Source organism: Bos indicus, chromosome 27 (assembly GCF_029378745.1).
Source record: "Bos indicus isolate NIAB-ARS_2022 breed Sahiwal x Tharparkar chromosome 27, NIAB-ARS_B.indTharparkar_mat_pri_1.0, whole genome shotgun sequence".
In the NCBI taxonomy this organism is placed as follows: domain Eukaryota; kingdom Metazoa; phylum Chordata; class Mammalia; order Artiodactyla; family Bovidae; genus Bos; species Bos indicus.
In genome coordinates this window covers 25,110,685-25,182,773 of record NC_091786.1, presented here as the reverse complement: position 1 = coordinate 25,182,773, position 72,089 = coordinate 25,110,685, and the positions used below count along the sequence as shown (strand labels likewise).

Here is a 72,089-nt window from a genome sequence, read left to right as displayed (position 1 = left end):
ATCGTGTTGCTGCTGTTTGGGGGCCAAGCTCCGAGCACCTCTGCTCTCAATTTAGTTCAATTCAGTTCAGTCGCTCAGTCGTGTCCAACTCTTTGTGACCCCATGAATTCCAGCACGCCAGGCCTCCCTGTCCATCACTAACTCCCAGAGTTCACCCAAATTCTTGTCCATCGAGTCGGTGATGCCATCCAGCCATCTCATCCTCTGTCATCCCCTTCTCCTCCTGCCCCCAATCCTTCCCAGCATCAGGGTCTTTTCCAATGAGTCAACTCTTCACATGAGGTGGCCAAAGTGTTGGAGTTTCAGCTTTAGCATCAGTCCTTCCAAAGAACACCCAGGACTGATCTCCTTAAGAATGGAGCAGTCCAAGGGACTCTCAAGAGTCTTCCCCAACACCACAGTTCAAAAGCATCAATTCTTCAGTGCTCAGCTTTCTTCACAGTCCAACTTTCACACCCATACATGACCACTGGAAAAACCATAGCCTTGACTAGACGGACCTTTGTTGGAAAAGTAATGTCTCTGATTTTGAATATGCTATCTAGGTTGGTCATAACTTTCCTTCCAAGGAGAAAGCATCTTTTAATTTCATGGCTGCAATCACCATCTGCAGTGATTTTGGAGCCCCCCAAAATAAAGTCTGACACTGTTTCCACTGTTTCCCCATCTATTTCCCATGAAGTGATGGGACCAGATGCCATGATCTTCGTTTTCTGAATGTTGAGCTTTAAGCCAACTTTCTCACTCTCTACTTTCATTTTCATCAAGAGGCTTTTTAGTTCCTCTTCCCTTTCTGCCATAAGGGTGGTGTCATCTGCATGTCTGAGGTTATTGATATTTCTCCCAGCAATCTTGATTCCAGCTTGTGTTCCTTCCAGTCCAGCGTTTCTCATGATGTACTCTGCATAGAAGTTAAATAAGCATGGTGACAATATACAGCTTTGACGTACTCCTTTTCCTACTTGGAACCAGTCTGTTGTTCCACGTCCAGTTCTAACTGTTGCTTTCTGACCTGTATACAGGTTTCTCAAGAGGCAGGTCAGGTGGTCTGGTATTCCCATCTCTTCCAGAATTTTCCACAGTTTATTGTGATCCACAGTCAAAGGCTTTGGCATAGTCAATAAAGCAGAAATAGATGTTTTTCTGGAACTCTCTTGCTTTTTCCATGATCCAGCGGATGTTGGCAATTTGATCTCTGTTTCCTCTGCCTTTTCTAAAACCAGCTTGAACATCTCGAAGTTCATGGTTCACGTATTGCTGAAGCCTGGCTTGGAGAATTTTGAGCATTACTTTACTAGCGTGTGAGATGAGTGCAATTGTGCGGTAGTTTGAGCTTTCTTTGGCATTGCCTTTCTTTGGGATTGAAATGAAAATTGACGTTTTCCAGTGCTGTGGCCACTGCTGAGTTTTCCAGATTTGCTGGCATATTGAGTGCAGCACTTTCACAGCATCGTCTTCCAGGATTTGAAATAGCTCAACTGGAATTCCATCACCTCCACTAGCTTTGTTCATAGTGATGCTTTCTAAGGCCCACTTGACTTCACATTCCAAGATGTTTGGCTCTAGGTGAGTGATCACACCATCCTGATTATCTGGGTCGTGAAGATCCTTTTTGTACAGTTCTTCTGTGTATTCTTGACATCTCTTCTTAATATCTTGTGCTTCTGTTAGGTCCATACCATTTCTGTCCTTTATCGAGCCCATCTTTGCATGAAATGTTCCTTGGTATCTCTAATTTTCTTGAAGAGATCTCTAGTCTTTCCCATTGTGTTGTTTCCTCTATTTGTTTACATTGATCGCTGAGGAAGGCTTTCTTATCTCTGCTTGCTATTCTTTGGAACTCTGCTCTAGGCAGCCCCAAAAGCCTGAAGAGATCAGTACATTGTTAAACTCGCAGGAACCATCACATTTTTCTTCTAGGAGACTTAAATGCTTTGTGTGCCTCTCCTCTCTTGCCTCTTGGAAGGTTGCGTCAGTCAAGGTAGCAAGTTAAGGTCAATGTAATCCTCTCTAGCCAGTTTATGAGGGAAGGATGTACTTAGGTATATTAGAGTATTCAGACTCTTTGCAAAAGCTGGAGCAATTGTTCTCAGATCAGCTCCCAGAGTGACACTGCAGAGTGAGCCCAATGATGCATACCTACCACCCCTCCTGAATCCTCCCATAACCCAAGTCCCAGCCAAAGTCTTACGCCAGGTGGGGTTTTCAAGTCCCATGTATGGGCCATGGGGCAAGGGAGGCTAGAAAGAATAGATTTAGCAATTTGATATTGGGAAGGCTAACAGCTATAGAACTATGAAAACATGGAGCAATGTTTAGCAGATTTGGAGGAAGCGCTATCCATACAATTCCATTCCTGGGAAAGAAAAGGCACAGTGAGGAACAGAAAGGTATAAATAAAGCAATAAAGCTTCAGCTCTCTAGAATTTACTTCAAATTAGCAGCGCTGGGATGGACAGAATATGTGGGCTATAGATGAGGCAGTGTAGATTATGAGTTGATGACTGTTGAGATGGGTGAACATGGAGGTTTATTGTTCTTTCTTCTTTACCATCTGTTTAGAATTTTTCATAATAAAAAATAAAATTTAAAAAGGCATCAAAAGAAAGAGTTAAGTAATGATTTCTGAACCCTCAAAGGCAGGATCTTTCCAAGAAGCCTGTACACCGTAATGAAGGACCTTCAGATGGGAGTTATTTTCATCGCACAATCATTGTTTTCACAACATTCCCAAAGGGAAAAAACAGGTGACTTTTCCAGTGAAAGTAGGCCAAGATGAGGCACTACTAAGGGATAATCATCATGCTTGCTTCACTGGACAAATACACCATGACAACTTGCTACATCAATGGAGCAAAATGAGATCAAAATGACTGGGCTACTACACAAGATCTCAAGCAAATAAAAATGCATTTTTATTTTTGGGTTTCTGACAAATAGTGAATATCATTTTTATTTTAGTATATGGGTGTCCCATGCAATATTCGGGCCATGCTTATACTAAAAATGCATTTGTTGTTCATCTGAAATTCAAATTTAATTGGTATCCCATAATTTATCCAGCAACTCTAGTTCTATGGCCTGTAAAATTTAGGAGAGTCCATCCTCCCCACCCTTCTCCAACTCATGGCACACCTCACTTCCCCCACAGACTTACCAGACAGGAGTCCCATAATTACAGCTCTCTGGGTAGTTCACCGTCAACTTGCCTTATTTTCCTAGAATGGCATTCTTCCCCCTCCTTGACAGGTTCAGACTGTCAGCCTGACCTCTGGCCCTTGAAGAGAAGTAGAGAGAGAGAGTAGCTATTTCCCTAAAAGCCATATTCAGCTGCCCTCCCCTCACTCAAGTTCCCTTCAATATTCTCCCACCATGGCTGAAAAGACCCCTGAGATGTATAGGTCATTCCTGACCCTACATCTTTCATCCACACAGATGGACTCTGCAGAACCCAAGCTCCAAAGCAAATAGGGAAAGAATGATTTCATACTGCAAGGGAGGAGCCATCTCTTCATCCAGCTTAACTCTGTCTCAGTTTGTCTCAGCCAGTCTGATTGTTAATGCTCAGGTAATCAAGTCTCTGATTGTTAATGTTCAGGTAAGCGAGTTTTTATAGAGGGACGTTGCTTTTGTCCCGTCTCGCCTATTGGTCATTTGACAACCCATTAGCATCTCACTGGCGGTGAGCCAGAGGAAGGAAGTGACAAAATATCATGAGTCAACATGTTACTTGCCAGAAGTTCTGGTAAAATGAGTTAAAGAATTTCAAAGGAAGATGACTACGGAGAAAATAGGAGTTTTAGATTACTGGAGTTTCCCTTCTCCTGCCCCATTCAACCAGAGACAAACCAAGAGTCAAGTCTCATAGCTGAACCTCTCCTGATGGAAGTTCTACACAGAGACTAAATTCCCTCTGCTGGAATCATGGGAAATATTTACCATTCATGACTTTTACTTTGAGGTTAAACAAATTTGAGTGCTCTGATGGGAGAAATACAGTGATTATAAAAGCCAGCAGCAAAGGACTTCCCTGCTGGTCCAGTAGTTAAGACTCTGCTTCCACTGCAGAGGGTGCAGGTTTTATCCCTGTTTGGGGAACTAAGATCTCCCCTGTAGCATGGCGTGGCCAAAATAATAATAATAAAAATACTATTTTTTTTAAGCTGGTGATAGGATCCAGATGGACTAGGAGGAAGGCAGAATTCTTCAAGAGATTAGAACAGCCTCTGCTCAGAAAAACAATATGAAAGGCTATGTTTTGTTACAAAAGAGTAGGTGCTTTCAGTGGATGGGAGGTCCCGGCACAGAAAAATTAAACCGCTTGCTTTGCACAGAATAGGATAATTATTATTCATATTTTAGAGTTCCCCTTAGGTGGGGAAGACAGGGTTTCAGTTGGTCATGGAAGGGAAGAGAGAGGTGAAGAAGTGGGAGACAGAGGGGAAGGGTTATCCAAGAAAATGCATCAGCAGGCATAGCCATAGAGAAAATGATGGCCAGGGAGTAAATGCCCATGCCAGGGGTGGCTGAGGGATTCCAGGACAGATCAGGGCTACCTAGCATAAAGAAATCCTTTGTTACGAAAAATGTCAAGCATATACAAAAGTAGGCAGGCTAATATAATGAGCCTCCATGGACCATACCCAATTTTAACAATTAACTCACAGTTAGCCTTGTTTAATCTAAAGTGCCCCGCCCACTCACACGAAGTGCCACGCCCACTCACACGAAGCGCCACGCCCACATCCTCCTCCATCAGTTACTTTGAAGGAAGCTCCAGACATCCTATTTCCTGGGTAAACCTTTTAGTACAGCATTCGAATTTAAGTAGTAGCCTTTCCTGAGCTGTGCTGCTGTCTCCCTAAACTAGCCACTATCTTCCTTAAAAGCCTATATAAAAGAAAGACACATCCCTACCTGCATCCTTTACTCTCAAAACTCTACTCCAGCACCACTGCACTTCCGAGACTAGATGTGTGGTAGTTCACCCACATGAAGCAATTCTGTGACACCAGCTGGGGGTCCTACGATATAATTCCAGTCTGACACCATCTATCCAGGGAGAACGTCAGACCTCAGGCAGGTTAGGGACTCAGACCCACGAGGCTGTCCCACTCAGATGGGATGCCAATTCCATGCCAATCACAAGTCCAGGTTGTCACCTGTAGCTCTGACCTACTGTCTGTAAACCAGAGGTTCCCATAACCCGTTCTCCTTGGGTTCAATTGATTTGCTAGAGTGGCTCTTGTAACTCAAGAAAACAGTTTACTTACTAGATTTCTGGGTTATTTATAAAAGGATGTAATTCAGGGTCAGCCAGATGGAAGGGATGCATGGGGTCAGATGTGTGGGAAAGGGCACAGAGCTTCTGTCTTCCTGGCAGGCGCATTGCCTTCCTAGCAATGCCATGGGTTCACCTACCCGGAAGCTGTTGGAACCCTATCCTTTGGGGGTTTACAGAGGCTTCATTATGAAGGCATGGTTAAAGCATTGGCCATTGGTGACTGAACCAGAGGTCAGGGGATGGACTAAGTTCCAACCCTCTAATCATGTGCTGAGCTCTCCTGGCCAGTAGCCCCCAGCCCTAGGGTCTTCCCAAAAGTAACTTCTTTGCCATAAACTCAGATGGGGCTGATACATAAAAATTCATATTCAAAGGCAAGTCAAGGAAAATTTAAACATGATTTTTCTCTGCCCTTTGGCCTCCTCTCTTCCCTCTACCGAGCACTGTGTGTCTACATTATGCATGGACCAAACCTCCCCATCGGCAGAAATACCTGCTCAACCATAAAGAGCAATATTTTCCCAGCATCAAGACAACTCCTTAAGAGATAACATTCCTTCTTAATCTTATAAGGGGCCACAATGACCCATGGCCCACTACTCACATCGTATGCTCAGAGATGGATTGTGTAAACTGTCCATAATATGTCATTTAACATTCAGTCCTCTGTCTCAAAAACTTACATAACTACATTTTAACCTCTGATGGGTGGAACAGACCTCAGAGCTTTCTGAAAGACTCCTTGCTAGGTTATAATCCTCTATTTGGTGTGAATAAAATTTTCTGTTTCTTTCTTAGATCGACTGGTTACTTTTTTTTTTGTCCACAGGGTTGAAAGGGGCTTGTTATGACTAACGAGAGACAACTTTATCACTCTTACCACATAGAAAATTCCAAACATTTTAGGAGTGCTGAGCAAGAAACTGGGATGAAAATATGTATGTCATTTTTAAAAACAAATTTGTAACTCCTGTGTTTTCGATTAATGCAAGATTTTTTTTTTAATGTGGACCATTTTCCAAGTCTTTATTGAATGTGTTACAATATTGCTTCTGTTTTAAATTTTCATTTTTTTTGACCTGAGGCATGTGGGATCTTAGGTCCCTAACCAGGGATCAAACCTTGCACTGGAAAGTGAAATCTTAACCAATGGACTGCCAGGGAAGTCCCTGTATTTCTTATTATAAATCACAATATTACCTGTTACCTGCAGGAGCCTAGATAGTGATGTTTTGGGGAAGGGGAAAAATGAAAAAGAGGCAACGTTCCAGTGGGGTTATGCTCTCAGACTGAAATAAGGTGACAGCAAGAGTGATGAGGGGAACAGGAACCCACAGAAACCTACAGGAAGGTCAGGGCAGGGTGTGGGACTTTCCGCAACATGCTTACTAAGTGATGATCCAAGCCCTGCTCTCAGGACATTCGATGAAAGTTCATACCAGAGAATTCCTGGAGACTAACACGGCATATCCACACTGGTGACAGACTATCCGGGTTATACGTTCATTTAACTTTAGCAAGTTCCTCTTTTTCACTAGCTAATTCTGTGTACATTTCAAATGACAGTCCCAAGCAACATTTTGCATTATTCAAAATAGCTTAAAGAAACCAAGAACCTTTAGAGCTGTTTCTCTCTCTATCTCTTTAGAACAATGAATTGTTTAGGGAAAATAAAAACAGTCTATAGCTGAATTCACACTGATGTTTCCAGAAAAAAATGGTCATGGGGACTCAAGTGCCTGGTTCCGTTCTCTGGACAAAAGGGTTAACCTCGCCCTTCAGTACTTTATCACCTGTTCTCTACACCTGGATAGTTCCACCCTTTCATCAAAGGTCTGTTGTCAGCGATTTTCAAAGAAAAAAACCATCTCATGTCGTTTCTTTCCTGAATTAAAATTCCGTCATAACTCTTTTTCTCCCCTCCCGATGAGTTTTTCTGACACCCATGAAGAATTTCCCCTTCAAAGCCCTGTCTTCTTACCTCCATCACTTAAAACTCCACTTGACACCTGCCTTCCAGGGGAGACAACACCCTTTACAGTTCAAAATCTTGCCAGTTGAGTCTTTAATTTTTTTTAATCCCTGATAAGATCTTTGCTCACTCAGCACAATATATATATAGTTTGCTCACCCATCCTTTCCTCTGTGAATTAAGGTTTGTGTACCTGCTAATGATCCCATAACGCCCCATCCCTGGAGGACAAGGGGCCCACAAAGAAAGGATAATCCGCTCCCATAGAGGGCTTGTCAGTAGCTGATTCAGCATGTCTGGGGTGGACCTGAGAATCTGCATTTATATGCAAAGACAAAAGATGAACACGACTTATCTGGCTTTGAGAAGATTGCTGTCTGATGGATAAATCCTTCCTTTCATCTGAGCAGCATTTTAGATTTGAAAATTGCTCTCAACCTTAAGAGATTTTTTTTTTTTTAAACTAGCCCTCACTACAATCCTAGGAGAGAAGTAGATTCCGGATTGAAAGTCACAAAACCTGCATTTGAATTTCAGCTCTACCAAATATTAGCTCTGTGACTTTGGACAAGTTACTTAAACTCTCAAAGCCTGAGTCATCTGCAAAATATGAATAAAATCCTCCCGGGTAGATAATACCCATGTTTGTGAAAATACTTTGTGTCTGCAAAGTGCTGTTCAAATATATGATAGTAGAAAAGAAGACAGCTTAGGGTCAGCGTGAGAAAGACAGCCAGAGTACTGTGAGGACAGAGAGGAGGAAGATACATTCAGCTGGCATGAGAAAGGATTGAATGAGGGGAGCTTTGTGAAAAACAGGCAGCGAGTTCAGTGGGGAAGGGAGATGAAGCCTGGAAAATGCATGACATACAAAAAGATAAAGGGTATGGGGAGATGATGAATATAGTGATGCAGGTGGAGAAGGATTTTAAAGTCACATTACTGTGGGCTTTGAGTACCAAGCAAAAAAGCTTGAACATGATTTGGTAGATAATGGGCAGTCAATGAAAGGTTCTGATCACAACTCAACATGTTCAGAAGATAATGAACATTGGTCTGTTGACTAAGAGATGGAAGGGGAGGGCCGTGGAGGCGGAGAGCAGGAGAGAATGGGACACACTGAGACTGTAGCATTGACATACGTGCACTATCATGTGCAAAACACACAGCTAGTGAGAAGCAGCTGTATAGCACAGGGGGCTCAGCTCGGTGCTCTGTGATGACTAGAGGGGCGGGGTGAAGCGGAGGAGGGCTCAAGAGGGAGGAGATACATGTACACTTATGGCCGATTTACGTTCTTGTATGGCAGAAACCAACACAACACTGTAAAGCAATTTCCTCCAACTAAAAATAATTTTTTAAAAAAGAGTCAATTTTCCTTAACAAGTCTTCTCCCTCCCCAACCCCTAGATCTTTATCCACCTCCCCATATCCCATCACCATAGCCTTAGAGTAAATCCCAACCCTTCTAATGATCACCATTTCCCCCAGAGAGCCCCTTGGAAACGCCGGGCAGCTCTGTCTTCTGGAGTGTTACAGAGAACACACGCTCCCTCTTCCTCCTCTCTTTCCTGGCCACCCTCTTGTCCTTATTCATGCTTCTCTTCTTATTGCCAAGCCCTCTTGGATTTTTCAGCCATTTCTCATTTGGGAGGCTTTCTCTGCCATTCTGGTTACCCTCCTCTGGGTATCATTTTTTTTTTTTTTCTTCCTTAGAAAGATAAGCACACAGCATTACCAAAGACACTTGGGAAATTTAAGCAAACAACCTCTTGATGTTTGGATAAGAACTTAATTCCCTGGCCCACCTCTTTTCTTTACTGGGTAACTTTACTGGGAATACTTGAGAAAAGGTCAAGTTCAAGGTCCAGGTGAGTTCTTACTGATCTGTGTTGTCACTGATCCCCTGAGCCTTGATGGTAGTTAATTAAATGCATCTCACTCTGACCTGGGTTTGCTGAATCCTCCGTGGGGCACATTCTTTCCTTTTACAGAAGCCAGCCTTGAAATTCACACCCTCTCTGTTGTCCCCTAAATGAGCCTGACTTGCTTGCATTTCCTCCTTAAATTTTTCTTTATGCTTTTCACATAATGATTGTTAAGTTCTAGACAATCATTACAATGCTTTCTTTACTTCCATTTTCCCAAGCCTGAAGGGTGAGCCTGTCCATGGCTGATGTGTGGACATCTTGGGGATCTCTTGTGGCCTCACTAGGCTCACTAAAAGTCTCCTTAGCAGCAACAGAAGAGAAATGCACAGTTAATAAATTCCCACTTATCCTAATAGCAAGGCCAGTGTGGTTTCAGGTCAAGATCACATTCAATCATGCATACAAATGAATCCTATCACCTAATATTTATATGGAGGCTCTCAGGAGTTCAAAATACCTCTAGACTAATGAATAATCATTTCATTATTATTGTACAAAGAATTCCTCGGTACCTCCTCCTCACTCACCAAACCCCCCAAACATTTTCCAACACGTCATTCTCATTTCCTCAAACTACATAGCAAGTGTAGCTGAGTCAAAAATAAGGACAGATTGGATTTTCACTTTGTGTGGAAACTCATTTCCTTTGCTTACAGAAGTGAAAGGTCTGTCTGAGCTCAGTGGAGGAAACGAGATGTTTTGATTTGATAAAGATGTTTCTTTCATGTTGCTCGGTGAGGAGGCATACTCAGATTCATTTGGAGAACAATTTTTATTGACTGTGACTCATTATAAAGAATGTCATGTGCTGGCATTTCATCATGAAGCAGGGAATCTTTGCCTTATAGGGCCTTTGGCTCAGATATGATTCAGGAATGGAAAAATGGCTTTCGTGGGAAATCTACTAACTCAGCTGGGACCAGATGAATGCAAGTGAAAGTATGGCACTCCCTACCACTCTTTTATGCTACCTCCTGAGGTGCTGGAGGAGAAGATATTATTCTTATGCCTCTGAAATTAAGAACAAAAGCAAATGCTGATTTTCCCTTAAAAGGGCTGAAATAACCCCAAAGGACTATGCTGTCTATTCATTAAAGTTTCAGGAATTTTTTTTTAAGGGAGGTAGGTATTACAGGATGTATCCATCTATATATAAGTGTGGGCACTTTAAGAATAAATCACATGTAGGGCTTCCCTGGTGGTCAGTGGTTAGGAATCTGCCTGCCAATGCGTGGAACACGGGTTCGATCCTGGCCCAGGAAGATCCCACATGCCAAGAGGGAACTCTGCTCGTGTGCAGCAACTATTGAAGCTCACGTGCCCGAGCCCTGGCTGCACAACAAGAGAAGCCATTGCAACGAGAAGCCCTGAACAACAAGTAGAGAAAGCCCTTGCACAGTAATAAAGATCCAGTGCAGCCAAAAACAAATAAATCTAAAAAACGAAATAGTGAACTTGTTGATTAAAGATAAATAAAAACAAAGCACAGCATTGACTGTGCTGGAATTATATAAGACACTATATGGTTTGAATATTTCATGAAATGAACTATTAATAAGTGAAAGACCCTAAAAGTTTTACTGGCTAGATAAAGTTTTGTACCAGTCTCTACAGCCCTGATTACATCAGAGGGAGAACAGTTGAAGTATGGTAAAGCCTGTTGAAGAAGCAGGAGGCTTATTCTAAAACCACAAACTTTTTGCACCAGAAGAATATAATTATTCAGTGACATTTTTAGAAGCCTAACTCATGTGTCTTCAAGACAAAATTGAATACAGAATGGTTTAGAGACTTGTAGTTGTGAAAATAAAAGTTGAAGTAGAAAGCCAAAAGAAAATCATCAGAAATCTTCTACACAGAAATGGTAAATGACTGGTTACACTGATCTCCTCCATGTTGCTTTCTAACATGCCTTCCTCTCCACCTAAACGTCCCCACATATACCTTCTTCCATGCTCACTCTTCTTGGAAGTGTTCAGGACCATAAATGTAGCTATTTTAGTAAGAGAGTGGATAATCTCCTTCAATACACAAGAAGTCTCAGTTTAGACAGTATATCTGACTTACATCTTTGGGGTGATATGGCAGATTAATGTTACTAGAAGGTGGTTAACAGCCTTCAGGGAAGATAAATAATGTTGATTCACTCTTCTTACAAAACTAAGGACAAAGCCGTGATAAACTTCATGGCTGAGAAGACAACCAATATTCAAACGGACTGACAGCAAAAGACAGAAGAAGGATGATGCATTTGTTCCCTGATGAATGTGGTGGATACAGGTGAACATTGTAAAGGCAAACAGAGTAGAGTCAGTTCAGTTCAGTTCAGTTGCTCAGTCGTGTCCGACTCTTCGCGACCCCATGAATCGCAGCATGCCAGGCCTCCCTGTCCATCACCAACTCCCGGAGTTCACTCAGACTCACGTCCATCGAGTCAGTGATGCCATCCAGCCATCTCATCCTCTGGCGTCCCCTTCTCCTCCTGCCCCCAATCCCTCCCAGCATCAGAGTCTTTTCCAATGAGTCAACTCTTCACATGAGGTGGCCAAAGTACTGGAGTTTCAGCTTTAGCATCATTCCTTCCAAAGAAATCCCAGGGCTGATCTCCTTCAGAATGGACTGGTTGGATCTCCTTGCAGTCCAAGGGACTCTCAAGAGTCTTCTCCAGCACCACAGTTCAAAAGCGTCAATTCTTCTGCATTCAGCTTTCTTCATAGTCCAACTCTCACATCCATACATGACCACTGGAAAAACCATAGCCTTGACTAGACAGACCTTTGTTGGCAAAGTAATGTCTCTGCTTTTCAATATGCTGTCTGGGTTGGTCATAACTTTTCTTCCAAGGAGTAAGCGTCTTTTAATTTCATGGCTGCGGTCACCATCTGCAGTGATTTTGGAGCCCAAAAAAAACAAAGTCTGACACTGTTTCCCCATCTATTTCCCATGAAGTGATGGGACCAGATGCCATGATCTTCGTTTTCTGAATGTTGAGCTTTAAGCCAACTTTTTCACTCTCCACTTTCACTTTCATCAAGAGGCTTTTGAGTTCCTCTTCACTTTCTGCCATAAGGTTTCTTTCTGCATATCTCAGGTTATTGATATTTCTCCTGGCAATCTTGATTCCAGCTAGAAGGTGGATGTAAATTAGAGAAAACCAGAGAGGGAAGGTACAAGGAAAAGCTAGTCGACGACATGTTTCTGTACTTCACAAGAGGCTAAACGAGGAATCCTGCAGTGTGATCTCCATGGAAAGACTTCAGGCTGGGAGGTTCTCCAAATGCTGGGTCAAGATGTTCAGTTCACCTGAGAACACTTTGTGTCTGACCCTCGCCCTTAACTGCTCTGTGGCGCCACTTTTAGATCACTGTGTTCCCCAGTGGCCGGGCTCCAACTGAAGGGGAGAGCACGTGTCAAAGTCTGGTGAAGAACTGATCAAAAAATGGTGGAGATTTATAGCAAAGTGCTGATTCATGAGAGCATTAGAGATTTTAAAAAAGAAGAAAGGAAAGGAAATCAGTGCTTGTTTAGGCCTGCAGCAGGTGGAAACTAGAGAAGAGACAGTAAAGGGATGTCACACTTCTTCAGGTGATGAAAGTGTCCTAGAATTGACTGTGGTGATGGTTACACATATCTGAATGTACACTTTAAATGAGTGAATTATATGGTATGTGAATTACATATCAATAAAGCTGCTTTTAAAGCCTATAAGAAATTAGATAGATGGTCAATATGGTATGTGAATCAGCCTTGACACAGCATCCTTCCAGGGCTAGAAGTTAAAAACCTGGGCAAAACTGATCCTGAAAGTGGAAAGTATTATCAATGCTTAAAGAACCACAGGGAAACTCAGAATCATTATATTCCATCTTTCTCACCTCTTAGGGGAATTCTATCTCTCTGTCATTGTCTTGCATGTGTGCTCAGTTGCGTCTGCCTCTGCAACCTCATGGATTGTAGCCCACCAGGCTCCTCTGTTCATGGAACTTTCCAGGCAGGAATACTGGAGTGGGTTACCATTTCCTTTTCCAAGGGATCGTCCTGACCCAGGACTCAAAGCCGTAACTCTTGCATTGGCAAGTGGGATCTTTACCACCAAGCTACCTGGGAAGCCCTCTGTCATTGTCTAGATACCGCTGTTTCCAAAGTTGAATTACCTTGCTCTGTTGGAGCCTGCAGACTATGGGTGTGATGAACGTGTCACAGTTCAAACACTTGAAAAGAAGGTACCAGCCAGAGAATGCCCCAATGGGAGCAGTTTCCACATCTCCCTGCAGAATGGGCGTCCAATTAAAGGAGTCATTACACTGTCTTATCTGGAGAAAGTATTTCTCAGATGAATGAATTGGAACTGAAACCCCGTAAAGATTCTTTATTCCTTTGCATAATTAAGACATCATTTACAGGTCTTGGACTTCTTGGGTATCCCCCAAAGTTCCTCATGTATGGCTGGCATTCCTAGAAACTTAATAAATATTTTCTGCTTTTAATTAGATTGAATTCCAAAGAAGGAGCTTTAAAGGTTAGGCATTTTATAATGGGTGAACATTCTACTTCCAAATGTAATAGCTAGAATATAAACCCTAGAAAAAGGAAAGTATTCACTAAACACCAAATCTCCTTTGAGAAATGATTGCATCAAGTTTACTGGTTAGCATTTGTTTTATTAAAATGCTTAAGAAAAACTGACCTAGCAGATACCTATAATATGAAATCTTCAGCTCTGAATAATATATTACATACTGCGTAACTATTAGAACTTTTCCTTGTGAGTCCAATAATCTTAGCAACAGCTCCCTTTCCAAACATGCCAAGAAGATATGTTGCTTTTGGTTACAGACACTGGAAAATCAACAGACCAAAACACCCAGAAGAACCAAGTAGAGAGAAGACTGACTCAGGTCATCCTGTAGCCTCTGAGGAGCTGAGGATGGCCACAGACTGTGATGGCCTCGAAAACTTCTCCGTTCACTTTCAGACCACCACCAGATCATTCCCACCTGGCCCTCCATATGTGTAGTCTGCCAACATGCTGAGGAGAAGGGGGATTTAAACTAAAGTCAGTCCCAACAGTTCCCAGAACCACAGTTTAAAAAGAAAGAAATTAACTTTGAACCATACCCTTGAGACTAGAGCCAGATCCTTTTAGATAACAAGTGTTCTCTTCTGTGTGCGTTTACAAGAGCGAAATGCATTAGTTAAGAGGGTTAATTGGTCCTTTATAGCAGGGAATTCTTGAGGATATTCATTATGAATGCCCTGTGGGTGAATAAATGGTTGAGAAGAGAACCAATCAATTTCTTCCTCTCCGTCCATACTGGTTGCTCTGAACACCGCCAATGTCTCATCAATTACCGTCATCTGTCGGCATCTGTGGGGGATTGGTTCCAGGACCTACCCCTGCTTTCCCATTAAGGATACCAAAATCCAAGGATGTTCAAGTCCCTTATATAAAATGACAGTATTTGTGTACAACCTATGCATGTCCTTCCGGGCACTTTAAATAAATGCTAGATTACTTATAATACTTAACATAATATAAATACTATGGAAAAAGTTGTAAATGTGAAGTAAAGTCTATCTAAATAGTTTCTGGCATGCAAATTCAACTTTGATGTTTGGAAATTTCTAGATTTTTAAAAAGTATACATTTTCAATTTGAGGTTGGTTGAATCTGAGAATGTGGAACCAGTGGATACAGAGAGCCCGGCTACCTAACTAGGTATCTTTACAGTATTTTAAATGCTGAGTAAAACCATTATTAGTGTCCTCTGCACTCCCATCTTGAGTATAACAAATCGTTATGATTGCATAATTTGGTTATACTCCTTAAAATGTTGTCAAACATGTTTGATCTTCATAACTGAGAGAAGCTATATAGTAATATTTAATTTACTCAGCATTCCCAGGGAAGATTAAATGAATTTTCTTGACCACTAAAGTTTATCCCTTTATATTACCATAATCAAGAAAAAAAAGCATAACCAGTTTGAACAAAAATCTCTCTAAAACACATTGAAACAAACAAATATAAACTAAAATGAGAATAATAAGAATTCTTTTTTAGTTTTTTGTCTAGGATATCATCAAGAGTTTTCCACTGAGTTACAAAACCCAAGTTCTGACAGGTTACAAGGAAAAGGATCCTACTGAACATCACTGATGAGTTGTGAACTTTGACATTTTAGGGGAGGTTATATGACAATATGGATCCAAATCTTGTGAATGTTCAACTCACTGACCCCACAATCCCTTTAGTCTTTTAATAATATTTGCTGCTGCTGCTAAGTCACTTCAGTCGTGTCCGACTCTGTGAGACCCCAGAGATGGCAGCCCACCAGGTTCCCCCTTCCCTGGGATTCTCCAGGCAAGGACACTGGAGTGGATTGCCATTTCCTTCTCCAATGCATGAAAGTGAAAAGTAAAAGTGAAGTCGCTCAGTCGTGTCCAACTCTTAGCAACCCCATGGACTGCAGCCCACCAGGCTCCTCCGTCCATGGGATTTTCCAAGCAAGAGTACTGGAGTGGGGTGCCATTGCCTTCTCCAATAATATTTGAGTGAATATTAAATACAACACAATTGAGGTACACTGATGACCAACATAGGTGAGCTCCCTGCTCTCAGGAAGCTTACATGTTCATGAAGAGAGAGCGAGACAATTTATAAGCACACAGATGGACAGAGGAAATAAATTCAGACTCTGGTAACTCCTGGCAAGAGAAGGATAAGCAAGGGAGGAACTTGCTTCTGTCGGTGCCAAGAAAGACCCTGCAGCAGAAGGACTGGTGTCCTGGCGATGCCCAGCCGCCCTCTCACCGTGAAGAAGACAGCCTTGGCACTTCCCTGGTAGTCCAGGGGTTAACACCCTGTGTTTCCAATGCAAGGGGTTCAGGGAGCTGAGATCCCACACGCTGCATGGCAATACATAAATAAATAAATCATCATCGCAGATCACAGAAAGCAAGGAAGGAAAAGAAAAAAGAAGAAGAGAGCCCTAACTCAAAAAGAAAACGTAAAACTAGACCCACATTTCCTGGCCATCCTGAAGAGCAGGCTGGCATGCGAGATGTAATGGAAGTCGTTTGCTGGAACTTCTAGAAATCCTTCTTCATAAGTAAGACAATGTCAGGTCAATCATGTAAAAAAAGACTTCAGAGATATCGGGGGTGGGGGTGGGGAGGGGGTTGGAAAACTGGATTTGGAAAGAAATACATGGATGGAAAGAGAAAAGCAATTTTGATTTCACTCCAGCTCTGAAAATACATGCCCTCTGCTTCTCCTCCTTATTTAGCTGTAAAGCTTTAAGTGAAATAGTTCAAGGTTTGGTAGAAAGTTCTTGCTTGGGGGAGGGATGTTATATCATGTAGAGGTGGTGTAACGCTGTGTGGTAACACATGTAGAAACATTACACAATACAGGAGAGAAGTAGACTGAGATGGAAAGAACACTGGACCAGGAGTCCATTGACCTGGCTTCCAGTCCTGGTTCTGCTCTAATAAGCTGTGTGATCTTGGCGATCAACCACAGCCAGCTTCCTCAACTGAAAATGAGGAAACTGGACTCACTCATCTATAAGGCCTGTGTAAGGCCTTGTCCACATATCTTTTTCACTTCCTTCTACTATTAATGTCACACCCACCCACCCACACACCCACACATACATAAACACATAGGTTAAAGGTTAAATCTTACTATGATCTTTATCATGAATGGATCAACAGAGAGGAAAAATTACAATCACGAGGGAATTCTCTGGTGGTTCAGTGACAGGATTCTGTCCTTTCACTGCTGAGGCCCCAGGCTCAATCCTTGGCTGGGGAACTAATATATCACAAGCCATGAGATACGGCCAAAAAAAAAAAAAATTATAATCATGAAATGATGGTTACTTATGTCCAGAAAACTTAATTTAGATCTTAGGATGATGAAAAAATGTGTCCATGCTCTCTGATATAAATCATAGCAAGATCCTCTATGACCCACCTCCCAGAGTAATGGAAATAAAAGCAAAAATAAACAAATGGAAACTAATTAAACTTAAAAGTTTTTGCACAATGAAGGAAACTATAAGCAAGGTGAAAAGACAGCTTTCAGAATGGGAGAAAATAATAGCAAACGAAGCACTCACAAAGAGTTAATCTCAAAAATATACAAGCAGATCATGCAGCTCAATATCAGAAAAATAAACAACCCAATCAAAAAATGAGCCAAAGAAGTAGAGACATTTCTCCAAAGAAGACATACAGATGGCTAACAAGCACATGAAAAGATGCGCAACATCACTCATTATCAGAGAAATGCAAATCAAAACCACTATGAGGTACCATTTCACGCCAGTCAGAATGGCTGCTATCCAAAAGTCTACAAACAATAAATGCTGGAGAGAGTGTGGAGAAAAAGGAACCCTCTTACACTGTTGGTGGGAATGCAAACTAGTACAGCCAGGATGGAGAACAGTGTAGAGATTCCTTAGAAAACTGGAAATAGAACTGTCATACCACCCAGCAATCCCAATGCTGGGCATACACACCAAGGAAATCAGAATTGAAAGAGACACATATACCGTAATGTTCATCATAGCACTGTTTATAATAGCCAGGACATGGAAGCAACCTAGATGTCCATCAGCAGATGAATGGATAAGAAAGCTGTGGTACATATACACAATGAAATATTACTCAGCTACTAAAAAAAACACTTTTGAGTCAGTTCTAATGAGGTGGATGAAACTGGAGCCTATTATACAGAGTGAAGTAAGTCAGAAAGAAAAATGCCAATACAGTATATTAACGCATATATATGGAATTTAGAAAGATGGTAATGATGACCCTATATGTGAGACAGCGAAAGAGACACAGATATAAAGAACAGACTTTTGGACTCTGTGGGAGAAGCTGAGGGTGGGATGATTTGAGAGAATAGCATTGAAACATGTATATTACCATATGTGAAATAGATCACGTGTCCGAGTTCGATGTGTGAAACAGGGCACTCAAAGCCAGTGCACTGGGACAACTCAGAGGGATGGGGTGGGGAGGGAGGTGGGAGGGGGGTTTGGGACAGGGGGACACATGTACACCTGTGGCTGATTCATGTCAATGTATGGCAAAAACCACCACAATATTGTAAAGTAGTTAGCCTCCAATTATAATAATAAATTAATTTTTAAAATGTGTCCATGATCATTAGGTTAAACACGTCTCCTATGTACGAATGACACACCTTGGTGCTTGGTCAATAGTAGAAGCTTACATTTATTTGTACAATTAGTGTTTACAAAGCAATTTCATGTAATATGTCCACTTTTGAACTTCAGAACTAATTTAAGAAATAGGAAGGAAATCCAAATTGTTTATTTTTTTACAAATAGACTAAGATGTGCACCTGTTAAATGATTTGCTTGAGTTTACACCACAAGGGGTCAACCTCAGGCCTTCTCCCAATTCACCAGCACTGATCTGTGCTGCCAGGCAATTACGATGCCAAAGCCTGGTACTTCCCTTGCCTCCCACTTTGTCTTTTCTGTTCTGCCTCTTCTCATAACTCAGTGCTTGCCAATCCCTGATTCAACACTACTGGCCTCATTCTGTAATGAGAAGTTATGAAGGAAGAATGGTCTAGAGCTGGGCCAAATATATGAAAGAAATAAGTGGCTAAACCCACATGAGGAAAGAGTGTTTAACTTCAAGACTAATTGAAGAAATCTATATCAAAGCAATAAGTCCAATTTTCAACTATTGTGTTAACAAAGGTTTTGAAATATTATAATAATACTGACAAAGGAACAGAAAAAAATACACTTTAGACACCACCTTTTAGAAAATAGAGACGTTTGGGAAAATTATTTGACTAATGTGTCTAAAGTCTTAAAATATTCAGGGATTAATTTGTACAGTTTTATCCTAAATGTGGAAAAAGCTTTATTGGGCAAAGATTTTTATCACAGCTGTATTTATGAAAGCCAAATTCGGGAGCCACCTAAATGTCCCACTATAAGAAAATGATAAAGCAAACTCTACATGGCTCATCAACTCCATTCCATTTTTAATGACTCATTAATAGCTTATCAGTGTGGGATAGTCCTAATGTGATGCTGTATAACCTCCACCCAAAAGATTAGGGGGAAAAGGTGGGAAGGAGGTTGGTCGGATGTAAACAGAGGTGACCCAGGATAGAGCAGGGCTTCTGGGGTCCAGGCTATTTGACCTCAACCAGCTTATCCCAAATCCCCAGACAGCATCTTCTGCTCTTTTGCACCTGAAGATGCCAATGAAGCTTACTGTGTCCAAACTCTTGGTCACCATCTCTCCTTGGGGCTCCAGGAACCCTAAGTACGTGGGCTCCCAGTGATCAGCTCTGAGATTGTTGTACTGTCCCCTCACATGGTTGCCAAATTACAGTGACCTCACTCCAAATACATGAAAATAAGTACGAACAAAAATGTAAGAACAGAGGTGTTCAATACACAACAAATTTATCTGTAGAAACGTAACACTGAATCCTATAAAAGAGTGAATCAGAAAATCAGGACTAACTGGACACAGAATGGTATATTTTGTCCTCGGAAGTGTTTTCTCATGGGAGTCTGCCAGGCAGATAAGTTCCATCCCAGATACTTCTAAAATGCCATTATCTCTACAATTTATATTACCTTTGATGCATCTAATTACACGGCATTGTTTTTACACAGTAAGATAATTGGATTCACTCTAAAGAGCTTCAGCAGAAAAAAATCACAAATTGGATAAACTACATATATGAACATGGGCCTAGGCGGAAGTTCATTATCACACCAGATAGCATACAGAGTCTTAGAACTTGGTACCATGTTTATTCAGCTATCTTGGAAACATTTCTTTAGCTTCAAATGGATCTGCTGAATACTTTGCTCTATCTTTTAAGTGTTTAAATGTGCTCTCCTGGAGGCAACGGAGGAATGAGTGCTTGGCTGCTTTTCAGAAGAGAGTTCCTATAGGTCAGTTCCTCCAAAGTTCTTACCTGGTTCCAATAGTGAGTCACTGACACCAACCGGGGGTCCTACAATTCAATCCCGTTCTGACACTCACCACCCGGAGTAGGCATTAGACCCCAAAAATGAAGAATTCAGTCTCAGGAGATTGCCTGCCCTTCAGATGCCAGTGCAAGTGGACTTGTTAAGCAGATAAGGTGGAGGGTCCCTGGAGAAAGAGAACCAGGCATAATTTTCTTGACGTAAGAGAAGCCATTTTGGGCCTAAGCCATTTTGTGATCTAAACGCTTATCCTTGAACAGTTCTCCATAATTAATGATCTTAAGGTAACAAATGACCTTAAGGGAACAAAAGAATGCAGGAGCAGAGGAGAATCAGTCAAAAAACAACAGCTCAGCCAGTGAAACAGACTCCCAGTTCCTCCTCAAGGGATATACATTACAATTTGATACATATCTTTGAGTTCTGCAGGAACTAAGGCCCCCACCCGGGTGGAGGGTGGTACCTGCCTGTTGAGAGCCCAGACTGGTCTGAACCTAAGGGATAATGATGTTGACCTTTCCCAACCCTCTGTATTCAACCATGGACAGAAAACCAAGGAGCTTCTGGGACTCCAGACGTGGGAATCCTGTCTCCAAAAGCATTCAGTCTCTGACTCTCAAGGTCTGCTTCTGTTTCTGTCTTTTTCCCCTCTCTCTGGTCTCCTCCTTTTAAATATTGCTTTTTTTCGTATGCTTTTTTTAATTTTAATTTTTGTTATCTTTTCTCCTTCTGCTGATTAGCTTCTTCCCTGATACAGCAGCAGCCACAGCTTTTGGACTAGAGGGCAAAAGAGTCTTCCTGCCATCCCATCTTAAGAATTTAGTTAGAAATAGCCAAGCCTTGCGCTCCAGGATTTTACTCCTTGATCAATCACTGTAGTTGGGGGATGGTGGGGAGGGGGATTGCATAAGGGGAAAATAATTAAAATATCTGACACATTGAAATTTACTGTATGGCAGGCATCATTCTAATCTTTAGTTGTTGTTGAGTCACTAACTCATGTCCAACTCTTTTGTGACCCCATGGATTCTAGCCCGGCAGGCTCCTCTGTCCTTGGTATTTTCCAGGCAAGAATACTGGAATGGGTTGCCATTTCCTTCTCCAGGGGATCTTCCCGACCCATGGATTGAATCCATGTCTCCTGCATTGTCAGGCAGATTCTTTACCACTGAGCCACCAGGGAAACCCCAATCTTTAGTTAGCAGACACTTATAAAGCACTCAGTAAATTAACTAATCCTCACAACAACCTTTAGGCAGGTGCTATATTATTCCTACTTTACAGGTGAGCCAACTGAGACATGAAGAGCTAAAAAACTTGTCCAAGTCCACATGGCTAGTAAAGGATAGAGCTGGGATGTGAACCCGGCAGTCTGGTTCCTAAGTTTATGCTTTCAACCGCAATGCTACACCATCTCCCCACCCTTCCTGTTTTAAACTACCTGTGAGGTAGATAGCCTAATTGTCTCCATTTTACAGAGGAAGAAGTGAGAGACAAACTTCGTCCATAAAGTGGTAGGGTCAGGATTTAAATGCACAGAATCTGAATCCAAAGCCTATGCTTTCACTGATTCTGCTGTGCTGCAGAGTCGGGGGCTGGGAGGCACAGTGCCTTGGAAAATGGGGCATCATAAGCAGGCACTGCATCTTTTGCATATATGGAGAGTGCAGAGCCAGTCACTCTTAGGAATTCTTAGCAGCCCCAACCCTAAGCTGGGGACTCAGACATGCTCAGCAGTAGAGGACCTGTAGTCAAGACCAAGTCAAGGTCAAGAAGGAGAGAGCCAAGAGAGCCTTGGGAGAAAGCCATAGCTAGGACAAGGGTCGAGGAAACCCTCCACAAAGAGTGATTGACCTGGGATGCTGATGCATACAGCCAACTCTCTGTGAGTGTACATGCAAGAGTCCCTAAAGTTGCAGTAAAAAAAATTACTACTATTCTTTCTGAGCTCCTAGTGCACTGGTCTTCCCTTGCTCCAGAAAACCACAGGACTGGGTCAACTCAGAGTCCCTGAGAAATGCTTTCCCTGAGTTATAGCTGGATGTCATGCTCTCAGTTTCCATCAATAATTCACATAAGTAATGACCATTTAAGGAACAGCTTGTGTTCTTCAGAAAATATGCCACTGAATTCATTCTTTTTACTTCTTATACCATGAGCTTAATACCCCACCCTCAGTTTAGAGCAGAGAAATATTAATCTCTCCAGGCAAATGTGTGCTAATCAGACAATGTGAATGGCATGGTACATGTTTTCCTCTCTGCATTGGCCCCTGTGAACCGTAAGTTAAATTCAGTGCTGAATTGTTCACATATCATCCTAGGTTCTTGGATGTCTCCTAATAAATTTTGATTTTCCTTTTTGTCTTGAACCATCCTAGTGTTTTCTGGCTTCATTTTTGTTTAACTTTTTAATTGTAAGGGGAAACACTGACTGTTTCTGACTGACTGCCTATGCTGGCCAGATGAGACAGTAGCCACTTGCATGAGTAATCTTGGAACAGGAGGTCCTGGTAAGGAACTTGGAATTAACAAGCTACCACCAACCAGAAGAATTTAGGAAAAGTCAAAAGGATAGAGAAGTCCATATGCCCTACCAACCTCCCAGAATCCTTTTTGCTGGAATCCATTTTGGCTGAGTGATGCGTGCTCCACCAGGAAGAACCCTGAGTCAGAATGATCAGCCAGAGACAACTCAGAAACTAATCCCATCACCATAAAACTTGAGAGTGCAAACCACTTGGCAGAGAAGTCCTCCCAGGTCCCCTTACCTTCGTGCTCTCCACCTGAGTGCCCCTTCTCAATAAAGTCTCTTGCTTTGTCAACATGTGCGTCTCCTCAGACAATTCATTTCTGAATGTTAGACAAGAGCCCACTCTCGGGCCCTAGAAGGGGTCTCCCTTTCTGCAATAGAACATACATCCAAAGGAGTGTACAAAACAAAAGCATTCTGTACAATGGTTATCTCAAGATAAACACCCATACAACCACCAGCCAGGTCAATACTCAGGAATTGCCAGCACCCCAAAAGCCCTTTCTTTCTCCTCTTAAACACCACCTATCCCTGACACAGAGCAGGACCCTGTGGCACAAAAGCCTTTCTGTATCCTCTGGTTTTTGTTTGTAGGAGATGGGTTTCATCCAGCCTCCATGACCTTCCTTGAGTTCCAACAGGCGTTTAAACACTTACTAATCAGGGAAGAGAGGGGATGCAGAGACAAGGGAAGAGCAGTCAAGAAACAATATTGTAGCCCTGGGAAAGGGTTCTGGTTCCCCTTCAAAAGATACACACAACAATATCTTTGAGCTGCTTTGGGCAGATACTGAAACCCTCACCAGGTGGGAGAAGCTAACTGTTTGCCCACGAGCACATAGACACCAGACCAGCTGGAACCAGAAGGTTGATGATGCTGACTCCCATTTATCTCACCACCAACTGATTAGAAGAAAGTCCACGAGCTGATCATGCCCTCCTCTTTGAACCATTAGTCAAACTTTTCACCACCCCCTCCAGGTCAGGATGCCCAGTTCTGAGGGCATTGGCCCACTGTGGCCCACTTTGCCTGGAAAAGCAATAAAACTATTCTTTTCTACTTCACCCAAAACTCTGTCTCTGAGATTCAATTAGGCACTGGTGCACAGAGGCTGGTTTCAGCATCATCTTCTCTCCCCAGTATCCCTCCCTTATCATTCTGACTGCTTTGCTTGAATTTAGCCCCGTGAGGCCCATTTTGAAGTTCTGACCTCCAGAACTGAGAATTTATGTTGTTTTTAGCCGCTAAGTTGTAGTAATTTGTTATAGCAGCAACAGGAGGGAGAAAGACCTCCTGGAATCAGTCTTTCTATATAATCCTTCCCATTGCTACTGTGAAGAGAAGAAGAAAGCAAAGAAATAAAGACAAAACATTGCCACGAAGTGTAATAGGGAGCAGTAGTTGTAATTCGTAGCAACTGCCCCATAGAACAAGATTCAAGCTTCAGAATTGTGCAGACCAGTGTAATAGCGAACACAGCTAGGGTCAATACAATAATGGTTAACGTTTATTGAATGGTTGCTATTCACTAGACACTTTATGAACATCCACTCTGACATTTCTCACTGTAGTCCTATGAGACCAAGTCTACCATGCCCCATTTAACAGAGAAAGGCCCTTTGCTCGGTGGCACCACATAGCATCAGAGCCCAGCTCTCGATCAACACCCTGCACTCATTCTCTAATGATGGTTGGAAGGTGACTCTGCCATTCAAGTTCGAGTTTGAATTATGAGCACTTAGTGTCCAAATCACTGAAAATTCTCATGAATTAGTGCATGAGCTTTGGGAAAAAGAAGTGACCCTTCAAACACATTCACACAAAGAATATGTAACTACATGGGACATTTAAGGAGATCAAAATATACAGTCAGGACAACACAAGTGGCTGTACTTCTCAGGACTAGGAGGAAGGCATTTCCCCAGTTCCCTATGGAAAGTAACATGGTTAAGGCCAGAACTAATGTCTATTCTCTCAGAGAAAGAGTTGGGTAAGTAACATGTAGCTCATTCTAGAGTTCAAATTTTGTTACTCTCAATTAAACTTTTCTGCTATCATTTTAAAGTCCTGAGTAAAGAATCTACTTCTAAGGATTATTGAGGTTCAGTGTCAGATCTGGGTGAGTCAGTCCAAAGAAATGAGCCCACTTCAAGAACTACAACTGTGAGTTACTTCTCCACCCTTTTTTCTTTGACCGCACAAGAGGAAAACAACAGGAAAGATACTAATATTTATATCTTCACTTCATAAAGCAGAAATGAAGAGGCCCAGAGATGTGAAGGGATATAGCTAAGCCTAGAATCCAGGCTTCTCCATCCCTTTTCTAATCCTGGTCCATTTTAGTGATAAATTCCCAGACTTATTTATAAGCAACAAAATTGACTGGTTTGGCCCACCCTCTGGTGAGTGATCAGTAAGCAGTGAGATGTTCCCCAAGTAGACTGAGATTAGGAAGGTAGAGCTTCTAGAACAGACTTAGAAATGGAATCGTCAGATGATAATAAATGCCATGTTTTTAGCGCTTAGAATATACCAGGCAGTGTGTGAAGTGATTTACATATATGATGTCACCTCTCCTTAAAACATCCCCATGAGGAATGTATATTATTGGCTCTTATCCTACAGATAAGGAGTGCTGAGGTTAACTTACCAAGGGAAAAGTCAGGAGCCTGTATGATGGACGTTGTGTTCAGGTCCTAAATACATCCCTACCTCAAGTTATCAGCAGACAGGACTCCAAGGCTGCCCCTAGTGACATGGACTGGTCCGGCACACAGCTCACCCTCTCCTTACCCTCTCTCTTTCTCACCTGCTGGTAATTTTTCTGTTGAAGTGTTCACTCTGAGGCAGGAAATTGCATCAGGTCCCTGGGAGGTTAATGTTGGAAGGCTTTTGTGATATTCCCATCACTTAATTCAGAAGGATCTGAACAAGCCATAAAGAAGTTATCTACTCCCCTTGAGTAAACGATGGGGCACAACATTTAAGAAAAATAATACTTTTAAAAATCAAAATTAACATCAAAAAAATCTATTTTAAATAAATATGGGAGATCAAAGCCTACACTTGCACCTCTCACCCCACTGCCCTCATCCCAGCCCCAACCCTGTCAGATTCAGTCTATAGTTAATGACATTTTGTTCACTGTGAGTCTTTTTTGCATTAAATTTGTATTTTTAAATATAGTACTAGTATTTATCTTGATGACTGAGTTTCAGGGGTTTTTTTTGAGTCCCCTTAAATTCATACCTGGGGTGAGCACCTCTCTTGCCAGTTGCAGTGGGTACATAGAAGACGGAATCCCAGACGCTGGACCCCAATCCCCAGTTTATAATTTTCCCATGTCCTTGCCGTCTCCTCTAGATGTCAGCTATTCTCCATGCAGCCTCACCAAATTAGTGACCGTCCCATGATCTCAAGTTAGTTCATGGCTGAGCCATGGGAGAGAAAGAGAGCGGCAGAAGTCGTGCAGCAGAGCTACAGGGAAGTCTGTTGTGTTTCTCTTTCTTAAAGGACATTTTTTACACCGTCAGTTGAGTAATTTGCCATGAGGGAAATTCCTATCTTTGACACCCTCAAATCAGTGTTGACGTGTAATTTTAATTATTGAATTCCTATCACAGTTTCTCTAATGTAGTGGCTCTCAACCTTGAAAAAACAAATCCCTAAGCCTGGGCTGCTCCCTAGATCCAGGAAATCAGTATCTCCAGAGGCGTGAGCCTGGAGTCTGTAATCTTTAAAGCTTCCCAGAGGATTCCAACGGGCAGGCAAGGCTGACTTTCTGTTTTCCTCCCTCCTTTCTGTTTTTCCCCTTGTGGTTCTTTCTGGAGGCCATTAACAGCCAGCATCCAGAGTCAGAAGGAGCAGCACCCAATTCCTGGCTTTCCCATACGCTAGCTTTATGACCTTGGATAAGACAGGTGACTTCTGTTTTCTCAGTTGTGCTATGGAGACAATCAGAGAATTGTCTGAAGGCACAAGCTAAGGCATCTAAAGCACGGAGCACAGTGTCTGGTGTGCATGTGCCTGCATGCCCTCACATATCCACACATCCAGCATGAGCTATTAGTCTTTATCAGTTAGGAGTCCATTCATCCAACCCAATGATAGGAAGCCCAATGAGTAAATAGACGAAGGCCGGACTGCTTTTGGAAACCAGGGGTTAGGAGAGATTCAGATCCCACTCTCCTCTTCCAGGGGTCTGGAAACCTTCTGGGGTTCTGGGAAATAATTTGAAAACCACCAGAAGGGACATAATGACATTCCAGACTCAATTTACCCTGTTTGGGGTGGCCTTCCCAGTCTTAGAACTGGTGGGGTCCATTTCCAATCTCTCCTCTTGAGGCAGGGTCTGGCTGGCTGGATTCAGGATGGTTCTACGGCCACAGGAGCCAGCAGAGTAGAACTGATTGGCCAGAGTGGCCTCTGTAGCCTCAAACTCATTAGGGGAGTAAGCAGCCAATAAGTTAGACCACTGACCCACTCAAGAAACACGGCTTTAAACCCCCCCACCCCCTGACTGGCTTGATGTCTCTGGGTTTTAGGCGTGTGGTGGTGGCTTAGGAGGCTTGAACTTTTTCCTGTTCAAGAGTAGAAGAGTACTGAAGTGCTCTGTGCAGGAAGACCCTGCGGACATCCTGGCTTGGCAAGGATGCTCCCTTTGAAAAGAGTGGCTTGCCTGTTTTCCCATCTGAGAACAGCTGTGCTCTATTTGTTTCTTGGACGGTGTTGATTGTTTTCAACCCACCAGGGCAAACATGCCGGCCTGGTTCAGAGACCTCTGCCAGCCTCGGGCTGACTCAGAGAGGGCTAGGCAGAAGGAACAGATTGGGATCAGTATAACGGAGGCTGGCTCAGCCTCAGACATCATCTGAACCACAAAACCAGCTATAGTTCCTTTTCCCTTCTGGAGGCCCATCTGGGCCCCGCCAGTTCATGCGTGGCTTCCATCTCTTCCTGTCATCTTTCGTATAGATATAGCTAGATACAGCATCTTTTTTTTTCTTTTTCCTTTTTTCAAAAAGGATTACTAAATAAATGACTCAATAGTTAGAATGATTTGGTTTTTTCCTCCCCTGAGCCCATTTCCAGACTTGTTTGAAAGAAAGTTATGTTGTACCAGAGCGTGTTCACAGTGTATGCCTGGGGGAGGGATAAAGTAGGAGTTTGAGATTAACAGATACTCACTACTATACATAAAACAGACAAACAAGGACCTACCTGCCATAGAGCATGAAAGAAGTGAAAGTGAAGTCACTCAGTCGTGTCCCAGTCTTTGCGACCCCATGGACTGTAGCCTACCAGGCTTCTCCATCCATGAGATTTTCCAGGCAAGAGCACTGGAGTGGGTTGCCATTTCCTTCTCCAGGGGATCTTCCCAACCCAGGGATTGAACTCAGGTATCTCACATTGTAGGCAGACGCTTTACCCTCTGAGCCACCAGGGGAAGCCCAACTATATTCAATGCCTTATAATAACCTATAATGGAAAAGAATCTGAAAAAGAATATATATATAGCTAAATAATATATAAATGGCTTTCCTGATGGCTCACGTAGTAAAGAATCTTTCTGCTGGAAAAGAGAATGATAACCCACTCCAGTCTTCTTGCCTGGAGAATTCCATGGACAGAGGAGCCTGGCGGACTACAATCCATGGGGTCACAAAGAGTCAGACACAACTGAGCGACTAGCACACACACACACACGTACATAACTGAATCATACTGTATACACCTGAAACTAACACAACATTGTAAATTCACTAAATTCCAATAAAAATATATCCCTCAACAGTTCTTTAGAGAAACGATTTTAGTCAGACTCCTAGTCATTGGGCTCTTTAATTGTAACAAAAATGACTCATGTGGGCTTTAGCCACTGAGAATAATTTATTATAAGGATAAAGGAACATCTCCAGGAAGACAAGAAAGGAGTGTGGCCATGCTTCAGGAGGGGACGGGGGACTGGAAGGCTGCCAGGACACGCCTGCAATGTCTCGTCTGCAGAGCTCTGCATGTGAGTTGCTTCTGTATGTCTCTGCTCACTGGCTTTTCTTGCCTCTGCCTACAAGGAGAAACACTGCTACCACTCAGATGGCTGTACCTCCACTTCCAGACCAGAGCATGACTGGTATCTTTTGGTATCTCCTCTCAGGAAGCAGAACCTGACTGGTGAGATTCCATCAGCAGTGGTCAGTGAACAGACAGCCCAGTGACCCTCTCCTCAACCGAGGTTCCCTGATCTGGCTGATGATCGCAGTCACTTGTGGGAGACTCTTTTTTTTTCTTTAATACAGACCCAGGCTACATCCTAGAATCTCTGAGTAGGAGCTGGGACTCTGCATTAAAAATTCCTCAAGCAATTCTGATGATAAATTAGATTTGAGAGCCACTGAAATGCAAGACCTTGGTATCCATTAATCTTTCTACTGAGGTCTAACGAGAGACTGCCTTTTAAGCTGTCTACTCTTCGTGGAGGCTATTACTGTAGGGCTTGAGTGAGCAATTCATTTCAGTGCAAATATACGTGAGTGGGCTGGGGAACTCCCTGAGCCACAGAACACTTGCTGTAGAACCAGTCTAGTGGAAATCTGAGACGCTGGCTCAGAGCTGAATCTAACGTCACTATTGTTGAAGAGTTCATGGTCAGGGCTTTCGGACAAGATGTCAAGAGCACTTCTTACCAAGTGAAATCTCCCTTAATGTTAGCCAAGGAGATGAGGCAGGTAGTGTGGGTCAGTGTAAGAGACCAGAACCAAACCTAGGCTTAGAATCTAGGTCTTCGTAGTAAAGAAAAATGGAGCTCCACTGGGAAAATATCATCTTAAAGAATCAAACTGTGTTTTCTGTCCCCACGCTTTTCTTTCTTACACATGCCATTTGTGCTGCTTGGGGATATTACCTCTGCTAATGCCTAATGATTTGTTTTGTAAGACTTCACTTGTGTTCCACTTAGGGGAAGCATTCTCTGAGTCCCTCATCTGGGAATCTCTGCTTCTGCTCTTACACTATTCTCTCTGCGCCTCCACCACGTGGCTTGTAATCATTTTACGTCTCCATCACCTCCACTTGATGATGGGTAGTTGGCGCTTCAGTAAATGCTCTTATATGGGGGTTGGTGTGAACTGTCCTTCTACTGAACTGATGTATGATCTATCTGCTCATCTGGCCCCTGGCCTCCCTTCCGTCTTTCACAGCACCCTTATTCCCACAGTCTGAGCCATTTTGCTTTTGCCAACCATCTTGTGGGAGTTTTTTTTTTTTGCCCCAGGTTCTGGGATCATTCATCCTTGAATCATGAAAAATAAGGTGACCTGTAAGCCCTGCAACCCATTATGCCAGGCCAATTAGGACACCCTTTAACACCATGATGAATTTTGCAGATGTTTTATTTCTGTTTTACTGTACAATATTCCAGCTACCTCGGCCATCATTCACTAGGCATGATTCAGATATTACCTCATTTAACTCCTACAACAGGCCTGCAAAGAAAGCTTTATAGGGAAAACTGGGAGTCAGAAAGCCTCAGTAACCTGCCTCAGTTACACCACCAGCAAGTGTCAGGACAAAGATCAAAACTCCAGATCCTTATGCTTTCAAATACCAGCTGCACTTGAGGCCCCTTGAGAAACCTCCTTTACAGTCAGCTGCCTTTCCCTGTGTCTGTCTTATTTTTGGATGAATATAAGCAATTATGGATCTGAATGTCATTGATCTGAACAACAACAAAAATGTCTAGCCTGTTATTGGTTACCAAGCACAGAATGACTCTGGAAGTGTCTGTTTAAAAGTCTCCAACAGAATGGGAACCTAGGTGTACATGCATCCCAGCTGTGTACTATGGCTGATTTCTCCATGGCTGTCTTCACTTTTCGTAGACATTCCTAAACTCCAAGGAAGCCCTACTTTCACGGTGCTGTTTGTTTCAAGTGGGGCACCGCACAGTAGAGTCTGAAAGCACCTACGTGCTCTATGATGAATAGAGCACCTACGTGCTCAGATGAATCCTCTGAGATTCATCACTGAGTCACAGAAGTGTCCCACATTCAGAAGGTCTGGAATTGGGCGTTAGGGGAAGGCACTACACTCACAGGTTTCCCAAATACACCATCTACATATCTGACAGCCCACACAAGAAAGCATTGACCACGTGTCTGAAAGGACAGATTTTTAAGAAGTTCTCAGGGATATCAGAAATGACTGTCATCAATTATAAATGAAGGACAAAGACAATTTTAAAAATACACTGGAATTATGCACCCCCTTCATGCCCAAGCATGGTTAAGGGGGAGAAACTTAAAGAGATGCACTTGGATGTAAAAGCAGAGTCAAACCCCACCTAATCCAACAGAAGAGATGAAAAGTAATCTGCAAAGGGGCAGGAGCCCAGCTGTTTCTTTGCAGGGACCACAGAGGCACCAGGCAGATACTCAGCACCACACGTTGAAGCAATGGAGGGAGTGTTGATTGGAGCAGGCTCAGGCATTGCCTCCTGAAAGCTCAGCACTGAAGCCTCTAGCTCATCAGCAAACTTTTTATTCTAGATGTAAAGGGTGAACACATCTAGGCTTCCTCCAAGAGCAGAGAGCCATGGCGTGCCTGCACTGCGATGAATTAAGCACCTCCTAAGCCCAAAGAACAGGCAACTGGCAGCTTTGCCACACATTCTGAAAGAGTGATGAGCAGGTGGCAGAAGTGGGTGGGGGCGGGGTGGGGAATAACCCTGCCTTTGTTTTTTAATGTATTACATTTAAGGTGCTGGTGATGCTCACAAAATATCCAGTAAGCTGGTAGAGAACTTCTAGAATTCATGAGAGGTCAGGGCACTAGATTTTAGGAATCTTTTGCAGAAAGGTGATAAAACCTTGTGCATCCAAGGCAGAAAATAAAGCAAATCGAGGACCAAGGATACAAGTTTAGGGAGACATACCCTGGGTGAGGCAGACTGGTTACCAGGTCCCAAGTCCTTTCTCTTCTTCGTACAAAGATTCCTCTTAGCCTTGGGAAATTCCTAACGCTTATCTTATTCTGTTTCCTTCTACCCTGAACAGAAGTTAAAATTTTCATCCCAAACCTGACAGTCACATAGAGCCTTGGAATAAATGACTTTATTCAGTAAGCCCATAAAAAACCTTGTAGTAGCATGCAGTCTTTGAATGGATAAATAACCTTTCTCAAAAAAAAAAAAAAACAAAAAAACTATGGTATCTAAAACAGCATACTGCACACCATTATATTCATATATTGTGCAAAAAAATCCCTTATTTTTGAAACTGTAAGTCGGGTTTTTAATAGATCTGTTTTGTAAAGGTTCCCCCACCTATTCTCCTCCCCAGACACTACTGGTAGAACACAAGGAAGGTGACTATATAAAGAATGTAGGATTTAATGCAAGTTTTATGACTTAAGGTTTACTTATTTTCTTTTACCTGTCTTTCCTGAATTTCCTGAATCATCATTAGTTTACTATTTGCAGTTCCCACATTTTTCTCACTATACACACAAAATGAACAAAAGTCATGCTCATTGTTCCCAGCGGTGCTCTTTACACATTTTAAGCAAGCAAGTAAAGTGCGGTGCAATCACCACAACACTCAGCAGAGTGAGTGATTGGGTTTCAGCTGTCTGCACTGAAAACTGTTTCTTAACATTATACCTGGTATGTATGCAGTTTCAACACAGCTCAGGGCTGAATAAGCACTAGACGGAGGTGGAAAGAATGCTATAACCCAGGTGTTCCTGACATTATCTGATAAAGGGAACTCAAAGGCTTGGTGTTGGTTGGTTGACGGATAAGCTTCATGACATTAACGAGTCAGGGGCAGGTTAGTTTGTTTTACACTCCCCTACAAAAGAGTAACCCAGTTTTCTCTAGTGCTCACTAAGAAAGTCCTAAATAAGAACTTTAATCAAATGGGAACTTAAAAAAAAAAGTTCAAGGTCACTGATGAAAACGTTTCACAAACACATGAAAATAAGGACAGAAATCTTCAACGCTCTGGAGAAGAGTGAGATGGGGTGTATCTAGCCCTAATGTGGGTGACCTCAAAACCTTTCAAGGGGTTCTTGAGAAAGGGTTATTTTATTTTTTTAATATTTATTTATTTGGCTGCACTGGGTCTTAGTTATGGCATGTGGGATCCAGTTCCTCGACCAGGAATCAAACCCAGGCCCCCTGCATTGAAAGCGTGAAGTCTTAGCCACTGGACCAACAGGAAATCCTTAAGGGGTAATTTTAAAGGAAATTTCCTCTACATCCTCACCTTTCATATATTAATATAACCTTCCCTCAAACTGAGCAATCAAAAAACAACAGAATACTGTATAGACAATAATTCTTGTCTTGTCCAAGATAAATTGTCTTGGACAATTCTTCCATTCTATAAATTGAAGGCACACTACTCCCCTACAAATCATGCTAGGCTGTACTTCCTTGAAGCATTCAAGTCTCCAGAGTCCTTGGGGCTGCCTGAAGCTCCCTGTTCTATAGTTCTGTTCAGGGAGATTTAGAGACAAGGTGTTTGGGGAATTGTTAAGATGTTTAAAATCTGAATATGTGGTAAAGTGGGATACAGTGGAAGTAATGCTGATTTTTATTTAACAAATAGGCTACTTCCATCTTCAGATTCATGCCCAGGAAGAAATAGATCACTCTTGATGGAAACCCTACCACCAGCAAAGCAGGAAGTACCTGAAAGAAATGTTGAATACTACAAACAGCTTTTCTCATGAGTACTTTTTATATTATTTAAAATATTCATCCTCAGAACAATCACTGAATCCTCATAAAAGTACCTTTGAACAGTTAAATAAGAATAGTTTAGTAGTGCTGATTATTTTAATTACTTTTCAGTGAATTATTTAAATTATTACCAGAATTTTCATGATGCATTGAATAAAACCTACATTAAAAAACTTTTCATGATATCATGAAATATTTATTTCAAATACAGTCAAATCTCAAATTTTATGAAATGATATTTCCCATCAGCTAGTAACAGAAAATTAGATTAGATTTTAGTTGCCACACCAGTTAGTTTTTAGCACCCTACAGAATATTCTACAGAAAAATCTGATCCTGATAATGTTATTGATTCCTAATTCTGCTGCTGCTAAGTCACTTCAGTCGTGTCCGATTCTGTGTGACCCCATAGACAGCAGCCCACCAGGCTCCCCCGTCCCTGGCATTCTCCAGGCAAGAACACTGGAGTGGGTTGCCATTTCCTTCTCCAATGCATGAAAGTGAAAAGTGAAAGTGAAGTTGCTCAGTCGTGTCCGACTCTCAGCGACCCCGTGGACTGCAGCACACCAGCCTCCTCCGTCCATGGGATTTTCCAGGCAAGAGTACTGGAGTGGGGTGCCATTACCTTCTCTGGATTCCTAATTCTACTAAGCATCAAATACACTAGTTCAATGTATGCCCACATGTTTAGTGAAAGATTACTTCTTGTTTTATCAACCTACATGCTTCCTAATAACTTACAATTTTAGCTTACAGAGACTGTGACTTATTAAAAGTTAAATACTGGGAAATTGTATATTGACTCATATTGTTTTTAAAAAATATACATTAAGTCTATGAATTTTATACTTTGAGTGCTTTTAGTAATCTCTTAAAAAATATTCTGTAATTTTAAAATAAATTTTATTCTTTAAAATTCATTACCACAATATTTGAATGGTCAGGTCAGACTTTCTGACAGAAAGGAAATATGATCTGGTTATCTGATTTAATGAGGAGATGGTGGATATCTGACTTGATTTCATTATATGGTAGACATTTACCATAAATTGAATGATTAAATCTGCAGCTCAAAGTTTTTGAATGAGTTATATATTTAATGAAATATATATTGTGATAAAAATATATACAAAGCACTAATTTTATCAAAAAATATCTGAAAAAATGTTTTTGAAAGTAACTGGTTGGATTTTCCAGCTGGATTAAATGAAGTTTTTCTAAGTGAAAGAGTGACGGGTACAGTTAATAACCATTTGATAGTCTTGGTAAAGCCATTTGGGTTTATATCCCCAAATTTGAGAATGAATCACTAAGTAACAAATATTTCTAAAAGTGAGAGCTACCAATTCTCTGTTTTCAACAACAAAAAGAACAATAAACTAATCATATTTTCAGTTGAAGGATGATATACAATCTTGGCATGGGATTTTAAAAATTGAGTAAAATTTTTTAATAAAATTACTTCCAAACCCATCTCTTTATTTAGGAGCTGTTCTTCAGCATTTACATAGATAGAAATGAAAGGCAGAAACAGAACTGACATTGAGACCTCTTTCATTCTAGCTGGCCACATTTATCCAGGGATAAACTAATTAGAAAATTACTCTCATTAAAAGAGGACTTTCAACAATTTCACATTTCATTTAACGTGTCAAAATCTTAAATGTATTTTGATTAGGTAAAATAAAAGATTTTCATTATGCTAAATAGAAATTTAGCACAATGCATAAATTTTAAAATGTTAATTTATATATTTTTGGCAAAGATGTATGATAGTGTAATCAATATTACTTTGGGACATAAAGATATCTAGTAAACTTTATGACAACAAGCTCCAAGAATATAAGAATCTGATCTAACAGAATTGGACCCTCCCTCCAGTCCAGCCCCTTATTCCCAAATGTGCAGGTTTCTCTGGGGAAGCCATGTGGTGGGGCCTTTCTCAGTTCAGTGAATGGTCAGTCTGTACAACAAATGTCACTACATTTACTTTTGTCCCTTGTGTGATAATACAAACTAAAATATCCTTTTTTCTTTCATTATAATAGCAATAACATGACCCTACATTTTCACAATTTGATTTTTTGGATTCTATCTAGGGATTATCGTAGTAATCTATAGGATAAAATCCTGTGGGGAAATTGGAATGAAATACAAATTCAAAGAGAGAATCACCAGTCCAGGTTCGATGCATGATACAGGATGCTTGGGGCTGGTGCACTGGGATGACCCAGAGGGATGGTACGGGGAGGGAGGTGGGAGGAGGGTTCAGGATGGGGAACACATGTACACCCGTGGTGGATTCATGTTGATGTATGGCAAAACCAATACAATATTGTAAAGTAATTGGCCTACAATTAAAATAAATAAATTTATATTAAAAGAAACAAAGAATAAACAAAGATGTAAAATTTTCAATATCTTTATCTTTTATATGGCTGATGGCATTAAATTTCTAAGATATTTTGCCTGCATTGGATATATTTGAAAGAGCAATGTTTTGTTTTAAAATGTCAATATTTATACTATGCTGGAAATTCTATCTTTTGCCAATATTTATACTTAGGAACAGCTTTAAATGTAGAAAAGAACAATTTCCTTTTAAGATGATTTCTAAGAAACTATTAGGGAGTATTTGGGCAAATGAAGTTTGCAAATCACTGTTCTAGACAGAAGAAAGGTTAGCGATGACATTTTCAAGGCCAAGGGTGGTTGGAGCAAATGTTTATCAGCAGTGCGCAGACTCAGAAACTTTGCATTTGCTTGCTTTTCCTGGCACCTAGAGGGAAAGTCATGCATAGACAGGAATTAAACATTTCTTCTCTAAAAGCTGATTTATGGAACACTGTAAGAGGAACTCTGTAACTCTGCCCAAGCAATAACTCCTTTTTGATCAGAGACTAGTCAAGACAGGGAGGCCTGGCATGCAGCAGTCCAGGGGGTCGCAAAGAGTCGGACACGACTGAGTGACTGAACTGAACCGAGTTAAGACTTAAGCTCTTTACTCTGCAGTTTTAGGAAAAGGTACTCATTATCACCATTAATTATTTTTAATTGAGCATCCCTTATGAAACAGAAAAACACTGAGATAAATATGGATCCATGTAGCACAAATTAAGGATCCAGTGACTATGACAAAACTAAAGTGAACAAATAGAAGGAGTTATTGCCAAAGGTCAGGGTGGTCTGGGAAGAAAACTGAAATCAAATTGGGTCTTTAAAAAAACAAAACAAAAACAGAATCAAGAGAACAAAACTGATGGGTTAAGTTGTGGGGACAGAAATAGGATGCTGCTGGTGTGATGCAGCTATGACAGTGAGTGGCAGAATGATTAGCCCAGAGCAGGTAGCTACTATAAAAGCTGCAAGGTAGCTAAAAACCAGACTGTGGAGTGTCTTAAATGCCAACCAATAGCTAGCTCTTGCACCATGAGAAACGTGAAGGTTTCTGAGGTTAGTGAGAGACATTTTTTAATGACAGTAGAATGTAGGAAGAGAGAAGAGTCAGTTCAATTTTAGCAAAAGTCTGAGGAGCTAGGATGGAAATGGAGACTGCAGTAAGGATACTGTGACTGGAAAATAATCAAAGGACAATTTGATAAAAGGGGAGAGGGAACCACAAGTAATTCCAAAGTTTTAAGCCTATGTGACTGTGATAATCATGGTCCTACTGACAAAAACAATCCAAAGGGAAAGTAGGCTGATATTGGAAGGAGCAGGGTCAGCAAGAATGGACACATGCAGGAGAAGGTCCAACCTCTAACCCATCTGCCATCACCACCTAGATGGGAAATCAAATGCTTTCTCCTACGCCTTCTTATTCAACGTGGGGAGAAAGGATTGGCATCCTCCACTTGATCATACTACATGACACCCTAAAAAATCATACTGCATGACTTAATGACCCTAAAGAATCATACTATATGATATAAGGATTTACTAGTATTCACTCTAAAGAAATCTAAGGAAATTTTCCTTGAGAATACTCACTCAGAAGTCCAGAAGCAGATCTAGCTTAAAGCCTCAGAATCATCAGCCTTTTACGCAAGTCTTGATACAGAATCCATAAAACAACCACCTCCACCTTCAGTCCCCTCATCAGCCAAGCTTAAGCCCTTTAACCATTGTGTCTCATTACAGACTCATCATACACTCTGCCTTGAGAACAAAAGGAAAAATGGTCAACATAAATCTTTACCCTTCCTCACTGACCCCCGTCCCTGACAAGCCTTGAAAGCTGTCATCTGTGAGATTGACAATATTTTGTATGTTTGTTCCATCCAAAGAATGAACATCAAATGCTTTCCTGATATGTAATATTTAGTACAATCAGATACTGGAAATATCTAATTTAAACTGCAGCAGGGGGATTTCCCCAGGGGTCCAGTGGTTAAGACTGCACTTCTCCTACAGGGCACATAGGTTCCATCCCTGGTTGGGGAACTAAGATTCCACATGCCCACACAGTACAGCCAAAAAAGAAGAAAAACTGTAACAGGAAGATGTTCGTGCAATGTAGGACAACCTAGTTGTTCTCAGAACATCAAAGGAGCTGAAATATGTAAGGGGAGGTGGCATAGCAAAAGGGTACAGTGCAAAGGCTCAAGGCAGACTCCCCAAGTCTGAAACTCTTACTATCTAAACTTTGGCAGGTCAACCTCTCTGAACCTCAATTTTTCCATCTGTAAAATGGAGGTGATACTGTGCAGCCTATAGGCTTCATGCTGAACAATGGATTAACATGCTTTCAGTGTTCAAAATCAGGATTCTTATTATATCTGAACACTCAGCTCTAGGCTATCATTCAGCACAGCTGACTCCTCATTTATTGATGGAGCTTACATATTGCTCCAGATCAAGGGGTAGGAGTAAGTAAACTTTTTCTGCAAAGGGCTAGACAGTAATAGTCTCATTCTGGCTGGTCAGGTGGTCTCTGCTGCAACTACTCAATCCCACTATTGTAGGACAAAAGGAGTTGCAGGTAATATGTAACAAATGAGCATCGTAGCTGAGTTCCAATAAACCAATAAAGCTTTAAAGAAACTGAAACCTAATTCCATATAATTTGGGGCTACCAAACACTCTTATCCTTTTGATTTTTTTCAACCATTTAAAAATGTAAAAACCACAATTAGTTTGAAGGCCGTGGGCCACATTTGTCCCAGGGATTGGTAGTTTGCTGACACCTGCTCCATAATACACTTTACAAGTTTATGGGCTTTGGAAATTTGTAGGAGCAGGGAAGTCTGAAATACAGGTTCAGTTTGTGGTGCAGAAGAAAGAGGAAGCTTCTACATATTATGGGAAAAAGCTTATTTAATGCTATCATTCACTTATTAACACTGGACTCAGTTATATGTGGAACATTTCTTAACTCACACACTGTTGTAGATGTCACTGTGCAATTAAAGATGTGGAAATCATAGTCCCTCTTCTCAAGGAGCTTATACTCCTTCACTGTAACTTAGAAACTGAAAGGCTTCCTTCAAAATACAGTACATCCTATCAGGCTTTCCCAGCACACACAGGCACGCTTATACAAGAGGCCTGGAGTTTCTCTGGTGATCCTACCCACAGCCCATGCCAAACACACATTTTATCGTGACCACCTGTTTCTTTCTCTCCTCAGTAATTTTATGACCAGTTCTCTCGTGTGCCTTTATATTATTGTGTTTTGCATGATCATTTTGGATGTAATATTTATGAACATGTACTAAAGACAGCAGGTCAACTGGTCCGAGCTTTAAAAAAAAATGACCATTTAAACTAGTCTTCAAAGATACCGTCTCCCTTCTAATAGGTAGCAGTTTAGTGATTCCCATAGTTTTTCACTTCAACCCACGTAGAAACGTGCCCCTGGGAGGCAGGTTAAACAGGTCTATCTTTTAACTTCAGAAAACAGACTTTTTCCACAGCAACTGTTTTGAAGTATTTTATCTAAAGAACACAAAACAAACACAGGCAAAATACAGTGCTCCCTTATTCACCTCAGTTGGTTCTGAAGGTTTTGGATTTAAAGTAATATAGCATACAGATGGTATGGGGAGGGAGGAGGGAGGAGGGTTCAGGATGGGGAACACATGTATACCTGTGGTGGATTCATTTTGATATTTGGCAAAACTAATACAATTATGTAAAGTTTAAAAATAAAATAAAATAAAGTAATACAGCAGAAACCCAGTAAGTCAGTATGTCACAATAAGTGAAAAATGGAGAGCAAGGCAATCAATGTAGCTAATGATTAGGAAAAAAGTGTTTGTAAATAATAAATATTAATATTGTAGTATATAGTATAATAATATCAGTAACAGAAAACAAAAACTGATAATAAAATATTCCCAATATTGTTGACTTTCTGGAATACTAAAGAGCAAAACTGCTTAAGAGTAAGCTTTTTCCTTGCAAGAATTAGCAGTACTGAGTATTTTAAAAACAGGAGACCACAACAAAAATTCAAAACCTGTACTCTTGATGTTTAAGATCCTCTCATCAGAACAATTAGTCTCAACCCCTACCCCCAAAAAGTCCATCTGATACAGGGAATATCACACAGGAGGAAGGGGTGGAGATGCAACAGAGCACTTAAAAATGAGTGAGGAGAGGGCACTAGCGAGGTGGAGGGCTAAGAGGCACTAACACTTCTCTCCACGAAAACAGCAAATCAATAAAAATAGGGGAAGCTATGTTTCCTTAAAACACAGAAAGCTCTGGACTACAACAAAGCAGCAGCAAAACCACTGCAGAGCTCAAAAAGCAGGGACAGCCGCACAGTGAAGGGAACTGTGAAGGAAACATTTCAGCTGCGTCCCCTCATTTCCCAGTCCAGAGCAGCTCGGCTCCAGGAAGGATGCCCTCAGAGGAATCACTTGATGGGGGAAGGAGAGAAGGAGAACCCCAGTGAGCCTCCCTGCTGTGGACCTCTGCAGCCTTTGCTGTCGAGGACCGCACAGTCTTCAGCAGGGCTATCTGGAGTGCCCCCACTGCATCTGCTCCTGGGACCGCACTACGATGAGGCCTGCCCCCAGGGGCCCCAGAGGCAGCGGTGCCCCACTCTCCATGGGTGGATGCCACACGCCTTGCCATATACTGAACCAGGGCTGCCAGTGCTCTGTGCCCGACTCCCAGGCCTCAGTCACAACTCTGTCCCACCATTTCTGGGACATCGGTTGCTGATAAAAATCCAAAGCATACCACTAAAAAAAATCATCAACTCACAAGGATAAACATAAAGAGAGGAACAAAGGGCTCACAAAATAATCAGAAAGCAAAGAACAATACGGAGGTAAGTTGTTATCTATCAATAATTACTCTAAATGTAAATGATTTTTTACCACTAAAAAGAGTAGCTGAATAGATATAAAAACAAGACTGAATTATATGCTCACTACAAGAGACTCATTTGCGCTATAAGGACACTCATAGGCTGAAAGTAAAGGGATGGGAAAAGATATTCTATTAAAATAGAAAACAAGTCAGGAGTAGCCACAATTACATCAAACAAAACAGACTGACTCAAAAGCTGTAACAAAAGACAAAGGTCACCATACAATGATAAACAGGTCTGAATTAATTTAAGCAGAATATAACAATTGTAAATATGTACATACCCAATACTCGAGCACCCAAATATATTAAACAATTATTAACAGATCTGAAGGCAAAAATACACAGCAATGCAATAATAGTAGAGGACTTCAATATCCCACTTTCAACAAAGTATAGATCATTCAGACAGAAAATCAATAAAACAATAATGGACTTGAATGATACTTTAGATCAAACAGACCCAGCATGTACACACACACACATATATATAAAACATTCCATCCAACAGAATACAGGCATACCTCATTTTTGGATTTTGCTTTATTGTGCCTCACAGACACTACAGTTTTTACAAACTGAAGGTTCGTAGCAACCCTGTGTTAAGCAAATCTATCGGTGCTATCTTGCCAACAGCATTTGCTCATTTTGTGTGTCATATTTTGGTTATTCTTGCAATACTTCAAACCTTTTCACTGTTATTATATTTGTTTTGGTGACCTGTGATCAATGATCTTTGATATTAATATAGTAGTTGTTACAGCAAACTTAGTAAATGTTTGTTCTGACTGCTCCACTGACCAGCTGTTTCCATCTCTCTCCCTCTCCTCTGTCTCTGAGACACAGCAATATTGAAATTAGGCCAATTAAGAAGCCTATAATGGCTTCTAAGTGTTCAAAGTGACAGGAATAGTCCTGCATCTCTCATTTTAAATCAAAAGCTAGAAATGATTAAGCTTGGTGAGAAAGGCATGACAAAGGCAGAGATAGGCCGAAAGCTAGGGCTCTTGCACCAAACGGTCAAGTTGTGAATGCAAATGAAAAGTTCTTAAGGGAAATTAAAAGTGCTACTCCAGTGAACACATGAATTTTAAGAAAGTGAAAGTCTTATTGCTGATGAAGTTTTAGTGGTATGGATAGATCAAACAAGCCACAATATCCCCTTAAGCCGCAGCATAATTTAAAGGCCCTTACTCTCTTCAATTCTGTGAAGGCTGAGAGAGATGAGGACAAGTGTGAGGAAAAGTGTGAAGCCAGCAGAGCTTGGTTCGTGAGGTTTAAGGAAAGAAGCAGTCTCCGTAATATAAAAGTGTAAGGTAAAGCAACAAGTGCTGATGTAGAAGCTGCAGCAAGTCACCCAGAGGATCTAGCTAATTAATCCAGGTGGCTACACTGAAAACAGATTTTCAGTGTAGACAAAACTATCTTCTGTTGGAAGATGCTGCTGTCTAGGACTTTGATAGCCAGAGAGGAGAAGTCAATGCCTGGCTTCAAAGCTTCAAAGGGCAGGCTGACTCTCTCGTTAGGGGCTCATGCAGCTGGTGACTTAATGTTGAAGCCAATGCTCATTTACAGTCCCCCAAATCCCATGGCCCTCAAGAATGATAATCTGCCTGTGCTCCATAAATGGAACAACAAAGTCTAGATGACAACACGCTTACAGCATGGTTTCTTGAATATTTTAAACCCACTGTTGAAACCTACTGCTCAGAAAAAGATTCAAGATATTACTCCTCATTGGCAATGCAGTAATAGCAACATTATTCAACATTGTTTTCATGTCTACCAACATAACATTCATTCTGCAGCTCATGAATCAAGGAATACTTCAACTTTCAAGTCTTATTCTTTAGTCCAGTAGTCATGTATGGATGTGAGAGTTGGACTATAAAGAAAGCTGAGTACCAAAGAATCGATGTTTTTGAACTGTGGTGTTGGAGAAGAGAGTCCCTTGGACTGCAAGGAGATCCAACCAGTCCATTCTGAAGATCAGTGCTGGGTGTTCTTTGGAAGGAATGATGCTAAAGCTGAAACTCCAGTACTTTGGCCACGTCATGTGAAGAGTTGACTCATTGGAAAAGACTCTGATGCTGGGAGGGATTGGGGGCAGGAGGAGAAGGGGATGACAGAAGATGAGATGATTGGATAGCATCACTGACTCAATGGACATGAGTTTGGGTGAACTCTGGGAGTTGGTGATGGACAGGGAGGCCTGGCGTGCTGCAGTTCATGGGGTCGCAAAGAGTCGGACACGACTGAGCGACTGAAATGAACTGAACTGAAGGCTACAGTTGTGATAGACGGGGGACTCCCCTGATGGATCTGGGCAGGGTCAATGGAAAACCTTCTGGAAAGGAGTCACCATTCTAGATGCCACTAAGAACATTTGTGAGTTATGGGAACAGGTCAAAGTATCAACATTCACAGGAGTTTGTAAGAAGTTGATTCCAATTCCATCCAATCCCCTTGGATGACTTTGAGAGGTTTAAGACTTCAGTAGAGGAAGTAACTGCAGATGTGGTGGAAATAATAAGAGAACTAGTGTTAAGAGTGAAGCCTGAAGATGTGAATTGCTGAAATTTCATGATAAAACCAGTGGGGAAGAAGTTGCTTCTTATGGATGAGTGAAGAAAGTGGTTTCTTGAGACAGAATCTACTCCTGGTGAAGATGCTGTGAAGACTGTTGAAATGACAACAAAGGATTAAGAATATTACATAATAGTTGATAAAGCAGTTTCAGGGTTTGAGAGGACTGACTCCAGTTTTGAAAGGTGGATAAAATGCTGTCAAACAGCACTGCACGCTACAGATAAATAATTTGTGAGTCAACTGATGTGGCAAACTTTCATTACTGTCTCTTATTAAGAGACTGTCACAGCCACCTCAACCTTCAATAGATACCAGCCTGGTCAGTCAGCAATCAGCATCAACCTAAGATCCTCCACCAACAAAATAACAAAACAAAGAGTCACTGAAGGCGCAGATGATGACTAGTATTTTTTAGCAATACCATGTTTAAATTGTTTTAGACATAATGTTGTTGCATACTTAGTAGACTACAGTGTAAACATACATAAAAAGTTCACATGACTCACTTTCTTGTGACAATTACTTTATTGTAGTGGTCTGGAACCAAACCTGCACTATCTCTGAAGTATTACCTGTACTTATTCTTCTCAAGCACACAAGGAACATTCTCAGGATAGACCATACGTTAAGTCACAAAATAAGTCTCAACAAACTTAAGATGACTAAAAATCATACCAAGTTATCTTTTCTGATTGCAACAGTATGAAACTAGAAATCAGTAACAGAAAGAAAGCTGGGAAGTTCACGTAAGTGAACTCACATGTAACTGTAAATTATACATATACTTCTGAGCAACTAATGGCTCAAAGAAGTCAAAAGGGAACTCAAAAGATACCATGGGGGAAGAAAAAATGGTATACACACACGTATACACACAGAGGAATATTACTGACCCATAAAAAAGAAGGAAATCCTACCATTTGAGACAATGTGGATCAACCTGGAAGTTTAACTGAAATAAGCCAGATGGAGAAAACAAACACTATGGAAGGCCAACTTCATAGAAACAGACAATAGAATGGTGGTTGCCAAGAGCTGAAGATGGCAGAAATGAGGCAACATAGGTCAAAGGATATACATTTTCAGTTACACAAACAATAATTTCCAAGGTATAATGTATAGTATTGTGACCATGCTTAATAATATGGTACTGAGTACTTGAAAGTTGGCAAGAGAAGACCTCAAGCATTCTCACCATCAAAAAAAGAAAAAAAAGCCAACTATATGAGGCAATGTACGTGCCAATTATCATGATATTGGTACCATTCCATAATGTGTATCAAATCACCATGTTTATACTTAAATATATTGGAAAAGACTCTGATGCTGGAAGGGATTGGGGGCAGGAGGAGAAGGGGATGACAGAGGATGAGATGGCTGGAGGGCATCACTGACTCGATGAACCTGAGTTTGAGTGAACTCCAGGAGTCGGTGATGGACAGGGAGGCCCAGCGTGCTGCGATTCATGGGGTCGCAAAGAGTCGGACACGATTGACTGATCTGATCTGATATACATATTTTTCAATTATTCCTCAATAAAGTTTTAAAAAGAGTCAGGACAGTAAAGAATCACCAGATAAAACATTCAGTTGAGCCAAAAGGATACTGAGAGCTTATATTGTTGAAGGTCTTAAAAAGAAATATATATATATATATATATATATATATATAAGAAATATATATATATAAAATGAAATATAAAATGAGCTTGTTGACACTTGGCAAAAAGAAAAATAGATTAGCAGCTGGACTTGAAAACAAAAGAGGAAGGCAATTTAATATATTTCTTTGCTTTCCTCGGATTTCTCCCTTGCAAATTTCAGCTCTTGTGAGCAAATCTGGAAGTTGGTGAGAGAGGACTCCAGCTTTGCTGTGGCATGAATTTGAATTCTACAGTGAGGTGGTTATGTGGAAAAATTGCCTAGGGAGTGTGATTGGACATTCCAGCATCCACACCTTGCTGGTGACTTACTGTTTCCAAATATTAATACTTTGCCCTGGCATGGTCCCTCTGTAACCATTTGAAGGAAATTCTTTAAAATGTCCAGTAATACTTCATGGTATACTGTATGGTGCTATTTGTGTTAACAAAAATCTTAACATATATCCCTTTCGCCCCAAGAATTTACTGTTTAAGCTGAAGATACCTAGATGTCCTTGTTTTACTATAATCTGTATGTCTAAGGGCATCACATACACTGTGCTTTCTGTTATCCTCTAATTATTCTTTATTATAGTGACTCTATAATTCCTCAGAGACAGGAATTCATTATTTTAAGTTAAAAACCTACAGCACTCTGTGGAGAATTCTTATACCAAGAAAAATGCCTACTTTCCTCCTATGCATCAGGGTTGGAAGACCTCTATAAAATTCATTTGATTATAATGTATAAACCATCAAAATAAAGTAGCATCACAATTACTATTAGGAAGTGAATGAAAAGAAGCAGTGCTAATGAAATTGTTTCAGGAAAGTTACAGTGGGAAATCCAATTCTGAAAATAAGTATTTCTAGATTAGGAGAATTTCACTTTCTCAACTATATACATTTTTGTTCTCAGAATTAGTTAAGAATGAACTTTTCAACATTTGGTGGTCACTCACTATGTAAAATCAGTTTTTAACAATAAAAACATAAGATATGGTAGAAAGTATTATTCGACTTTATTAACCTCACTCACAATGTTGAATACAAATGCAAAATTAAGTAGTGACCTTGAAAGTCTAATTCAAAGCATGGTTTCTTAGATTTAAGAAATAGGGCAGATATGTCACAAGAGGGAGAGGAACCAAAAAACCAAATCCAAGACCTCAATGATTTATCTATATATTATAAACTTCAAGCTGTAGCCCTTATATTCCTTTAAATGAGATTTTCTTTTGACTTTCCATTGACCTCATCAGTAACTGAATTTTTAACCAGATCTTATAACCTATCACGAGACTTCCAGTTATAAATTAAAGAAAAAACAAAAAACAAAACACAGACAGATATGTTTACTAAGTTCTTTATGAAATTTACCACTCACAGCTCATGTTCACAAATAAGCTTCAAAAATCAAAAGGACTGTGATATTCTTAAAACCCAAAGGCTAGTAGATAAAGGCCCACCTTTCGGATCTCTTCTGCTTTTGAAGAAATGATCTGATCTAATGATGTTACTGTAGAAATACACCACATATTTTAACATCAGTAAGATATGACATTCAAGGGGAGAGCCAATAAACCTTTGCATTTTAAACCCAAAGGAACACGTTGGACACCTTAAATTATAAAATTCAATTCTAAGCAGGAACTGTTACTGTGTAACAAATACTGCTCATATCAAAAGTGCTGGTGACAAGGAATTCAATATGCCCTCCCACGGAATCTGTTCACATATGTATGCATATACCTATTATTGTAATAAGATTTTAAATGTTTAAGGTGCTTAAATTTTGCACTGCAGGACTAATTCAATAGGTATTCATCTGCTACCTCTTTGTAGCAGCTCCAGTTACAGTGAGTGATCCACAGGCAAAAGGGCAAAAATGCTGTTATTTTCTGGAATGTGGCATTTGTGGCGCTGGAGTGCCCTCTATTGGTAGTGAAGAGGACACACTCATTAGCTGCCCCGCATGCATCTTCTCGTTAACCCGGAGTTCACATCCATCCTGCAGCATTCGAACTGCTATTCGTGCAATGTTCTTAGAGTCATCAAGACCACTGTGGGGCCGCCCGTCGTAATCCATTCCGAGTTTTTCAAGCATTATTGTCAGCTTAGTTTGGCTTCGAGGAACCTGAAACACGAACAGCTCAGTGAATAATTCTTTAGTATTTTGTAAGTCTCAATGAAGTGGAAAATAAGAGGCCGAAAATTAACAGTAATAGGCAAAATAGTAAAAATTTAGGCAAAGGGCAAATACTCCTAGATCAAATGAAGCAAATAAAATTCTCAGACTTAGAAAAAAAATGATCTTAGAGTTTTAAATAAAAATATACATAAACAGATGGAGTCCATAAAACAAAAAGTTTGCAGCTTGGTAACTTAATTATTTATGAAAGGAAATACATTGTTCTGAACAGCTAAGTTGAAGCCCTACTGTTTTAACACAAACTGTTTTGCATGGTATTTTTCTGTAATGTATTATTTTAATTGACTGACAGTATTTATAATTTTTATATATCAAATGATACTATCACCACAGGGAAAAGGCAGCCCACAGAATGGAAGAAAATATTTACAAATCACATATATGAAAAGGGATTAACATCTAGAATGTATAAAGAATTCTTAAAATGCAACAACAAAAAAAGCAAACAATCTGATTGAAAGTTGTGAACACTCTCCACAGTCATTAGAAATGTAAACACTGAATAATGATTATAAAGCTAATGTGACTGGGTTAGAAAGATGCAGGGAGGGGAAGGATAGGCAGGAATGGTCGCTTTTTAATGGAGCTAAATCTTCGCTGTCCACTGCATGAACTCAACAGATAACTCAGACTGAAAACTCAAGAAATAGCATAAATATATAATTTAGAAATAGGAAGGTTAATATGAGAAGAAATAGCTTAAAAAACTGCAAGTGTTTGGGAGAAATGGAACCAGTACTGGTAAGGGCCATGGGGGAAGACTGCTATTTAAGACCTGCAGTATTATTTAGTATTTTAAAAAATTCATACTGCACACACATATTAATTTTGCTAAAATTAAAAATCAGTATGAAGTGTTTGTTCCAGAAGCAAGCCATATATTTCAGTTTCAAATCTCTGTTACTAAAGATCATCAGTGGACATGGGCGTGTGCAGAATTTGGGAGATAATGAAGGAAAGGGAAGCTCAGACCATGGGGTCACAAAGTCACAAAGACTTAGCAACTGAACAACAACAATACGTATACATTTACCCTGTTTGAGTAACAGGTTGAGTGAGGAAGATAGCTTATTTTTCTAAACTCACATGAACATAACTATTTAGAATCTGATTAATAATTATATGATCTTTTTCTGTGAAAAGTCCCTAGTAAATTACAACTTTATGTACATGCAAAATATAATAAATTTATCAAGAGCAATATAATCAATATAGTAATCTTACCTTGTAAAAGTTTCCATATGACTTTCGAATATTGATCCACTTTTTGGCAAAAGGTGGATATTTGAGCCTGCTTAGCTGGCACTGAATGTTCAAGAACTTACTCATATCCCATGAACTTAAGTCGAAAGAGGAAAGAAAACTGAATTAAATACACGCCATACCATTCTTTAAAATGAGGATCTTAAGTCATTCTATTCGTTTTTATTTATACATCGTCCTTCTTATATTTTACACATAACATCAAGCTCAGAAAACTAACTTCTCTTTTCTCCACAATAACTCAAAAATAAACTTCCCCTCTATCCTCTTGAGCATTTTTTCACAACTCTAAAGAATTACCCAGCTTCCTTTTAATGCCAGGTTTATCACATTAGGAAGGTCTTTGAGGGTATGCTTTGAAATAAAACAAAAACTACAAACAAATGAACAAAATACTTGAGAGAAACACAGATGATGTCAAGTAGTTAGAACACAATTTGTTCTGCCACAGTACATGCTTCTTCAACACAAACCAAGAATCCTGACTGTATCATGTGGAAACTGTGCTGCTTCATACAGTTTTTCCTCAGCCAAAGGAGTCAGAATTGAACCAGTTGAAATCATACTCTTCAGTAAGAAAGAAAAAAGAAAACTTCTCAACTCAGCTGCTGTAATGGCAAGTGGAGTACTTTCAAGAAAATTCAAGACAAGTGCCTGCCCCCACGATCCTCTGGCTTCTGTGTACTTGTAACATCCTCTGAGGTGACTTCCATAGACCCCAGGCTGCTTGCCTGTACTGTCCAAATTATCTCTGGAGGTATATCAATTACTGTTTTTTTTAGTCCTCTGGTTACAAAATTGCATAGATTTTGAACAATTTGTCCCAGAATGCAAGGTTTTATAGAACTGCACATACCATGTTATAACAGAGATACCTGTGTAATTAAGCAGGGACACTACTCATTTATCCCAAAAATCAGTTAATAGATTTCTAAATAGGCTCATCAATGTTTTCACAAATTTCCATTTCTAATCCCTGTTTTAATCGCTCTGATGTCCATACTTGACTGTTCCTGTGACTAATGCTTAGGAAGCATAGTTTCAAGCTCAGCACTACAGTAAGCAATATGGAAGATTCTCACGTTGCAAAACCTCTTGCTCTGAAAGGATTGTTAATTTCCTTGCAAACATAAATCTTACACACATAAAGTTTAGATATCAGAATATTTAGTCAGATGCCAACATGAACGGTACCTATTGCAGAGGCTGTAAGACTTCAACAGAAACATCAACATGAGTTATAATGTCTGGAGTAAAACACAAGGTGGGCTTTGAGTAATGAAGTAAATAGTGAAGGAAGGGAACCTTCCAGCAGAGAGGAAAGTTGCATGCATACACAGAGGAAGGATAAACCCCTGTGATTCATGTGTCAGCCTGACTGGAGTGAAAAAGAGAAACAGCAGGAGGATTAGGCTACACAGGTAGGGTGGGATTAGATGAGAGCCTTGAAAGCCAGACTGAAGAGTTTGGACTTTTTTGAGCAAGAAGTGTTGTGATAAAAACAATAAAACCATTTAGATTTTGCATATTAATATTTAATCTTCTTCTAGTCCTGGATCAGACTGTTATTTCTTTCGCTCCTTTCTTTGACCCCTCAGTTCAGTTCAGTCACTCAATCGTGTCTGACTCTTTGCGACCCCATGAATTGCAGCACGCCAGGCCTCCCTGTCCATCACCAACTCCTGGAGTTCACCCAAACTCATGTCCATCGAGTCGGTGATGCCATCCAGCCATCTCATCCTCTGTCGTCCCCTTCTCCTACTGCCTGCAATCCCTCCCAGCATCAGGGTCTTTTCCAATGAGTCAACTCTTCGCATGACGTGGCCAAAGTACTGGAGTTTCAGCTTCAGTATCATTCCTTCCAAAGAACACCCAGGACTGATCTCCTTTAGGATGGACTGGTTGGATCTCCTTGCAGTCCAAGGGACTCTCAAGAGTCTTCAACACCACAGTTCAAAAGCATCAGTTCTTTGGTGCTCAGCTTTCTTCACAGTCCAACTCTCACATACATGACCACTGGTCTCACATACATGACCACTGGAAAAACCATAGCCTTGACTAGATGGACCTTTGTTGGCAAAGTAATGTCTCTGATTTTGAATATGCTATCTAGGTTGGTCATAACTTTCCTTCCAAGGAGTAAGTGTCTTTTAATTTCATGGCTGCAGTCACCATCTGTAGTGATTTTGGAGCCCAGAAAAATAAAGTCTGACACTGTTTCCACTGTTTCCCCATCTATTTCCCATGAACTGATGAGACCGGATGCCATGATCTTAGTTTTCTGAATGTTGAGCTAAACCAACTTTTTCACTCTGCTCTTTCACTTTCATCAAGAGGCTTTTTAGTTCCTCTTCACTTTCTGCCATAAGGGTGGTATCATCTGCATATCTGAGGTTATTGATATTTCTCCCAGCAATCTTGATTCCAGCTTGTGCTTCTTCCAGCCCAGCGTTTCTCATGATGTACTCTGCATATAAGTTAAACAAGCAGGGTGACAATATACAGCCTTGATGTACTCCTTTTCCTATTTGGGACCAATCTGTTCCATGTCCAGTTGTAACTGTTGCTTCCTGACCTGCATATAGGTTTCTCAAGAGGCAGGTCAGGTGGTCTGGTATTCCCATCTCTTTCAGAATTTTCCAGAGTTTATTGTGATCCACAGAGTCAAATGCTTTGACCCCAAGGACTTAAAAATTTAACTAAGGATAAGGATATGAAAGGAAAACTACTGTCTGCTGTGGGGGCTCCTTCAGGAAATATTTTCTGTGGTTATTCTAAAAGTTAGATGAATAAGGACATCTTTAATCTTAAAAAGCAGATTAAGATAAATTTCCTAAATACTTACCCATCTGTTAATATGGAATATTTATACTTTGTCCCTAATTCCTTCAATTTCATCCAGTCAATGACTTTTTTCAGTACCTGAGGGAAGGTATCAGCTTTGTCTACTTGATCCTGAGGATATGAAAGTAAAACACACAAAAATCACGGTAGTTACATGCAGTCCTCCAAAATACTCAGCACACAAACACTGGAGGGACATGAAAGAACAGGACACAGTCTTATCTATGATGTTTTGAACTCTATGGTTTCTTAGGCTAAGATTCACCCAAAATTCCAATTTTAAGACAATTAAAAATTGTTTATAGCCAAATATTAGGAACTGCTTTCAACTGAAGTATATAATCGTCCCCAAATGAAGATTTAAGATCATCACAGGCATTCTCTTTTTTTCAGGCCTCAACCTAGTGGCTTCCCGATTCTCAAGAGGGGAGAAAAGGGGAATCTCTTCTTAGCTGAAAGCCCTGGCCCTCTACAGTGTCTCCACACCTCAAAGCTCACATCTTTCCAAAACATACTACATCCATCTTCCTAAGATGTAAATCATCCATCACATCACTTTCATACTTAAAATCCTCTAAACACTCCCCAAGGCTTTCCAGACAAAAAGACACATAAGACCCTTCATGATATAGCTCATCTCTATTACTTCAGCTTTATTTGTGACCATTTTCTCATCAGCCCATAAGACACCTGAACCATCCTGAAGCACTTAAAAGTGCTGCCCTTCACACCTGAAATGCCCAGTCATTCTTTTACATCTGTTTACCCATCGTTACTCTGTCCAAGCTCACCAACTTGAGTTTTGCCCAGGACAGTCCTCCGTTCCCTTTGTCAGAGAAAGGTCTTTCTACAGGGGCCCATGACACCCTGAGGAAACACTGACTATCAGTCTTCCTAACCATACTGTGACCACTGTTTCTTTGTGTCAGTTCCCCCAACCTACAATTGCTAAGCGAGCTGAGGAGAGACTATCCTGACTATTTCTGTATCTCTTGTAGCTCGGCAGATATTATAGCACACCCTCAAATATTTGCTGAACGAATGAATAAAGCAACTAAGTAAATGGACAAAGGGCCTGCCATATTAGAATACAACCAAAAATCAGAGACCTAAAAAAAATTACATTATATATAAAACCAGGTTGTAAACAGATATATTTTAAAACTTCATCCCCAAGTGCAGCATGGTAACTTAACTCTTTCTTCACTAATGCTCCAAACAAATGAAATGCTTAGATTCATCATTACAACACTTTAAAAGGAATGGCTGAAAAAAAATCTTATCAGGTATAAAATGTGCTTTCCTGTTTTCTAAGTATTACAAAGCAAAAGATCTTTACCAAGAAAGGAAAGTCTCACATTTAATTGTTTACAACAATAATTTTATGAAATAAATCCCTAATTTCAAAACTTCCTTCAAACTCTAGAAAAAGGAACACAGAATGATAACCTGAGTAATTCCAGTTAGATTGATGCAGAAGTCAGAAAGTTGGGTGTTAATCTCTGGTCTCACATACTGCTGAAACGTATCTTCCTATAAGGGAAGGACAGCAAATTGAAGTATTTCTATGACTTAAGATACATGACATAATATATGACAACATCAGCCACACTAGGTTGTAACCTTACAGGTGGTTAAGGCAGAGACTACAGTTTTAACAATTTAAGGATAATGCCCTATTCCCAAATTACTCTGATTTTTTAATTAAAAAATTATGTTTCACACTTTACAAACGTTTAAGACAGAACAAGTATCTGAAGTCTTCAAACCAAAGTTTAACCAGAGGAGCAAAACACTGATGATTTTGCTTATAATATTTTGGAAATGTAAAGCCTATTAATGCAACCTCTAGTTGAAGATATTAAGAGCTTTTTAAATAACAGAAAGTATGCTGAAGAAATGCCAGTTTGCAGTTACAATAAATTAGTTCAGATTCCTGCTCTCATTCACTCCTAATTAGATCTTATTTTTATATTAAGATTTCATTAAACTGAATTCTGAGTAATCAAAATTTAACTATATGACATGAAGCAGTTTAAAGCGTAGTAACAGCACTGATTATTTTAGCAATGTTTAACCTCTTGAAGAAGCTTTCACGTTTGCATTCTTATTTTGTGCTCACAACAACTCTGTGAACTCAGTAAGGACAGAACTGTTATCATCAGGCTCAGATCTAAGTGCTTCTTCCTTTAGCCCAATGCTGCTTCCCTAAACCAGATCACACTAAGATACTTGTTCAAATTAAAGACAATTGGCAGCAATTATTAACACTAGGTAGCTATGAAGGAAAAGACAAAGAATATTCCTTATAATAGAAGATTAAAAATTTAAGAAAAAATAAGTGTTTACAAAATTCTTTTTACACACCTGTTTATTAAGCAGATGAATTATCAATAGTTAATAATTGTAAAAGAGTGAAAGAACAGCAAAGAACATCTGAACGTCTAAAGTTAAGAGATGTCCTTTACTTATCAGACATATTTCAAAAGAAAAAATTCTACCTCTTGGATTTCTTAGATAAATGAAGTCTATCCTTTTAAGTATCAGGATTTTATTTCATGATTTTATATGAAAATCTTAAAAAAAAAATCCAGTATCTCTTACCATTACAAGCTGGTATTATTTAACATTTGTAACAGAATGATGCCAGAGAACTAACTATGCATTCATTGACCAAATACTGAGTAATTACTTAAATAAATTACATAGTAAGTTAAAAGGTGATGAAGGTTCTTAAAAAATAAGAGTAGAAACGAAGGATCAGAAACACTGGTGTCTGGGGGTGTTCAGACTGAACAGAGAACCAGTTAGACTTTATTTAGAAGGCAAGAGTTAAGGAAGGCCTGGAAGGAAGGAAAGCCTGGAAGGATGGGTGGGAGGAAGGAAATGAGCAGCAAGATCTCTGGAGGAAAGGAATTTGAGCTAAAGCTCTGGGAGGTGAGGGGGTGGAGCATGCCTGGCATTTCTGAGAAGCAGCAAGCAGGTCAACACGCTGTAATCAGAGGTAACTAGAGGCCAGATTGTAAAAGGAATATCACTTTTATTCTGAGTTAAATGGGGACCCATAAAAGAGTTGTGAGCAAAGGAATGAAATTATATGACTTACATTTTATAAGGCGCACTCTGGTCACTAAAGGGGCTTCCCTCATAGCTCAGCTGGTAAAGAATACGCCTGCAATGCAGGAGACCCGGGTTTGATCCCTGGGTTGGGAAGACCCCCTGGAGAAGGGAAGAGCTACCCACTCCAGTATTCTGGCCTAGAGAATTCCAAGGACTGTATAGTCCATGGGGTTGCAAAGAGTCAGATACGACTGAGCAACTTTCACTGGTCACTAAATTGAGAATTGGCGGTAGGGAACAAGGACACAAGGGAAGCCCAAGAATACTGGAGTGGGTAGCCTATCCCTTCTGCAGCAGATCTTCCTGACCCAGGATTGAATCGGGGTCTCCTGCATTGCAGGCAGACTCTTTACGAACTGAGCTATCAAGGAAAGCCCTTAGACAGAAGCAGAGACTGGTTAAATGGTGAACAAATGCAGTAAACCCAGACAAGAAATCAATGGGGCTCAAACTACAGTCATAGCAATGCAGTTAAATGGCTGGTTCTGGAAACACTCTGAAAGCAGAACAAACAAGAGTCGCTGATAGCCTAGATGTGTGATGCAAAAGAATAGGAGTCAAAGATGATGCCAACGTTTCGTGACTGAGCAAGCAGAAAGACTGAGTTCCCAGCCCTCAAGCCCAGAAAGGCTGAAGATAAAACAAGTTGACAGTAAATTCAGTCTGGGACACGTTAGGATGGCTGTTTAGATGTCCAAGTAGAGATGTTAAGTGACAGCCTGGATTTTGGATAGAGGATGAGGTTGGAGATATATATTCAGAAGATACCAGTTTCTATGGAATTTCTAAAAGCTATGGAACTAGATGATAGGTGAGTTCATTAAGGGAGAAGTATTTACAGAGAACAGGACCTGGGATTGAACCTATGGCATCCAATACTAGGAAGTTGGAAGAAGAGGAAACAGCATAGGAAATTGTGAAAGGGAACCCAGTGAGGCTGGCAAAAATGTAGGACAATGAGGGGTACTGGCAGTCCCCTGAAGAAAGTGTTTCAAAGAGGGAGTGGTCAGTTCCACCAGGACTTAGGTAAAGGTCAAAGATGACACTGAGGAGTGATTTTAGTGGAGTGATGGGATGGAATACATAAGTTACATCTATAAGTGGTGGGGATTTAAGACAATGGGAGGAAACAGAGACAAACGTGTATATAACTTTTATAAAGAAATCTGCTATAGAGGAACAAAGACACAGGGTAGTTGTCAGGGAAGTGGCATCAAGCTAAGGCTTTTTATGGTGTGAAAAATGACGAGTTTGTATGTGATGGGATTGCAGCCATGAAATTAAAACACACTTGCTCCTTGGAAGAAAAGCTATGACAAACCTAGACAGCATATTAAAAACCAGAGGTATCACTTTGCCAACAAAGGTCCTTACAGTCAAAGCTATAGTTTTTCCAGTAGTGATGTACAGATGTGAGAGTTGGACCATAAAGAAGGCAGAGCACTGAAGAATCTATGCTTTTGAACTGTGGTGCTAGACAAGACTCCTGAGAGTCCCCTGGACTGCAAGGAGATCAAACCAGTCAATTCTAAAGGAAATCAATACTGAATATTCATTGGAAGAACTGATGCTGAAGCTGAAGCTCCAATACTCCAATACTTGACCACCTGATGCAAAGACAAACTAATTGGAAAAGACCCTGATGCTGGGAAAGATTGAAGGTGGGAGGAGAAGGGGATGACAGAGGATGAGATGGTTGGATGGCATCACTGAGTCTGAGCAAACTCCGGGAGATAGTGAAGGACAGGGAGCCTGGTGTGCTTCAGCCCACGGGGTCTCAGAGTTGGACACGACTGAGCGACTGAACAACAACGTGATGGGAACAACACAGTAGAAAGCAATGAATCATTCATGTCTAAATGTGGGAGGAGAGTAGCAAGCGCCTCATCCATCACTGAGAAAGTAAGACCTAGTGAATTATGCAAGATGATTTTTCATAACTGTTAAAATTTTTTCTTTTAATTATACCAGAATACTGGAGTAGGTAGCCATTCCCTTCTCCAGGGACTGAACCTGTAGAATTGATCCCTTCCCAACCTAGGGATTGAACCCAGGTCTCCTGCACTGCAGGCAGATTCTTTACCAGCTAAACCACTAGGGAAGCCCAAAAATACTAAAGTGGGTAGCCTCTCCCTTCTCCAGGGGATCTTCCCAACCCAGGAATCAAGCCAGGGTCTCCTGCATTACAGGTGGATTCTTTACCAGCTCAGCTACCAGGGAAGCCTTCTTTTAATTTATTGACCTTTAATCTGCTTTGGACAAGGAATTATTTAAATGGGCTGATTAAGACTATAACTAAAGAGGCTTCAAACGGCACAAAGGAAAAAATGCTGTGTATTTTAATGCACAAAGCCTCTTTACATTTATTCCCAGTGTGTGGCAACTGGGGATACCATAAAAGTGGTACCTCTGTACAGATAAGCAGTTACAATCCTTGGTCAGATTTTACAAGGCAAATGGCATTTATTTGGAGGGATCCTGTTGAACTCCTGAGCTAACAATGCATGTATGTCACATGGCTTAAAAGCCAAGGTTACAAGAGTTATTTCACCCATAAACTTTTCATCAGAAAGCTAACTGGTTTTAAGTTGAAAGGTAATTTCTGTACCTTAGCATTTTTATAGATCAGAGTATACAGTAGTCTACTGCAGTAGTTCTCAACCTGACTACATACCAACTGAGCTTTAAAGAAAAAAAAAAAAAAAGCTGATGCTAGGGGCCCCACCATAGAACAACTAATCTTTGGGACAAGGGCCAGGCATCAGCGGGTTTTGTGTTTTTTTAAGCTACTGGAAAAGGAGAGCAGCAGACTCTGAAATTATTATAGCTCATCTATTAAGAATGAATCAAGAGCAAACACCCCCTCTTTAGAATTCTAACTAAAACAGCAAATGGAATCCTCCACCTTACTAGTCAACCCCAGAACAGCTGCTGGTAAAACAAAAATTAAAATATAACAATTCACTTACTATTTCTAAGGTATGAGTATTCAGTAAAACAACAGGAAATTCAATTATTTCATGTATGAACTCAGGTGGGTTTCCCTCTTCACAAGTGGCTTCAAAGTCAATAATACAAATGTAATCGTAGTAACTGTCAGCACAATTGCTCTCTTTCAACATCAGCTTCTGCTTCTTGTAATAGTTTTTCAGTCTCTTCTTTAGTACATCCTTTACACCTCTATTGAAAATAAGAATAAAATGAACTCTTAAGTAATTTTACAGACAAGAATGTGAACTCCTACTTGCTGGCACTGGTTGAACACTGATAGTCACAGCCTAACTTAGCAAATGTTAGCCAAAATGAAGGTAAAGAAAGCAGGAATCAGAGCTAAGTCAGCAACCAACCAACTAAAACAGAACATCTAATACGGCATCAATATTTTCCTTCACATGTAATTTTTCATTTTTCTTGTACAGTATACAAACTATATATTGGTCTTTCACACCAGAAGCTTTGCTGGCATATACCACCTACCTAGCCCTATTGCCTTATATAATAAGATAACATACAGGATACAAAAACTGAAATTAATACTGAATTATTCTACTGACCAAACACAAATTTCAGAGAATAAAAATTCAGGCAAATTAAATTTATTATGCTTTTTCCTTGCTTTGACTTTTTTAAGTTAGATAACTTAAAAAAAAAAAAAAATCCATGTGACCTTAAAGGTATTATGAGCCTAGTATGTAAAGTTGAATGCCCCTTAGCTATTTAACTAGGCAAATTCATTTAGGAGACATCCTAAAATAAACCATGTCCAGGAGAACACTGCCACAGTCACCAGATTCTTAACTCGAATAAGATTTCTAATTTACCATGGGTAAAATATGATTTAGGAGATTCAGTTTTACAGTTTTGTTTTTTTTTTTTTGGCCATGCTGCGTGGCATGCAGGATAAAAGTTCCCCAACTAGAAACTGAACCTGCAGTGGAAGCTTAGAGTCTTAACCACTGGACTGCCAGGGAAGTCCCTACAGTTATTTTTAAAATATATGTTCTACAAACAGAAGGTGGGACAAGATTGTTCTAAACAGATAACTATGGTGGGTAAAGGCAGTCACACTGGTTCATCAAATAGTATGTGTTTCTTCAAAAAATCTAAAGTCCTTCATTGTTACTTGGTTGAGTCCTAGAGGGTCTAGCAAATAGAAAATGGTAGTAAAAATAAGAGGATCTAAAAACTGTAACTAATGGGAAGTGACAAGGAAGACATTTTGGTCACATCACCAATTAGTGACTGTTAGAAATCTTTTGTTTTCCTTTTGAAATTACCACTGAAGAGGAATCTTACCCATGAAAAATCCTGATAACTAATCAGCTGATAACTAATCATTACAGATGATTTTTGTCAGTGTTTTCAAGCTTTTCTAGGATGAACGTGTACTACTTTTGCAATTTTAAAGTTATTTTTAGTTACCTGGTTTCAAGCTTGAATTCTGAAAGTTTGGCTCTGAGCTCTTCCTTACTCATTCTGTTAATGCAACCATTCGTAATTGCAATTTCTTTGTAAACTGGGTCACTGAAATCATTTGCACTGGAGGTAATCAACGTAGATGTTTTTGTTTCTTGGCCATCAAGTCTACACCGTTGCTTTTTCTACAAAAAAATAAAGTGTGGGTATATACAGAGTTTACAGTTAGTATAAGCATCTTAAAGATTAAGGCCTCTTTGTGCTATATGTTCAATAAAAGGGCATAGGAAGAATAAAGATGTGTTTCTGGAACAATTTACCCTGCTGTCTTCTGAGTCGTGAGGCTTCTTACAGGAAAAGAAGCTAAGTAAAAATATCCCTGGTGCTGGGAGTCAGAACAACCTCAGGACAGAGCCCCCGGCTGATTATTTACTAGTTGCATAACCTTGGGTAATTATTTATTAGCCTCTGATCTTCAAGATATAATAATAAGTATCTCAAATGGTATTTAGTATTGGTAATGATAAACAGTAGGTGGGAGACATCGTTATAAGGATTAAATGAAATCAAGTATATCAGGTTCCCAATGCCACACACACCATGTGCTTAGTTGCTCAGTGGTATCTGACACTTTGCAACCCCATGAACTGTAGCCTACCAGGCTCCTCTGTCCATGGAATGTTCCAGGCAAGAATACTGGAGTGGGTTACCATTCCCTTCTCCAGGCGATCTTCTTGACCCAGGGATTGAACCCACAACTCCTGCACTGGCAGGCAGATTCTTTACCACTGGCATCACCATAATGGACAAATCCATACCTACCATGGCTATCAATAAACATTACCATCACAGACTGAAGGTTAGACCTTTTCACAAACAATATTCTAAAATTTACAAATGAACCAATTTTTAAATAAACTTTCACAACATTCAACACGTATAAATGAGTGTCTTCCTGAGAATTTTTAGCCTGACTTCGTTTCACAAAGTTAACAGAAACTGGCCAATATAAAAATAAAATGGCCAGAAATCTAATCCAAAACATGTTATTACCCAAAGCAAAGATGAAAACACATTGTTTCAAAACACACAATTTCCAAAAGTTAAACACACACACACACACACACACACACACTGAGAGAGAGAGAGAGAGATTATTCAGGAGAACTATAGTTACTACATTATAAATTGTTCTTCCTTTCTTAAATTAAAGTTGAGAAAGACATAATTCGACTCTAATCACACCACAGGTAACCCCCAAATTACTAAAATGTTAAGCTCCAAAGATTCATTTACAAGTTATTTTCCACATGCAATGTCATAAATATTAGGTATGTTCCAGAATTTTCAAAAATACTTTGGAGTTTACTAGCAATCTATACAAAACTTGTTAGTTATAGTTTACCATACTGTCCCCATGTGAACTTTAATTACACATTAAGGAAGGATAACCATGGAAAGGCCACAGTCTCCGAGTCAGAACCAATCCTGATGACTCAGGGACTATCTCTCACTCTTAGCTCTCCATTTACTGTAACACACGTTTAGCAGACAGTGCTAGAAATACTCCCATCTCCTCTGAGGAAGAGGTCAGGAATTCCAATGTATGAACTGTCTGTAAAGTGAAGAATAATTATATTGAAGTTACTTGATAATAAATGTTTTAGAAACCTTATTTCACAGATCTTTGACTTAAAGGTAAAGAAAATAATTTGCTTTCAATAATAAATTTACAATGCTGGGCTACTTTATCATTAGAATATAATCAGGATTCCTAATTCATCCTTTGTCTTTATACTTAGAGTGAATTTTAAACTCCATCTTCAATCAGGTTAAAATTTAGATTCTACACTGAACAACAGTTTGCCTACCAAAACAGATGTCTCAGTCAATTTAAGTGACTTTTCTCTTTGGTTAAGTCCTCTCTCCTACTCACATGCTTTATTTTTATCTAAACTGTAGTTACAAAAATTACCCACACGTAAGAGGCCTCTTCTAAATATGTTATAAATCATGATTTCAATAAAGAAAGTTCTGTCTCCTCCCCTGCGTCCAACTCTAGTCCTCCTCCTTCGGTGAAGTTCAGGACACGGTCAAGGTGCAGTTCTCACAAACTTCAGTCTACACAAACTTCCAAAGAAAGTCATTCAAGACAATCCACTAAGAAGCAGAAAATATTTAAAACCCTATATGTATTATGAATCTACAAAAACACAAGGTTAGTTTACCACGTAATACACGGATTGACAACGGCACCCTCCCCAATGTCTCAGTCCATCTGTCCAATGTCATGAAGTATCAGCCATACAATGAGGAAAGTAAGCACAGACTCCACTGTATAGGAAGGAATATTCAACTTCATGCTACTTTGACATTTTGCAATTTTCACATGTCCCAGTAAATGGTTACATAGGTTATATTATCTCAAATGAGAGTATCTTTACAATATGGAAGCAACCATGATCAAAAGAAACCTTTTCTGTGGCAAGAACATTTAGGAAATAGATGTTTTGGAAACATTTCCATTATTTTATTGCCCAAAAACCCCCTGCACATTACCTATTTTTTAAAAAAGCCTCCGAATCTACACATTAAAGAAATTAAAGGCAGAATTAAACTTGATTAAAATCCTTCCCAAAGAAGAGTTCTGATGAAATCTGAACCTACTTCATTAAAAACATAAAAATGTAATACCTATTCATTTATGAGAACACTTTTGTTGATATAATGAAAATTTACTTAGCTGAAATCCAAACTTGCTTACTTAAGCCTGAAAACAAAAGGACTGTATCATCATTTATTAAAAGCATCCAACAACAGGTTTTTAACAAATATGACAGTCACTAAAACCAACCAGGAACACAGATTCAGGCCTTGAGTCACTATAGCTCAAAGTTTGTTTTTTTTTTTAGCTCAAAGTTTTAAGATATTTAAATAAAGTAAAGTGTATTCAATCACGCTACTCTCATTAAACATAAACTTTAAAAAATTATTTTTGTACCAACTCACATGATGATGTTATTGACAGTATCTTAAACTGAAGAAGGATGGTGGAGTAGAAATGGTTCTTTAGAGAGAAGAGATATGGAGCCCTCTTTGAAAGTAGCATCATAAGGTGAACCAGATAACTGTTCCAAGACTCAGGGCAAAGAAAGCACACAAAAGACCTTTAACAAGAAAGACCACCCACCATAACACCAAGGATGGTGGCCACTGAGAGCAAAAGGGAAGAGGTACAGCTAACAATGGAGGAAGGAGCCAAGTCCTGGGGCCAGCAAACTGAAGATTCAGGATGGGAGAAACCCAGTCAGATTCATGTTACTAAAGATTATTCCAGCTGCTATGTGGAGAATTGGCTGTAGGTGGAAAGAGCAGAAGTCTGGACGCCTCCTCCAACTACCCACACTACGAGGCACTCAGCATTTGTATATTAATAGAAAATGACCAGTTTTGGTATTATTTACAGTCTGCAGCTAGTCAACAATAATTATACCTATCAAAGAAGACGATTAAAGACGTTTTAAGACCGTCTTTACAACTTTGTCACTGTAGGATCTACTACTGAGCTGTCAAAATCATTAACATCATTCATACATTATGTTTATACGAAGCAGGAGTAAAATGGTCCAAAAACCAGAGACGAAGTTCCAGCCAACAGGCACAGTTACCTTCTGCCAAGGCTGGGAGATGGCCTTAAAGGTCTTAAGGAGTGATACACTTAGAGCTGGGGTGAGATTTCTAAAAACATAAACTACCAATTACAGACTAGGGCTACCCGGAATGACGACAGCAACCGTGTAACCGATTGTTAACTCAGCAAGTTTAGAGCAGAATTCCCACCCAGAACGTCTAAAACCTCAGTTCGCACACTCAGTTCGTCTGGGCTGTTGACTTACTTCCAGACGGTACCTGGGACTAGAAAGGGCTCAATGACAACTATCCCCAGAGAACGGCTCCCGGAGTTGAGGCCAGGGAAGGCGGCCGGGGCTAGGGTCCCAGGGCGCACAGGCTGCGGTTCCCGCGGGAAACCCTCTTAATTCAGGGGCACGCGGGCGGATTCTCACCTCAGGATTCGGACGCTGGGCTTCGTCCCCGCACTCCGACCCGGGAGACGCGCGCCGCGCGGGAGCCACGGCCTCGTCGCCAGGCTGGAGGGTCTGCTCATCCTCCATGTCGCGTGTCACGTCAGAAGGGAGCTGCTGGAGCCTCCACTCGCTCAGTCTCACCCGGCCAACCTCGAAAGCCTCGACTTTCTCGGTTGAAAAATTACCGGGCTCGCGTTCCCGCGGCGGCGTCCACACAAACTCGAGCGGGGACCTCCCACTTCCGGGAACGTGAAGCGTCCAGACGCCGCGCAGGCGCAGTGAGCCGGCGCACGGAACGCGAGGGCTTCCGTTGACGGGGGCTGGAGAAGCGAGGAGGGAGGGGCAAAAAGAAAGATGGGAGGAGCCAAGCGGGAGGGAGGCGCGCGCGCGGGAGAAACAGAACGCTGCCGGCGCGGAGTGGAGGCTACGCCAGGTTCCGGACTCTGGTGCCTGGAGGAGACCACCAAAGGAAATGATCCATCACCATCTCCTGAGAAGTAAGCGAGGATTGCCCTTGAGAGAGGTGAATTTTAACCACAGAGAATAATCTTTATAAAGCAATCTGCGTTTTCCGTAAGGCATTTAAGACGCCCACTACTGGACAAGAAGAAATAGGTCTGAAACTATTAAGAAACTGAGCAAAGTATGTGAAAATAACTGTTTTCAGACATCGGACGGCAGGCAGTTCCAGTCCTTTTACATGAAAGAAGAGAAACAAATGAGATGAGCCAGGGATGAGCCGGGTTGACCCTGGCTCTCTGTCCAGAGGCAGTTTCCAGTTTGCAAGTACAAGGGGAACTTAAGCAGAGCCTAGGGTCTCCCTGAGAAGACAGGTCTTACCAAATGAAGTAGACGGGGATTGGATTTTGGGGAGACCAAATTGGTTGGAATTTATAAGGCCGAGTTCATGGAGAAAAAGCTTCAGAAATCTGCATCTTTAACTGAATAAAAATCAGTGAATATGTTCTGTGACTATTCCACAAGGCCAGGAAAGATCATGGGGAAGCAGTAAGCCAAACAATTTTCACAACTCACAGGACAAGGAATCATTTGAGTTCCCTGGAGCTAGAGTGGGGAGACTGTTGAATACAGTTGTTGAATGGAATATGCAATAGAGACCCCCGAAGTGTCATGCCTTAGTAGTGACTAGCCCTAGACTCTGGGGTCTAAAGGAAAAGCTATTTAGACCCTTCAAAAGCTTAAAGAGAAAAATCTTAAAAGTAGCTGGTGAAAAAAGGCACATTATGCACAGAGAAATAATAGTAAGTTTTCATAGACTTCTCATTAGAAACTGTGCAAGCCAAAAGAAAATGAAATGACAACTTAAAAATGCAAAACAAATATGTCAGCTTGGAATTCTATACTCCACAGGATGAAACAAAGACTTTTTCAGACAAACAAGTCCAGGAAGGCCGCATCCTGAAGCAGCACCATCCCAGCTGACCTGCAGACAATGGGAAAAGAATTAAATGCTTATTGTAAGCCAATGGGGTGGTTTGTTATTCTGCATTATTATAAAAATAATTAATGAGTATAGGATCACTTCTAGGCACATGGCAGTGGGTGAGGACATATAATTCCCTAACGGCAAAAGGGACACAATTGGAAATCTACCACTGATTTTTTACTTTTGGAATCACCTGCTTCTTTCTAAGTGGACTGTATTTTTTCTCTTGTAACTGCAGACTCACCTTTGTGTTTATAAACAAAGGTTTATAGACTTAAAAATCACAAAGATTTCTAAGGCACAACTCTGATCATTTCTTTTTCCTAGGGTTTATTTGTTTTCTTTTCAGATAATGATTGTGAGTCTTGACATGCAACTATAGAAAATTAATAAGAATTGCTGATTGCATCTCTCTCCAAGAAAAAATGATCCAGTAAACACTTACCAGGATTCATATTATGTGAACATTAGTAAGTGCTAACTACAAATTGTCTGCTTGAACTTTTTGATTTGATTATTGTATCTCAGTTGTTAAGATTCACTATAAGGATTGATTGATATTTATCAATAAATTTATCAATCAATAAATCAATTGATCATTTATCTACACTTCAGATGATGAGCTATACCTTAGTACTGTTGCCAGTATCTATGGGAACGCTAAGATACAATAACCATTCATTCATTCAACAAAGATGTATGGAGCACCTTCTACCTGCCAGGAATGAGCACTGAACAAAATGACAAAAATTCTGCATGAGTTTATGTTCAGGAAGTGGAATAAAGACAACAAACAAAAGAAATAAGCAAAACATTTACATATGGAGGAAAATTAAGCAGGTAAGAGGAAGGTGGGGATGATTCTGTGGGAAAGGGTCTTGCAATTGTAAATAGAATGGTTATGGGAGGTCTCTTTGATGATGTGCTACTTGGGCAAAGGCCTGAAGGAGGGAAGGAGCCAACTTTGAGGCTCTCTGAGGGAAGAGAATTGCAGGCAGTGCAAACAACAAATGAAAAGGCCCAGAGCTGACAAAGTGCCTGGAATGTTCAAGAAATACCACCATATCTCACGCTTTCCTTTCACTGTATGGTATCAGCATGCAGGAGACCCATGTTTTGTAAATGGTGATTTTGCTGTTACTCTCCAGGTACACCTAGGGAAAAGTCCCAATGATTCCAGTGCCTTCCACCTAAGAAAATGACTTCCCCAAGTTGGACAGCTCAAGGAGGAGAGCCTCCCTAAATGTTTCAGGTATGGCCCAAGCCTAAAAGGGGTTTTAGAATCAGTTATTCTCTTACTAACCCCAGTGAAAAACATACCTGCTTTCATTTAGCGTTAAAGTCCCGGGATGAAACCACTGTCTATGATAGATCTGTATGTTGAATACCAGGTTTTGTAAATTGTTCTAGACTGAACTAAATATGTGATCTTTGGCAGAGTAGAATGCCATTTGTTTCTGAGTGGTTTACCCATGGCTGCCTGGTGCCAATATATGTTTAGTTCTATATGTTTGGGTTTGTATCTGAGCTCTGTCCTGTTAGTCCGTGGTGTCTGTTCTTACACCCTTCCCACACTATTTTTATTGCTTGACTCTGCAATATGTATTAATATCTGATAAAACAAATTCTCCCTCTTTTTCAAGACTAGCTTGACTCTTTTATGTTTTTGGTCTTTCATGTACATTTGAGGATAAATTCATTGGTACTTAAAATCCAATAAAGCTTCTCATTAAAATTGAATTCACTAGATTAACCTGAAGAGAACTGACATAATAAATCTTTCTGTTGAAACATATGACTGTTTATTCAGACCATGTTGTATGCTTTAAAATTTTTATAGTTTTCTCCATAGAAGTCTTGTCTGTTCTTGGTTAATTTCCTAGCCACATTATGGCTTTTGTTATTGTTATGAATGGTATATTATCTTACATTATACTTATTTAGGTTGGTTATTTGTGGTAAGAAAAAATACTATTGATTTTTATAATGCCTAAACTCCCTTATGAATTTTAATATTTTTTTATTCTGTTGATTTTTTCCTAAGATGGCTGGTCGTATTTTTATAAATGTTTTAGCTTTATTTTTCCTACTTTTATACACCTTTATCTTTTTCTTTTCTTACTGCATTTTCCAGAAGTCTTGGTAATTTGTTAATAGTAATGATACTGATGCTGAACTCATGGGAATCGCATATAGAATCTCTCTGTTTAATGTAACAATTTCTGCAGGTTCCAAGGTCTTTTCCTTTATTACTTTAAAATATTACTTTATTTTTTTCTTGAATCTAGTATTGTTTCAAAAGTCTGATACCAATGTGATTCCTGATCTTTTTAGGTATCTGTTCCCTTTTCCTGAGAATTCTACATCATTTATTTTTGTTGATGATATTCTTAAATTTCACTAATAATGGATCTAGTTAGGGATCTCTTTTTAAAATCTGTTTGAATTTTTTTTTATTTCTTTCAATCTGGGATCCTTCATTTTTCTTTCATTTAGGAAAATTTACCTTCTTTATCTCTTTAAATATATCTTTTCCAACCCCCCCCCCCCCATTTTGAATCCATAAAATCTAGATACTGGCATTATGCTTCTACCTTCAATACCCTCCATATCACATATCATTCCTTTTATGTTTTCCATATCTTTATTTTTTCCTGTAGCTGCCTGGGAAAGTTCCTCAATCTGATTTTACAGTTTCTAACTCACTTTTTAGCTGTATCCTCTGTGCCATTTTACCTATTTGTTGCATTTTCCCTCTAATTATTTTATTTAGTCAAAGGATAACCCAGGGACCTTTAGTTAATTTGCTTCAGCCATTTAGTCACATGAGGAAGGCAGTCATTACACTATTGTTAAGAAACAAAGGCAAAAACAGGATTTAAAACACAAAAGAGAACAGAAAAAGGCCACAGTCTGGAAACAGGGATCGGTGTGTACATATTTGTGGTATAGTGGTTAACCAGCAACTTGAACAAGCCCACAGGTATCAAAGAAAATTATTTCAGTAGTTTGTGGATTTTTGGAAAATGGTGAGTGTTTAACAAGGAAGCCTCATATTTCCACTTTTTCATGATTTCTTAGTTCAGATTGCTAATATCTTCGTTTATCTTCTGAAGCATCTTTGACATTCTTGGCTCATCTGTTCTAATGATTCTGATTCATTTGGTATGTGTGATTCAACTTGTCTGCATTTTATGGTCTCTTTGCTCCTCCACAAGTGCCGGGTTATTTTGAGCTCATGTGAGCTCTTGTGCCCATAGGAATGTCTGGTAATGTAAAGGCGGGAGGAGGCATGTGTGTGACCCTCCAGACGAATTTAAGAAGGAATCCAGGGAGCCCGCATCACCACGGAATTTGTTTTAATCACCCTAGTTTGTTGTCACTCCATTCAATAAAGACAACTCTGTTCAGAGTTATACCATTAATCTCTAAGGAAGAAGTAGCTTTGAGAGACCCACTCCCCAGTCCATTATCCATCAGCCCTGGGGTTTGGAGGGGGAGGGGAAAAAGAAATTAGTGTCAGAAGTTAGCTGGTCAGCCTGTTGTTTTCATCAACCTGTCTCCCCAGCCAAGTGTGCTGATGCTTCTATTCTGATACATCCTGGGCAGACTGGGGATGTTGCTGTTCCTTTCTGCTTTCCTTCAGGCCTTCTCAAGGCTGCTTCTGGTTGCCCACCACCCCCTGGCAGAGCCCTGTCCCTTGCAGATAAACATGTCTACCTCCCACACCGTTTCAAAACTGCCTTCAGGCTCCCAAGGAGTTTCTTGTTCTGTTGTTGTTTTTAATATTCATTTCTCAACTCCTTGTGTTTTCTTAATTCTAGAATTTTTCCAGAGTTCTTGGGAGAAAGGGGTTAATCAGTTATGAAGCGACATTATTCTTTCTGCAATATTGATATATGTGTTATATTAGTTTACTAGGGCTGTCATAACAAATTACCCACAGACTGGATATTTAAGATTTTGATATTTTATTCATCATACATTCTTTGCATTAATTTTGATCTATATAGAGATTGCACTAAAATAGTGTTTATCTTAATTACTGAGGACTTCTTTTTGGTGCTTCCCTAAATTTTGTGCCCAAGTTGAGTGCCTTATTGCTTTACTCTAGTCCCAGCCCTGCTCCATCTCCCCATGCTTCCTTCCCTCTTTCATTTTCTGCTGACGGTCACCATATGCTCTGAATTCTACACTTCTCACCTTTTCAGGAACCTTGAATTTTGTGCTCTCCATTCTGTCTTCTGTACTTTCAATCTTTTCCTTGCACAGGGACCTTTCCCTTTTGTATTTAAATGTGCTGTGCTTAGTCGTGGACTGTTGCCCACCAGGATCCTCTGTGCAGTTTTTCCAGGCAAGAATACAGGAGTGGGTTACCATGCCCTCCTTGAGGACATCTTCCCAACCCAGGAATCAAACCCAGGCCTCCCGGATTGCAGGTGGATTCTTTACCGTCTGAGCCACCGGGGAAGCCCAAGAATACTGGAGTGGGTAGCTTATCCCTTCTCCAGAGGATCTTCCCAACCCAGGAATCGAACCAGGGTCTCTTGCATTGTAGGCAGAGTTTTACCAGCTGAGCTGCCTGGAAAGCCCGTATTTAAATGAACTCAACTAAAAAGTTTCCAACTTAAAAAGCCAAAGCAAACCAAACATCTTCAACCTCAGTACCCCTGCAGTTGCTGCTTGCTCACTCGTGCGTGCTCTCTCTCTCTCTTGCCCTTTGGAGCTAAACTTCTAGAAAGTACTGTCTCTTTTCCTACACCATCTGCTCCGGATGTAGGCTAACCCTAATTTGGATTCCATCCCCACAGCCCAAGGCCTTTCCTTCTCCATTGAGGTCATCAACTATCTGCATATGGTAGAGCCCTGTGGGCTCCTATCAGAGCTCATTCTACATGACCCTGAAAAAACAGCAGCCAGCGTTGTTGGTCATAATTTATTTACTGAAACAGTTTCTTTCTTTGGTCTCCTTGACAACGAACTTGTCTGGTTTCCCTCCTATCTCTCTGGCCATTCCTTCTCAGTCTTCCTGGTTAGTCCCCACTCACATTCAATCATTGAATGCGGGAATTCTTTCAGGGCAGGATTTTAGACTTTCTTATCTTCTTATTTTCTCAGTTTAGACTTTGATAGGTGCTCCTATCCATTCCTCTAGTTTTGTTTACCATCTGCTTGCCAATGACTCGTCCTAAACATTTTTCATCCAGGATGTTAATTCTTAGCACCAGAGACGCATGACCAATTGCCTACTCACGAACACCTCCAAGTCCACATATCCAAAAGTGAACTCCTCTTTCCCCTAAAACCTACTGTCATTTCTTTTCTCAGTAATGGTTCTAAAAACCCCATAGTTGGTTTTACTTTTGATTTTTAATCTTCTTCACCTTCCTTAATCAAGAGGCTACAAAGTTAGAATGATGTGGATTGTGCTGACCTCTGCAGGTTTAGCAGGAAATACCTTCTGTCTCCTTCCAGACTTCTTTCTGTACTTCGACACCCCATGCTTGTTCTTATCTGAAAGTTTTTCCAGCCTGGTTTCTCTCGTTCTTTATATATATATATATATATATATATATATACACACACACATACATATCAGATCAGATCAGATCAGTCGCTCAGTCGTGTCCGTCTCTTTGCGACCCCATGAATCACAGCACGCCAGGCCTCCCTGTCCATCACCAATATATCTATGTATTTATTTATTTATTTGGCTGCACCATGTCTTAGTTGTGGCACACAGGATCTTTAGTTACAGCCTGTGAATATTTTTTAGTTGAGGCATGTGGGATCTAGTTCCCTGATCAGGTATCGAATGCTGGCCCCCTGCATTAGGAGGATAGAGTCCCACCCACTGGACCACCAGAGAAATCCCCCTCACATTCTTTAGATCAGAGATTAAACTTTTCTCCAGAATGTTTCCCTCAAATCTCCAAATTTGGTTAGATTTTACACTTAATGAGATCTGCTTCCTTCTTGGGCATGGCTTTTTTTTTTTTTCCCAATAAAGATTTGACTGTGTAAGAAAAGACCTTGAAGAGCAGTGGCTTAGATGACATAGAGGTTTATCTGGGAGGTTAAAGCTTGGCCTGTAACACAAAGATGTCTGGGGCCTGGGGTCCTTCTATCTTGTCCCCCCACCATTCTAGTATCCCTTCCTTAGCCCCGTGTTCCAGACAGCTCAGCACTCTGAGTGCCTTCCAGCCAGCAGAAAGAGGAAAAAATTGGAAGGAAGAATGTGCTTTTAAGGTCACACCCAGAAGCCATACACATTATTCATGCTTCTATCCCATCTGGAACTTAGTTGGTACTTAATCACATAACCACACACTCATTGCAGAAGAGGCTGAGCAGAATGTTCTTTTTGGTTCTGTGAACAGTTACCTATGAACAGTTGAAAGTCCCTTGTAGAGAGAGGGGAAATCGAATATCTGGACAACTAACAGTCTCTGCCACAGTCATGGTAAAACACACATATCCATGCACACCCTCTGTCTGCACAGAAGGCACACTCATCCATCCCTTCCCAAGTGGAGACCACCCCAATCCTGTTCAGCTGGTGCCTCCAGCTCTGTGTCTAGGCTCTGTAAGGGAGGCTCAGATGGGGCTCCTCTTGGTCCAGCCACTTATAAACCAAATGACAAGTTATCTGCTCTGATCATACCCAGTATGAAGTAGTAAGAGCAGGATAACTGGAATAAGAATGCTGATTTGGGGGGAAAAAAGGAGGAGGAAGAAATGGAAAATGCAGGCTGTCACTAGTTCACAGAAATGACCAATTGTGCTGAGCAGGAACTAGAAAGACTCAGCTCAGAATGTTGAACTCCTGTGGCCCGGCACTGCTTCTGCTTTCAGAGGGATGGGGAAGGATAGGGGTGTATCTCTCATCTTTATCTTCTGTGGTTTTCATCTGATAATACACATTTCTCTTATATTTGCTTGGCATGAACTTCTTTGCTATGTAAAACATTTGAAAGTTTAAATAATTTTATTCAGGTTAGATACATATGTATGCGTGCCATATATAAATGCATATATATAAATACACATGTGATTTGTGAGTTAAATAATGCTTTTTTCTGGTAGTTTCTCTTCTTGTGTGGTGTTATGCAATTGCTTAAAACATTTCTGAGAACTGTACAAATCATGTCCTATCTCATTTTGAACCCAAACAGGGGCGTCTGCTCTGCCTCCTGCATTTCCATGTGTAGCCTTGTTGACAAGCACAGACCAGCATGATGACCCCGTGATGAAGGAGGTGTGTGCAAATTTTGATCCTCTCCTTAAATATATCATCCAAGAAAGTTTACCTTGTACATTTTATATGTCTATGTTTAAATAAACATGATTAAACCTACATATTAAAGATTTTAGGTTGATTTTTAATTTGAGCAGAAACAGCTCAGTTCAGGGTTTTGGTATATAAAATAAAACATTTTCTGTTGTAAAGAACATCAGATATTTACTTACCGTTTGAATTATAAATAATTCATTTGAAGGCTATTGTAATTCAACTCAGTCAGACTGAGAAATAAGGAAAGCAAAGTAAACATTACAAATAGGTTGTATTTTTAAAACATATAATTTGTATTGGAACTTTCGTATAGCTTCCTAATGTAATTATATTATAAAAGAAACTCATTGAATGATTTTGAAAATTGTAGCTTTCTTTGATTAT

The 72,089-nt window shown here is 40.3% G+C and overlaps 1 protein-coding gene and 2 long non-coding RNA genes across 8 annotated transcripts in view; 1 reads left to right on the top strand and 2 right to left on the bottom strand.

The window, feature by feature from the left end:
* Positions 1-3,577, bottom strand: part of LOC139180093 (uncharacterized) — a 4,798-nt gene extending 1,221 nt beyond the window's left edge. The window contains exons 1-3 of the long non-coding RNA XR_011564414.1: positions 3,491-3,577; positions 3,158-3,277; positions 1-2,554 (exon numbers count right to left, since the gene is read on the bottom strand). The exon at positions 1-2,554 is cut by the window's left edge and continues 1,221 nt beyond it. This is a non-coding gene — a long non-coding RNA (uncharacterized lncRNA). The remainder of the gene's footprint in view (positions 2,555-3,157; positions 3,278-3,490) is intronic.
* A 42,797-nt stretch (positions 3,578-46,374) lies between these two features.
* ERI1 (exoribonuclease 1) lies at positions 46,375-63,223 on the bottom strand. 3 transcript variants are annotated; one of them, XM_019953592.2, is made up of 7 exons: positions 62,944-63,222; positions 58,886-59,064; positions 57,433-57,643; positions 52,793-52,876; positions 51,345-51,454; positions 48,461-48,575; positions 46,375-47,161 (listed from the first exon to the last, which is right to left on the bottom strand). In XM_019953592.2, exons 1-7 carry the CDS (start codon positions 63,049-63,051, stop codon positions 46,919-46,921), a joined length of 1,050 nt encoding a protein of 349 aa, XP_019809151.2. In that variant the 5' UTR covers positions 63,052-63,222; the 3' UTR covers positions 46,375-46,918. The 3 variants fall into 3 exon arrangements, with proteins under 3 accessions (XP_019809151.2, XP_070637418.1, XP_070637417.1); XM_070781317.1 differs by lacking the exon at positions 62,944-63,222 and adding an exon at positions 62,548-62,666; XM_070781316.1 differs by lacking the exon at positions 52,793-52,876 and having other exon boundaries at positions 62,944-63,223.
* Positions 63,224-63,335: 112 nt separating this feature from the next.
* Positions 63,336-71,768, top strand: LOC109553583 (uncharacterized). 4 transcript variants are annotated; one of them, XR_002180076.2, is made up of 6 exons: positions 63,336-63,461; positions 64,336-64,442; positions 64,761-64,881; positions 65,107-65,251; positions 65,560-65,663; positions 71,587-71,768. It is a non-coding gene; the product is annotated as an uncharacterized lncRNA (long non-coding RNA). The 4 variants fall into 4 exon arrangements; XR_002180074.2 differs by having other exon boundaries at positions 65,027-65,251; XR_002180073.2 differs by having other exon boundaries at positions 64,761-65,251.
* Positions 71,769-72,089: the final 321 nt, after the last annotated feature.

Excerpts from the sequence above, each read along its gene's own strand:
- ERI1 (XM_019953592.2), bottom strand. The coding sequence starts at position 63,051 with ATGGAGGATGAGCAGACCCTCCAGCCTGGCGACGAGGCCGTGGCTCCC. Across the intron at positions 59,065-62,943 it reads CCCAGCGTCCGAATCCTGAG|AAAAAGCAACGGTGTAGACT; the intron begins GTGAGAATCCGC and ends ATTTTTTTGTAG. Across the intron at positions 52,877-57,432 it reads ATACTCATACCTTAGAAATA|GAAGATACGTTTCAGCAGTA; the intron begins GTAAGTGAATTG and ends CTTCCCTTATAG.